The following is a 72089-nucleotide window of genomic DNA, read 5'->3' on the forward strand; positions in this document are numbered from 1 at the left end:
AAAATCACCACACCAACAATGTCAGAAAAGCTTACCGCATAATCATTTATCATGATATAGATATATCGCCCAGCCCTATAACAGCATGCCCTAAAGTATTTTATTCTTTACTTGAAGTGCACCTATTATGGTTCTTCAAATATTACCTTTCATGTAGTGTGTTATAGAGCTGTTTATGAATGTAAAAAGTCTGCAAAGTTTCAAAAATCAAAGTGAAAGACAAATGGAGTTATTGACTCTCAGAAAGAAAGAATCGATTCTGAACAGCTGAAACGAGTCGTCAGTAATTCCAGACTTACCTCCTGTACTAACCTACTCAGGTTTGTAACAACCTAATTAGTAATGCTGCAATTTAAATTATGAGCACATTAAAATGTTTTTTGACCTCGGATGCATGTAAATCTATTGCATGAGACCTCAAACAAAATTAGGCATGTTTCAAAACCATAATAGGTGCGCTTTAAATACTCCTCTATACCTGCTTAAAACTTTAATCCTAAATATTTTGCAAGTAACCTTCTCAACCTTTCTGGGAAACAAAATTTTCAGAACCAGCAGCAATGACTTCACACTAGACATGGACTAGCAAGACAGAAAGAAAAAGGAAAGAGGGGGAGAGAGAGGGAGAGAGAGAGAGAGAGAGAGAGAAGAAAAAAACAAAACTCCACCACATTCAGAAAGATCGCTCTGCAAATGATGACAAAAAAAGCTTTAATTTAAATAGAAGAAAAAAGATCACATTAAAAAAAATCTGTACAACCTTTAATATTGAATAACAGCTTTTAAATAAAACAATACCCCATACATAACTAAAATGTGATTTTTTTTAAAAAAAGAAAAAAAAAAGTGGGATGTACTATTTTACAATGTGTGTGCAAAAGCATTATTAATTGATTTCCTTCCCAAAACTGCATGATTCAAAGGTCAGAGAGCACTTTAGGATCAGCTCCCTAAGATAGTGTCTTTGAAAAATAACCAGGAATCCAATAATAAAATAGATTTATATACTTTTAAATATATATATGCATATATATATTTATATACAAAACACACCGTTTATAAACGGCAGAGATTCATTCAATCCCTTTTTATTACCGACACCAGGGACTGTCCAGTAACTTGTGCTTGCCTTACTCCAAATCAGAAAAAGAACTCCCTGTAGCTTTGGAGAGTTTACCTTAAAATGAGAGAGATGGAGACAAACAAAGAACAGTGATACAAATGTTTAGGCCAGTGGCCAAATCGAATCGGGATCATCTATAGGAGTTAGAGTCAAAATGATAAAAGGGTCATTGGATGACCCGTGCAAAGCATGTGAGGGGACAAAATGACCAAGTTGGATCTCGCAAAACAAAGTAAAGATTTAAAACCTGAGACGGGCAAGATAAAGCAAATGGTGCCGTTACCACGAAGAAAGAAGGTGGCTGCCACAAGGGCACACTAGACACACCTAGTGAACTCTACACCTAGTGTTCCACTAACGTTTATCATGAGATCCATGTGCTACCATGTATGAAAAAAAAATTCTAGGACCTGAAGGATTTCAAAATCATTATACTGATGTGGTGGTGATCACCACACACACACACACACAAAAAAAAACATTTTAAAGTTTAAGGACCTTGGTACTGTTTTTTTTACACCTCCCAAAACTTTAAAGGGTTGTATGGAGTGTGACTGAAGAATATTGAAATTAGATTTCGGGTCATTTTGCATGGTAATCTAATTTTTTGCTAACGCTCAATGACTTCTGAAGTGAAGAATTAACAATGACCTAGGTGTAGTGAAATATGAATATCTTTTGTTTAAGAATATATACTGTTAGGTACAAGTTGTCATTCTATCTCTCTGGTATGAGAACCACTGGGTGGATTTCCCATACCTTAATTTGTAGAAGTCACAAATGTGAAGCCCTATATGTACAGAACAACAGACCAAAATAAAGCAGAGAGAAAATGAGAAAGAATGAAGTTCTCCAACAGAACATTCTTATATTGTGGTGGGGATTTCACTCAAAGATGAAGTCATGGCCAATCTTGGGCCTAATTCCAGTTGAATGATAAAGCAAACTAGACACTAGAGAGTGTGAAAGAAGACCTCTCAAAAGGTCCCTAAAATCAGAGTAGCATTACCTTTCCAGTTAGCATCAGCAAATGACAACCAGGTGCAATGAACAAAAAAGCCAAACCCTCCACCTTCAAACAGCAATCAAATAAATATGTTTGTTTTTTTTGTTTTATACGTGTATATCTTTATTTGTTTTTGCAAAGTTCTTCCAACTAAAACGCTGGAGATTAAAGGTGAAAAGGAGCAGTAGTTTGGTTAGTTCCATTAGTAGTAGAGGGGATGTTGCAGTAGCAGTAGTATCACAGTAAGAGAAGCTGTACTGCAGATGCTTGCTGATCGACAGCAGTAAGAGGCAAAGGAGTCAGCATTGTATCCCTCCCACTCCAGCAAGTCCAGAGACCACTGGGATAGAGGGTAGGCCTTGGACAGGGCACCCAAAAAAAAAAAAAAAAAAAAAAAAAAAAAAAAAAAAAAATGGAGTACTTGGAGGAGTAAAGATATACCCTCTTTGTAAGGATGGTAAAACAAATCTGAAAGGTTGATCCTTTTGCTTCAGGTTTGAACCCTGGTCATATTCAGGGTTCTCCATTTTTTCCTCTCCTTAGTGGACTGTAAACTATGAAGGGAAGAGCACCAAAAGTCATGGGAATTGTCTGAGCTTAAGTATGTCCACATATGTATTGACATCTTTTCCCTGAAGGGGTGAACACAGTGGTCATGGGTTCTCAATGTCGACCAAGTTATCTGTGGACACTGGAAATTAAGGTGTCATTCTTCATTAATAATTGAATTGCTTCAATTTATGTCTCCAAAGTGCTGTACATGAACTCTGGGAACAGGAACTGTGGGTGGGGGATGGAGTAGGCGTATCTATCAAGATCCATGCCTGTAGAACAGTAATGGTGTTTCTTCCTTTCTTGTGTAGATGAAGACCCTTCTGACTCTTTTGGTGCTCAAGAGCCCAGGTGGATGCAGGGAGAGAGAGCTTTCAGCCAACAGTCTCTGCTACAGATAAGACTTTCCTTTTTGTTGAAGTTTCTAAGAACCTTTACACACCCACCATTACATAGAAAGAAAAATCTTTAGATTGTACTGGCTTGGCTTTTTTTTTGGCTTCTGAGCCATCAAGTGAATTTGGGAAAAAGAAAAAGAAAAAAAAAAAAAAAAAAAAAGAAGATCAGGAGGTTCACAACATGGTTTATAGCTTGGCCGTACACGGGGTGTGACCTGAAAGCTATTTTGCTGTGCAGCACCTGTTCCTAGAGTGCTCCCATTCAGGGTAAGCGAAAAATGCTTCAAAGAATATCAAATCACTGCAAAAGCACAAAGAGGATGGGGGGGGGGGGGGAGACAAAAAAAACAAAACAAAACAAAATAAAAAAAGCAGTTGAGGGTTAAGCTTGACCTCAAGTAACAGAAAGATCCCAGCTATCTTCAACAGCTAGATTGAGCATGGATTCACCAGGAGACCGGCTCCGGAGCTTCACTTGGTCTAGGCCTATTTGTGCAGGTTAGTCTATGTAGAGGCTCATCACAGGTGCTCAAGTAAAGGCAGTTCGGTAGCCTCCTCCCGTAAACTCGGAGGATCTGATGTAAGGGGTGTGGTCTCTGTGGGCACTGAAATAGCCACTGCATCCTGTGTTGGGCTGACCTCAGGGGGCGGGGCAGGTGGGACAGGCTGGAAAGCCTAGGAAACAGTCACATTAATAAATTCGTTTTACAAATCACCAGCAAGACTATAATTACAGCACCAACCAAACCAACTACAATTAACTTTAAAACCAAAACATAGAATTTTTAGCAACCTTTGAATTTAAAATAAATTGAAAGACAAGGAATAGTGAATGAAAATGTGAAGTCTTTTTTTTTTTTTTTTTTACTATTATATCGCTGTGGAAAAAGAAAAAGGTAAATAAGCAACTGTCTCCTCACCTGAGTGCGGATGCAGTGAGACATCCCTCCATCCCCTTCCACTGCCGCTGGCCCATTAAAGCCTTTCCTGCCAGACAAACTCCACTTGCTATAGAGGGCGTCATAGTGCAGACTACTTCCATGCCCAAGCCCCATGCTAATGCCCCTCTGAGAGGCTCTGTGGCTGGCACTGTCCTGCAGGCTGCCTGGACAGAAACGCTCAGTGGGTGGCACAGCCACAGATGCACTGAAGGACAGCTGTGAGCTGGACAGGTGCTGACCCAGCAGGCCCTGGATGGAGGAAGTGCGCTGGAGAGAGTTTACCAAGCCTGCGTCCATCCGGCCCTCAGATTGGCTAAGCAGGGTCAAGGGAAGGGGTTGAGAATGGACAGGCCAGCTCGGTCCAACAGGATTGTCAGTTCCTGCAAACAGAGAGTCAGGAGTTCCAGTACTGAAATGAATTTATTTTAATCTTAAGAAACACTTAAGAAAGGCATTGACTGAAATCTATAGGAGCTTATCTGAAGGGACGTGATTTTTATAGTAGAATAGAGCAGGTAAAGTCCTACCCATGGATGGTTGCACAGTGCTAATGTGGGACTGAGACACAGTGGGCGCTGTACTCTGGGGAGGAAATGCTGCAGGATTGTTACTGATGGAGGAAGATCCACCACCGCAGTCAGAGTCTTCGATATTCCCTCCACTGTTGCAGCCTGCACCACAGCCCTTCTGTAGCCTGCGGGAGAATACAACATGTTAAAAATAGAATAGCTGTGAAAGACAACAGAAGGTCCAGCTAGTTACAAGTGATGCATGCCGTCAGGAGCTTCTTACTGCATAGGGAAATTTAGATTGCAAATAAAGCACACTATGTCAGTGAAAACTAAGAAAGGGAAAAAAAAATGATTTTGAAGTCAGTGAATATTTTGTGACCTGTCCCAGCTACTGATGAACCAAGTGTAGATATTGTGGGGGCTTATGGGCCCTCCCCAGACGGACCGGAGCTGGCTGTGACCTCCAGCGTATGAGGTGGTGAGGGGGGAGACGTAGATGGGGTATCCAATAGGCTGATCACAGGACGAGTTGATCATGTTGCGCAGTGCCTGCTTGGCATTCTGGATGCTGCCACGCTCGGGGTTTCTGTTCCGCAGGAAGACCAGCTCCTGCTGCTGCCCAGCCCAGAGTCCACGCACACACTCTCTGTTCACCTGTAAAAGAAGAGAGATATGTGTAACGTCACACAGAGTGCAACTGCAAGAAGTCTAGACAGCTGGGAATGTATACAAAGAAAAAAGCTGCACCATAAATGTGTTTAGGCCAAATTACACGTGAAGGAAAAGCTTTGGTAATGAACTTACTACAAATGTTTGCTCTCTGATACACATGAATGATTTATTTGATCTTCAGAGCACAATGAATAGAGCTGGTGTCTTTACTGAATTTGATTTTAAAAAAATGTAGATAAAGAACAAATAACCCTACCTGAATGCAATGTCGAATAAATACATTTTTAGATTGATGAAAAAACCTGCTGTGGGTGTTTAAGGCATGTAGAATTTATTTGTGAATTACAGAGCTTGTGTTAATAAGTAAAAGCTGACACCTTGACAGCTGAATCAACAAAGATTTGGCGCTCAAAGCAACTGGCATCTGGTGGCCAGACTGTTTATTAAAAAACCTTTCCAGATCTATAATCGATTATTAGTATTTGATCATTTACAGCATGTTTTTTTTTCTTTTTTTCCTAGGACTGAGTGGCACTAAATCGTTTCTGAAGAATGAGAAACGCTGTGCTAAAATTCTATCATCAGTCCAGTTGGACTGATGCTGCTTGCAGTAGGAGGGAGCACTTCCTACTGGTCAAGTTTCGTGTCTCAACGACTTGCAGTTGGATTCCACAGTACATTTAAGGGAAGAAAAAGCACAATAAAAATAATAAGAAAAATCCTTGAAAAAACAACAGAGTATCAATTATTTGATCAATAATTACAGACAAATGATCTTTCTGGGAAATCCAACAAGCAATCCAATTCTGAGACTTTGATTTTTTTTTTGTGGAACATTTCAATTTTGGCCACCTTTTTACAATGATTTTTTTTTTTATTCAGCCAAACAATATTCTAATGATCTGGGTGGTAAAAACAAAAACATATAAGAGCAGCATTTGCAGTAGTGAGTGCACCTTTATAACTCGGAAGCTGAGGAAGCGCTTGTTCAGCATGATGATCTTGTACTCGTCGCTGCCATCATCCATGACATGACGCAGGGCCAGGAGTGAGGGCATGTTGGCCAGAATGGCACTGCGCCAAACCGGGTCTCCTTCGTGAGAGATCAGCATCTTCTCTTCATTAGCAGTGATGGCATCATACAGCACAGCTGGATCCTCATACTCATCCGGAGAGGTAAAGTGGTCCTAAACACACAGGTGCGAGTAACAGACTCGCTCTTTCTGAAGTCTGATATAGAGCAATTGTCAAATGCAGGCCTATTTTTGTCTGAGCTATGAATACACAGCAGAGCTATCCCAGAAACCTGATTTTAGCTGAATGAAAGTGGAGGCTAGAGGTTTACCTGGTGCAGTTTGAGGGACATGCGCACACCAGGCGCTACCACACGGTTCAAAAGGTCCATGTCTGCAAACACCCACTCATCCCTTGGTGATGTGATCCGGAAATCGCCTTTAAACAAAGCGTGGAGGCCATAGAGGAATGGCTCCAGGCTACAAGAGTAGAAATTCAGAGTGGAATTCATTTCTCTTTTATAGGCCATCGGTAAAACACAACCTGAACTATTAAAAGTCAATCGTTACCTGGCAGACATGCTGTGGGATGCTGTGCCAAGAGCCCTGCGGCCCAGAATGCAAAGCCCGAAACAGAGCGTGACCAGAGGGGAGTCTCTTTCACTGTCCACAGGCTACAACACACAACAGCAAGGGAGGGAGAGTGAATAAACCATTAAGACACCATATGTCCTCACATACCAAATTTCCACCAGTGGTGTTAGTGGTGGGATCTAACATGCTTCTGCCACAAAAGAGTTAGTTCTTATCCTGTAAAACTTTACTCATTTGGTACAACTAGTTGGATGCTGGCAGCCTCAAATCAAAAACATGGCTTAAGAGAGGTACAGTGAGTTTCAATGATTTGTTAAAAGGAAAAAAGCTTAATTTCACTTAGCTAATGCAACTCCTTCTATATGAAAATAGAAGGTGGATTTTATTATTAATCTTGCAGCTGGGAACTACTGTCAGAACTGCTGTTACAGAAAATCAGAATTGAGCATTCAACAGCTCTGTGGTATATTAAAATGCATCATCAGTGGAAAAGATCTGACATTAGTCTATGGCCCTATTCTGAATAAGAGCAGTGCTGGGAGGAGAGACCTTATACTGACCTTCTGTCTGCGGCTGTTGCAGTACTGGATCCAGTCCAGATAGACCATGCAGTAGGCAGCTGGGGTGATGCCAGAGGCTCGGTGGTCATAGTCTTCATCAATATTCAGGTTAAAGGTGGGGTCACTGTCAACGTAGGAAGCACTGAGACACGGTTTTAATGCCTCCTGCACCGTCTCATTGGACAGCCACTCCTCCAGTTTGGGTGAGCGGCTCACATAGTAGATGATACTCTGCAGGAGAGACTCAAATTAGTATTTCAGACTCAGATTTGTGGTATGCTAAAAAACTGTCTTATACCACTATATTTACTAAAATCTAAACTGAATAAATAATAATACAAAAATTCTAATAATTTTGCAAAAGTGGACAGAAATCTCCTGTGAGTGGAATAATGTGAGCAATACCTTGACATAGTAGGTTATCAGAATCTTGCGCAGGTCAAACACCTGCAGCATGGAGGCAGCGTTGTTGTCGCTGATGCTGTAGCCTTCCAGGACATACTTGGTAGCAGCAACCTCCCATGCGAGCCAGCGCTGGCCAAAGGCTGCGTTGAAGGACAGCATGTGGGGTAGATGGCCTGGCTCACAGCAGCAGCAGCCCTCATCCTCCTCCACACCCTCAGTGATTGCCTCCACTTCTCGCTGCTGACAGTATGTACCTGTTTGATCACACACGCAAGGAAGAGATGGAAATGGGACCTTACTACTGAAGAGACTAATGAGTACACAATCAAGTAACATGTTTAAGGATTGTTAATGAAAAGATCAATAGTATAAACATAATTGTAATTATATAAAACAATAATTAAAAAACATTCTACCAAATGCAGAATAAATATATTGAAAGCCATAGATTTAAAAAAAAAAAATATCTTGGGAAAATGGTTTTGTAAATTCAACTTAAATAACTTGTCAAATATGACCTTCATACGATTGAGATGTTCAGCTCACCTCTGAACTCCAGGCCTCTGAGCTGGAAGGTGACAAGCCCATTCCCAATTTCGATAAGGTGCACAAGAGCGTTGAGGTAGTCCGATGCCAGGATGAAACAGTCCCCCGTGCTGTAGGTGCCCCAGCGGCCCAGTAGCAAGTCTCCACACAGAGAATGCTGCAGTGAGCGGGTCAAGTGCTCATAAAAGATAGAGTTTAGGTTGTTGTCATCAGCACCTTTATGTGGCAGAGAAAGGAAGTCAGTGAAGAGGTAGGAAAGGAATTACAAATGCTGATGCAAAAACCCTTATGGCAACACTTACCAGGGTTACGGTCAAGCTGAGTGGCCAGGCGTGTATTAGAGTGATCTACCCTTTTTGTGCTGCATAGGGACACGAAGGTCAAAAGGGGAAGTGGTAGGGTAAAATAATTCAAATACCAAAAAAAATATTTTGTCACAAAAAGTAAGCACTTACTTGTAGTCCCGCTCCCAGAACTTGACAGGACGGGTGTAGGAGGTGACAAAGACAGCACTGCCCAACACAGGATTGAGGGGAGTGGAGAAGAGAGCAGAGAACACAGCCTGCACAAACAACATGGCCGAGTCTGACAGCACAGCAGCCGTTAAGGAAAACAACTTACTACCAACTATAATAGAGCAAAATAATTCACTCATCAATACAATAACATTCTACATGCAACAGTTTTAAAGTATAATGCATATATCATATCATGACTGAGAAGACAAATTATTAGAAAGGTCAGGCTTCCTGCCACGACACACGAATTAATATATCATACACATACGGACTGGCTTTGCTTCCTCCAATTTTTCGTCAAATACTAGTCCTATATTCTGTTTTCCGGTTACATTTTTGTCTTGCATCATTTCACATCATTCTACCTGATGGTGCAGCTCTGTGTAAAAAATCTGGAGGATGTTTTCGGAGGCCGACTTTAAAACACAAGAAACATGATGGACTAATGTTAACCTAGCTACTTTTTACATTTTAATAAGACTTGTATACTTTCCGTTATGGTAACACGGACATGAAGTGGCGTTCCTTGCACGCACAGACATATTGTTCGACTTACATACCAAGATTAAGGTACATATAAATGGTTAACTCATAATCTACAATATAAATGCACTCTGTTTGAAGAAATTCTATGTAATAATTAACCCATAACCAAATTCAGCACTTAATTGTTAACAGCATTAATAACAGTGGAGGATACGGGGCACGGCAAACGGCTGGGCGAAGGCATGAAACGCAGAGCCCCAAGTAATCTGCCATGGAGCGATGTAGGTCAGCACAAACCGCAGCTTATACAGTAGGTCCCACAGCTGCACGAACACAGATTATTAGGTAAATGAAGCACAGTAAAACACTAAATATATTCTACTGGTACAAAAGGGAGACAAAAAAAAGCCTCCGCTAATGCTACTAAATGCTACAATGATGATAAAATAAGTGTCTGAGTGGAGGGTGGATGACATCAAACCTTGCTAAAGAGGATGGACGTGAAGTAGTAGTCGAGCAGGAAGGTTTCAGAGAAGCGTGGATAGTCGAACTGGAAGAAAAGGGCGGTGAAGCAGAGAGTGACGTATTGTTGAGAGGGTGTGCAGAAAGAGGAGCGAAGCAGCTTCATTCCAGCCATGGAGATGAACAGAGCTCGGCCACTGGGCAAATAAGAACATTAACACTCATTACCAATCAAAGTCCGAGCATGAATAAAATGCTGACTGCTTAGCCTGCAAATCATTTTAACTCGCAGTATCTGGGTATCTTTAGGCATTAGGAATTTCAATTGACTGTTTTAAGAACTTTTAAATGCCATCATTAAACACTGAAGACAATTTATACAACTTAGAGCTACACAAATGCTTAAAAAAAACCCCCAAAAACAAGTAGTTATTGGTTTAAGTCCACCTTGTCAACACATTATCATTGGGAAGTGTGACTGCAGGATTTCCACATAAAGCGATGGTCACGCTAGGATTTAAGTGTGTGTATTTTTGTCGGACGCCACTGCAAATATGGGCGGGAACAGGATATGACATCATGTCAAAACTCTCCAAGTTGTTTTTATAATCTTTCAAAGCTGTATTGTAAAGTACAGGATAGCTTGATATTGTTAAAATGAGCATTTCCATTTTTAAATTATTATTATTTTTTTTTGCTAAAAAGGTCATAGTGACATCGCAATCATCTATTGGTCACACGTCTTCACGTGATACGATTATGCAGGTCAGAGTTAATTAGAATTCGAAACCAAATAAAAGCCTAAAGGCAAATCTAAAGCCTAGCGTGACCACAACTTAAGACACATTTTGAAGTCAACATTTAGATTATTACGTTTGTTCAAAGCTTGTTATTTAGCTGCCTTCTGTATCTGTACATGTAGGTGTAATGTGTGCAGCTCCTTTGAATATATAAAATTCACAAATACGGATATGTTCATTAACATCACATTAAATAAAGTTAAAATTGTCATCAGATATGAACAAAAGAGCAAAGGCTGATTCATCCATGTAAATCATGAACACTGATACAAACCAGTCTGCAGTTGGAAAAATAGTTAGTGTGTAACAAGTCTTATCTAATGGAATCATGACCAAATTATGTTTTTAGTGGAGCTTAAAGAGGACTACAGCAGCTTTCTCTTGTATGATATCAGGCTCTTCGTTCATGTCAGAATTTAAAGGGTGAGAATTATAAGGGTTAATAAAAAAACAATAGTACTATACAAACGTGTTCTCATTTCCAAGACATCATTTGCTAAAATTAAAAATACTTAAAACCTTTGTGGTCTGAATTTCTCACACTCAGAGTTAAGGCCTTAATTTCCACAAGATTTTAACATTTCTCATTATTTAATGACCTGCATATAAACTGTAGAACTGAGATTCTTAAGTCAGCAATGAGTATTATTTATGTATGTATGTATGTATGTATGTATGAGAATGAACTTACTAAGTGCCAGGCTTGTCAGGGTTCTGGCTTATGGTGTGGGCCTCTGTGGTCAGGGAGTTGAGCACAACTGCAGGGTAAATAAAGTACTTCTCTACACACTGGAGCCAGGCATAGAGCTTCTCAAACCACATGAGGTGAGCTGCATCTGTAACACACAGGAACATAAAACATGTTGTTGCCTTTCAGAGACAACTCGTCGAGTGCGTGTGTGAGAATACTCACCCCGAACCTCAAATTGGCTGTACTCGCGAGAACGTAGCACTGGGTGGGCCAGGCAGAACCAGGGCAGCTGTTTGCGAAACTGAGGCAGTAAGTAGTGAGTGAGGAAGCCCACCACCCCAGCCAGAATATACAGAACAAAACTGAGAGCAGGCTGAAAGAGAAATAGAGAGAACTCAGGGACCAACCACCAGGCATATATGATTAAACAGTAAACCCTATCCTATTTTAAAAAATAAATCTGTGTCACTTAAGATGATGGACTTTTACATAGGTCCTAAGTCAAATATCTCTTTTTAAAATAAAAAAAATAAATAAAAATAAATAAATAATAATAAAAAAAAACACCCCACACACACCTTACTGTGGGCACACAAATTAAAATCAAATCTGAACCATTACATTAGGATTTAGCAATAATACGCCCCACTTAACTAACTATCATTTTATTTTTTCACTATATGATACATTCCCAGCTTAAGTAAGGCCTTACTAGAGCTAACAAACCTGCAGAGCAATAAAGACAGTACTGGCACTTATGGCAAAGCTGATAATGGCCATGAGGGGACACATGACCAGGTCAGAGTGTAAAATCTCCTTCTATAACAGAGAAAGAAGCAGTGTGAGAATAAGAAAACAGACTTTCACAACCAATGACCACTTTTTGTTTTTATAATTTTTCCAGCAGTTATAAGTGAAGGTACTGAATGTCCTGAATACCACAGAGTTGCGCAATTTCTCTGGCAATGGGTCCTTGATCTCCAGAGGAGGCTCCTCAGGAGTCCTGCTTTCCAACTCTGGAAAGAATTTGGAACGGACCAAAGACCTGCCACACCACAGGGAAAATAAAATATTAAAATGAAGTTAACATCAGCCTCAACACAGACACCAACAAACATAGATGTCTGAATGAGTGGAGCATTCAAATGATCTTCAAGCTGATACTGACCACAGCACAGTGGGATCACTGCTTTGTCTGCTTAAGTGGTATGATAAGGCAAGGAGGAGGCCACAGAATACAGAGAAGAGCACTGGAACATGAGCCTCACCCCATGGGGCCTACGTACAATACAATACAATAAAATGTGCATCATGACATGATAAAATCAGCTTCTGTAGGACTCTTTGTAGCTCAAAATAGCTCACTTACATTGATAGCACCAAGGCAAAAGCCATATACCAGAGCTGCTACTAACACACTGCGTAACAGACTGTAGAGTGAGGACAGGGGGCTTGTAGTGGCTAAAACACAAAGACAGATTAGACTGTGGACTAAAAAGGAGTACGGTCTATGTATGTGTGTATTGATTTCTTACCAGTTCCACCAAACATGTGCATGTCAACCTGCTCCAGCAAACACATGAGAAATGTGTTGACTTGAGGTAGAAGTCCAAAGAGGAAGATGACTGGAAAACACAGAGTGAAAACTGCAAAGAAAACAAAAAAAAAAAATAGGAAGAGAGCAATGTGATCATTCTTCCCGTGATGAGATTTTGACATTTACTAATATATAGTTCTGAAAACTACAGCCATAAATGTTTCTTTTTAATACATCAACAAGTAGCAGCATTTTAAACACAAAACAGCTTCCTATTCACAATATAATCTATATACTATATTAAATTACGTATAATAGTGTTGCAGAACTAACTGTGCAATGGAAAACCGATAATTATAAACAATTGTTAATCATTTTGAATGTATAACTACTAAGAAGATCTTGTATAATCTTACGTACTTTTGAATGTAAGCATGAAAACATAGTTATGAAAAAATATGAAAAATACAGTTTGTCACAAATAATTAGCATTTTATTCAGGTGACTAAAACAAGAAAACAAACATTCAAATAAGCATATATGTAAAATGCATATGGAAAATTCCAATAGTATTTGAACAGTAAACCCAGACACCCCACGAATGTGGACGGAGGATGTGGAAATGAGTATCAGGACTTTAACAAGTGACAAACCTATGAGCATGTCTCTGGCACACAGCAGGAAATGCGCAGAGAAGAAGGTTACTCCATAGAGAGAGAAAGGCTGAAGGTTGCTGGAACGGCCAACAAGATCAAAGACCCAGATCAGCACACAGCACAAGCAGAAATACACCGGCCGGCTGTACACGATGATCCAGTTATGGCCCTGTGCAAGGACATCATACAGGGTTTACCGAGAATAATCTTCCTACAGGTAGCTGAAACAGCTCTCTGAAGCAGTGAGCAAAATAAACAAACGAACAAACAAACAAATAAATAAATAAAATCCAGTGGGGTCGTGTGTACTCACATGCATTGGGGAGGCTGCGTCAGGTTGCACGCTCTTGAAAAAGACAAAGAAGAATTGGTAAAAACGTACAAATCAATGTACAAACTACAAAACTGCACACTCAAAGTGTATTAGCATGCGATTTGCTGTGTCTGAGCTCACCTTCAATAAGGAGTACTGGCAGCTGGCGATGACTAGGCAGAACTGGAAGACCCAAATGTCCCTGAAGAAGCCATGCAACAGCAGCAAGAAGCCAAGAAAAGCCACCAGGCTGGCCAGCACCACCGCAAACACATTCTCGCCAACCCGCCGATTCCTGCAGTGCAGATAGCCAAAGTAAACATACAGAAATACTGCACCCTAAAAACCTTTTAAATGAATAATATGATATAAAAAAAACCACAACAACAACAAACCCACACTAAATGACTAACAATAATGCTATCACTCATGCAATATTAGCTTTCACAACTTCATATGTAATTATAGATGGATAAAAATTATGACTGGCCATACTTTAATTACTAAAAATATTAATCACAGGCAAATTGCTGAGGTATAAGATTAAAGCACTTCAGGACATGATGTTATCTTAAAATAGTCAGCTTCATTATGGTAACACATTGCACTACCACACACTGATTACTTTCCTTTAACAGCCCATATAGTGCTCTATTCCTTACTTAAATATATTAAGTTTAAATTTCTTTTCCAAAGAATATGCCAAAGAACTGAGTAGAACATGCCCAAACATTTCAATTTTAAGTATTTCACACATAAGCCCATAAAATAAATATGATCCACCTGGTAAAATAAACTTTAAATATATTTCAGTACACTCCACAGGCTGATATCTTATAAATACATACAATGCAAGGGTCGGTGTTTAGAAGATATACTCATGTAAACTTATGTACTTGTGGTATGTGATGCCAGCTGGGGAGAAAATATGCCTTCTCAAGATCTGACCAATATTTAAGAAATAGTATGCATTCTCTACTTTTCCATGACCATATAATGAATGTGGTTTCCGTGGATGAATGAAAGCATTGACAGAATTATTACTATAAATAGACTATACATGATCGATTCTATAAAAATGTGACGCTGTATAAATGTCACTCACCTATCCAGTAAGGCCAGAAGAGCCAGCCGGTCATAGCGCACTCTAAGCCACTTTCCCGGCAGCACCCAGAACTTGTAGTACTGTTTCGGTTTGGCTTTCTCCTCTATCATCAGCGTGTTCTCCTGAGATTCCTGCAGGGACTCATGATCCAGGTCAAACTACGGAGTGAGAGAAAAAACAAGAACCACCGATTTAAAACATGGTGGATAATCCAAATCATCAAGGTGCTTGTGAGAAAACAAAGGTTGCGGCTCACCTCAGGTATCTCCAAGGGCACCCTGCGCACCTGCATGCCCTGGAGGACCACAGGTCTAGGCTGCAGCACGGACAATGTGGGAGCCACGTCCTGCACTTCAGTGGAGGTAAAGCTGGAGGACTGGGACTGTCTTTCACGCTCCCTGGAAAAAAAACACAGAGTTTAAACTTTGAACCAAGTGACCACAGGCTAAGGTTTGGATAGGTAAGAAAGGCTATTTGATTGACACTTACTGCACTGGGTCCTCATACCCTCCTCCTGCAGGTCCAAACGTGTATGATCTTTTTATACCTGGGGAATAATGAATTGTTTATGAAAAAGTGGCTCTCTCGCACTAAAGTACACCGGAATGTGTAGTTTTCAAAATAATATGCATTGAATAATTAGCTGTTATGAGAGAAATAAAATACCTAGCAACATCACCCCACTGTTATCCACGAATGCAAGGATCTATAAATATGCATGACTATGCAAATGAATCTCCAATTTTCTTGACATACCAATCCAACCACTTCCCCCTACTAGCTTGATAATTCTATGCTACTACCAACATTGCAATGTTGCTGCTATGAAAAGGCAAGGTAGCATTTTTGAAACTGAAGAAAACACATATGTGCACCAGCACTAGAGAATTGTTGATGGCAGTATAGTAAATTCAGTTATCGATTTGTGTTTGCTGGTCAGATTCATTCAAGTGATAAAAACATTGAGCAATGAAGTCTGGTTTTACCACTCTCATCGTAAAAGTAGTGCACAGCACCCTCAGAGGTGTCGTCAAATGTGGACGCTTCATGCACTCCGCTTCGGGGGAGCAACAGGGAAGAGGCGAACTGTAGGGCTGTGGGGAGGGCACGTGCACGGGAATGGGACGAAGCACGGGTCCGTTGAAGATCTTGGAGGCTGGGTGGGGAGCCCATGGTGGAGGGGGGTGGAGTGGGGTTACTGCCTGCATTATGTCTTCTGCGGATGGCCTGCGTCCTCTTGACACTGCTTACAGAGTCCCGTTTACTTCCTTCCTCAGAGGCCAAAGCTGCAGAATACACAGGCTTGCATTAAGCCTAGATTAAACTGCAAAATTACTTTATGAGATAATGACAGACAGCTCAAACAAGCTCTTAAAAAGTACCAAAACAGGCTAAAGAATGACGATGCATACTAATAAGCGTCCTTGGGTTATTGAGGAGTAATTATAATGCTTTTCAAGACTATACATCAAACAGAAAACACAGTGTGTGCGGTCTACCTCCTCCCACAGCACCTTCTTCCAGCAGTTCTCCTGCCCTCCATCCGGTCTGGTTTCCAGCCCACGAGCCTCCCAGGGAGTCGAGCCTGTGAGCCCTGGGAAAAACCTCTGCGTGTCCAGTGCGAGCCTCCAGGTCAGACTTTGACATGGTAAGGGGCCGTTGAGCAGGAGTGGAAGCTGCTGCTAATGGTAAAATGGTGGAAGCCAGAGTTCCTGTGCTGGTGTGGCCTCCACCAGCACCATCCATGCTGAGCACCCTGGCATGAGTCTTGGCACTGGCCGTGCTGGCTGAGCGCTGTGCACTGCGAGTGTGTAAGGGGCCTACTGCAGCTGGCTCTTTCCCCTCGTTGGGACTAGGCAGCTGTGGAATGGGGACAGGTTGAGAGGCAACTCCAGGATCTGGAGAATAGCAGGAGGTAGACGAACTTGAGTCATCCTCATCCTCGTCATCTGAACTGAAGCGGCGCTGTGAGCCAAGGCTGGAGGCAGCGCTGGCATCACTGCCATCATCCTCATCACTGGAGTCCTCGAACAGGCTTCCACTGTAAGCTTTGGCGCCTAGCCTGCTGCGCACAGGCACATAGTCCCTGCGTTGGCTGCGTCCATGTTGACGGCGTCGATACGAGCCACAGTCAAAACTGCTGCTGCCAGCAGCACCACGTTTACGTGGTGCTTTCCTGCGCCCGGGCCGCTGGGCCACGCTGCCACCAGCACGCAGAAGTTTCAAGTCTTTGGGCCGCACCACTTGCTGCTGCTGAACCTGCAGGGAAAGTGGCTCAACCAGCAGGTAGGGTGCAGAGGTGACAGCCAGGGCGGGTTCTGAGCACACCAGACCTGAGGGCACAGAGCCAGCCTGGCGTGGAGGTGGCACAGGGGGCATAGGTATGGCTCGAGCCTGATTGCAGGCGTCTGAAGGGCCACTGCTACTAGAAGGGGACGAATCTTGCAGGGATGGGATCTGTCCCGATGCATCCTCACCCTCCACGAGAGTTCGATCCAGGCCCTGACCAGGGTGAAGCTCTTTGGAGGGAGATCGTAGCAGTTCGCTATCTGAGAGATCATCTGTGTCGCTGCCTCCCAGGAATGCAGGGTCATCTGGCTGCTGGCAAGACCCCTTAACCAGAACTGCAGAGGAGGGCATAGGGACAGACTTGTGGTGCTGGCCCAGCGATGGACTTTCAAGCTGTGTAGAGTCTGTCTTCTCACTGCGGTAGCTGCTGACTGTACTCAAAGTCTCTCGGTCAGTGGCCACACAGCTGTCTGTTGATCCAGCTGTCAGTGCCACACCACTGTGACTACATGGTTGCTCTGCTCCAGGTCCAAAGGTCACTGGGTCAAGTCCAAGCCCCAACAGGTTCTCACTCAGTTCTTCGCTCAAGCTGCTCTTGATGAGAGGGCTGAGAGGTGCATCGCCCAAGCTTTCAGACTCTGCCGAAGGGCCGAGTGGGGAATAGCCACCCATTGCAGGCTCCTCCGGCCTTCGCTGTGCCTGCTGCTCCAGCACATTGCTGCAAGCCACTGCTGGATCCTTCTCTTCTCCATCCTCCTGGCTGGATGGTGAGGGGGGAATGGAGGGGCAGTCTGGCAGGGGCAGGCTCCCAAAGCCTACTGACTTCACACCACCCACTCCCATGAGCCTGGGAAAATCCCCAGCAATGGCTGCAGCAAGACAGGACTGAACCACACCACTGGCTCCTGTTGGGTCACATACCATAAATAATCACCATTTTGTTTTATGCCGTTATACCTTCTAACAGAGCAACCTGACCTTAAAAGCAATAGCACTGTTGTTCTTAAGGTTAAATACTTAAACTACGGGTGTACAAACTGTGCCATTGCCTTAATGGTAATACTGCTTGTTGGTAAATGTACAGTGAAAATATGTTTTGGGCCCTACTGATTGCATCCTGACAGTTGTGCTGAAGAACTTCTCTGTGTGTCGAATTCAGACCATCACCGTCTTGCTCTTGCATCAGCTCTTTGAGGTCTGGAAAATGCAGAGAAGCATGAAATTAAATCTGTTTCACTCTGTCTCGGATATAAACATGTACTCTTTAGAATTTCTGTGCTTTCAAAATTGAATTGCTATTATGCTGCACACACCTATACACAGCAAATCTAATTATGCTGGCAATATTAAAGATACAGACCTTCATGAATAAATATGCGTCAACAAATATACATACCCTTAGAGCTTCCAGGGTCCTCAAGTTGTGGTAAAAATTCCTGTGAAAAGTAGGCAAAAAAAACAAGCAAAAAAAACACCCCCCCCCCAAAAAAAACAAAAAAACAAACAAAAGAAAAACAAATTGTTACTTTACCACTTTGTACACAAATTTTAAATATTAAAACTATTCTGACAATAAAAGCTTGTTTTTAAGGTAGAATTTATACAACTGGAATGAAATACTTTATTCAAAAAGTCTAACACATGTACAGACCAATAGATTCCAGTTTTGCAGAATTCACATACTAATTCTGAATTTTCATGTAGATGCAAATCATATGTTCCTAACACAAGATTTTGCATGTTCTCTGTAAAAATAATTTGTCCAAAATAAATATGCCTAACAGTCTAAAAAGATGTAGTCAGTCACACAGAGCTCAACAGCAAAGACAAGGATTATCATCACAGACTTAATGTGTGTCATCAGATTTTGCCGAGTAGCTGCTCAGTGCTTTCTGGGTTTTATTCTTTGTATGGTAATGCTGGGTTGAATTGTTGGAAAAAATTTGCTCTTGTACAATGAAAGTGCCCACAAGTACACTCTCCACTGCTTATATCTATAGAGAGCCAATTTTAATATGTTATATATATTAGTATGGGGATGGGACAAGTATTGCTACCCACAGAATAGTTCAACACAGAAAGCTTATAAAAATGGCATAAAGCTTTTAAATATTGCAGATTTCTAGAAATAGCAAACATTTTTTTAAAGGCACAAAATAACCTCTCTAAAGGCACACACACAAAAGTCTGAAACATACTTATAACATATAAAGTTTATTAAAAATAGTGCCAGAGCCCCAGGTGAAGGAGCACCTGCTCTCCGAATAGCTCAAATGATAGACACACTCCGAAATAACTGCTGTGTACTTTATTTAATTTTTTCGGAAATAACTGCTCCAGAAGCTGTGACGCCGATAAATCGCACGCTGAGCGAAAACCAGTAGAAAACTAGCGATCAGAAAAAACTTCCAAACATGCAAAAACCTGCTGTATAAAGTTCTAGAGTTATAAAGGAAGACCACTAGAGCGGAGCTGCTTTTTCCTGATAGTTTCTCTGCACGGCCCTGTAGCGCTGTGCTGATTGGCCTGTACCGCTGACACACAACTCAAGACGCACGCGTAAAAGGTTTGCTTGTGCTGATTACACGTTTGATTTTCTCAGCCTCTGAGTGGTCAATCATGTCGAGTTTGGGCTTGTTTGAAAGCTAGAAGTATCCACAATTGGTCCAAGTGGGTGTCAATCAAGTTAGACTGCCCGATTATAATTTAGGAGGATTTTTCAGCATAGAAAACATAGAAACATTTGTTGTAATTTTATCTGTAATGAGATAAATGATACATAATTTTCAATTAAAAGAACATTACCATACGCAAAGTATGTATTAAATGACACATTTATTCAGGTACAACACAGAACCACCCGTTAAAGAGAATCCCTACTCCCTCAATGCGCGGCTCACATTTAGTATCGGCTCATCTCGCTCGGGACCTCGACCGAGGTGGCACTACAAAAAGTACCAGGTACTATCCACAGTGGAAAACCCCCAAAAAGCAAGCAGAGTCGAGCCGTACCATGTGTTCGAAAGGTACCATTAACAGACCTTTCTACTGACTCTGAAAAACACCAGAAGAAAGATGCATAGGATGCTTGCTTGCCTGTGTGAACATGTCATAGGCTTGCTGCAGGGAGACATGAGGACTACAGATGAGGCCAAGCAATAAACTGCAATGTCTAATGCAAGACACCTAAGACAGTGTTACAGGGAGGACAGCTGATCGTCCTTGCAGTGGAAAATTACATGCAACCATGTGCCTGCCCGCCCCCCCAGACGTGATTGAGAACTTGCAAATGCCTTGGAGGAAGATTGAAGTAACATCTCACAGCAAGAACTTACTGTGTGCAAGTGGTGGTGCAAGAACTTACCGTTACTTTTTCTATTGACCCCCCCCCCCCCTTTGTTCAGGGACTCATTATTCCATTTTTGTTTGTCAAATGTCTGTGAAACTTGCTCAGTTATGTCACAGTTGTTGAATGTTGAATATTTACACATTAAGAAATTTGCTGGAAATAAAAGCAGTTGAATGTGAGTGCACGCTTCTTTTTTTGCCGGAGTTTATATCTTGCATAAGTATTATTTCTGGAGCTATAAACTGCACATCTCTCTTTACATTGTCAGGAAGAAAAATTATTGACTCCCTCATACTCTCTCATCTGCCCTTCATAATCAAAAAAGGATCTCAAACAACACAACCCAGATAAAGTAATCAAAGTTCGCAGATGCAGAACTTAGTTTTGACTATAAATAAATTTGGCTTACTCAGTTTTATCAGGAAAGTGTTAAAGAATTGGGGCCTTGGTCCATAGGTTTTTACATTAGTAACTAAGTAAGTAACTTTAATTATTACTGGGCATAGTGTACCTTGCACAGATAACTAGTATACCATCCCACATATGCAACTGAGGTTGTTTAGCTTTTTTTCTTCCAGTACTACAAAGTGACGGACCACCAAAACATCAAAGTCAAAATCAATTGCTGCATAATCTGTATAGAAAAAAATACTGAGAGAATTAGCTTGCCACACATGATGAGCTTTGGATGGATGTGATCACTGCCATAGCACAATCACATAATTTCTGGTTTACATGAAGTAAAAACATCAGTATAAAAATTAAGCTGTTTTTGTAATTGTTTGTGATTAAATAGCTTTAAAAAAATCTAATCTATATGAAATCCCCAAAATTATTAAATAAATGCACTGTAATGCATGAGTGTTAAAAACGTAAGCAGGGTTTTACTGGCATTAAGTGCTAAAGACCATCCTCACCGAAACCTGATTCAGCCCAAACAAGGAATGCTGGGAGCTGCAGCGCACTGGAGGGGTTGAGTTCACCTTCCTGAACACAGTCATCTCCACACCAACACCACTACCCCTGATGAACACACATACAAGCACATAGCTGCTTATCATCATCATCATCATCATCATCATCCTCCCCAAAGACTAAAGACTGATGCTATAAATAATAAAAGCTGCCTGGAAGCTTTTATTAACAAGGTCAGATTCTCACAGTGCTAAATAACCAATACTACTATAGTACTTCACCAGAAAAGTTTCTGCACAAGTTGTTACTATAAAAACGATAACATAACATATTAGAATGAATACATTACATAAGCCTTGCACTTGACATGTCGGTCAGAGCTGCTGTTATTATTACTGAACTATTCTGACCAATAAGGATTGAGAATTCAGCAGCGCTGTGGTATAAACAGAATGAAAAACCTCACAGTTTAATAAAGTAATGCTGGGAAGCCCCAGAGATGTATCTGTGTACCGGTGTTGGCTGCTGTCCTGAGCTCCAGAACCATCGTCACCTTCCTCCACTCTCTGAAGGTCTGTGGTCAGCGATGCCTGCCTCTTCTCTACAATCTCTCCCAGGTCAAACATCGCATGCAGGCGAAAGTTCACCACCTTTATAGCAGTGAAGAAGATGGCCACCACAGCGCAGTACGCCCCTGCTACTACTACGGTGGGTGGCAGTGCCTGGAAAATATATGAGGAAAAACAGAGCACAAGAATAAAGATAAATAAAGTCTCACTGGAGACACTATCAGAACCAGGGGGGAAAAAAAGACAACAAAAAAAAGAGAACAGTCAGGCCATTTCTAATCTTTCTAGAGTTTACACTCATGAGTGGAGTGGTTAAACTAGCACTGTCGTGACTAACGAACTCATGATGATTTCATCAGAGGAAAATATTCCTCTGACAAACTTTTCAGATTATAATACTACACATGAACACCACAACCTAAAAGTATTCATCACATTGTGATTACCATAAACTTTACAATTTAGAAAATGTATTTCAGTCTAGTACTTGAGGACTCAACCCACTTCCCAGTGTTGTTTTTGCTTGCAGTCTTTAACAATCCTTATTCAGTTTTGACCTGTTTTACATAAACAGGTAGGGTCATGTATTTGTTTACTGGAGTATCTCTGGAGTATGAATACATCATGTCACTAACTCTTACAAAATCAAGGTGTCCCAAGAACCTTGAATCATATACTGTAGTGTTGATTCACTGTTTAGAAGAATTTTATCACATTTGACAATAAGGACATAATGTAAACCATGTTACCTCAAATGTAACTCTTGTTTTTCAACTATAAAAATCTTTACATTTAAATACTTACGATGGAAAGAAACAAGAAATTCACTGCATGCGTTACTTTACAAAGCTTAGCAATTGTGTAGGTATTTAAGAAATGGTTCTGGTGTCTGACGTTTGTGTGTGTGGAGCACAGAAGCCAATTACACCAGAGTGTTTTTACAGAGACTTTGAATCAATGATTCATCACAGAAATATTACTAGTATTTGACAGAGGATGGCGACTCTGAGGTTGTATTTTGTTACAACAAAAAACACTTGATTACACTGGAAATGACAAAAGAGTAGAAAATAGCACTCTACGATTAACAAGATGAGCTGGTTTTGTTGTTTATTGTAGAAATTCATATGACAATATGAACAATAATCATAAAATGTGTGTGTTAGGTTAAGACATCAACACTGAGCAAAAACTTTCAGAATGACTTCAACAAAACGTCTTTTGAAAAAATAGTACATATTACTATGGGCAGTGTCATGAGTATAACTAACACAGCTTCAATCTCAAGTGTTGTCAAAGTGCAAAAAATGTACAGTCTGGTTTTTTTTCCTTGTATAAATAAGAAAAGGCAGGCAGAGGAACATAATCCTCTATTAGTTTTACAAACACAAATCCACTGAAGTTAATTTGGTAATTAGCATTCCACACAACTCGCCTGGACACGTCTGCCAAAACATCCTCACCAGTCAGACCTTTAGATTTCTCTGGTACGTTTCTTTATTCGCTAAATATGGCCAAGAATAACATTTTCAAAAGATAACAACCAACCTCATTTCCCCACCACTAGTTTAAAAAAAATATTTTTTAAAAATTAAGAGAAAGACTTTTTTTCTGTCCAATTCAGGGAGCATACGTTCATCTGAAAAAAGCTCACTGTTGCAACAGACTTTGTTTTCCTGCTGGAAACCAGTGTTTGCGCCACAGAAATGCAGCGAGCCAATCTGATTGCAACCTTCAAGATTCTGAAGCTTTTGGCCAGAAAAGTGTACAAGTCAGAAGTGGGTGGAGCATCAAAGACTGAGACTAGCCAAATATAATTATGTTGTAATGTATGATTATGTTGATTCTGAAAAATTATCATCAATGCAGATTTTTGTATTTGACGAGTTGTTTATTTAACCAACAACAGAAACAGGTTATAATTTTAAACAAACAGATCGAGTTCACTTTCAACATGCAGGCTACTTGCTTAAACAGGAAGTCAAACGGAGCAGTCAGAGAGAATGCAGGAAAAAGTTTTAATATACCAAGTTCGCATGAACTTTAACGGGAATTCACAGTGCGAACGCAAAAAAAAACCCCCCCAAAAAAACCCACAAGCGCACTCTTTTTTGTCATGCACACCTGCAACACCACAGAAGAACTCGTGCATCTCCATAGACTAAACTTTGATGGCAAGAATGAAATAGGAGTAAAAAATGCTAAACCTAACACTGATAGTGTCACTCAAAAATTAAAAGCATGGCATGCATTAAACACAGACAGCAACAGGTCGATGACACACAAGCATAAAAAAAACGAAAGCTCAGGAAAACTCACTGCCTGGTGAATGAAATACAAACAGTTGACTTCATAGCCTCTTATTTAAGTTCAGTGAAGGGGCTTGAACTTTTTTCCCCAATATGGTAGTAAAATGTGTAGCAATTTCACAGTTTAATAATGAAGCCTGTTTAATTTTGGGCCATTAGACTTAATGATGGGACGTCTATGCGATTTACTACCGTTTAGATAAATATGTCGAGAGAAAGATTGATTATAAAATTTCAAATAGCATTTGTTTTAAATACACAAATTCATTATCAGATGATTACAATTATTAGTAATTGTAATTGGTTGTTGATATTATAAGAGGGTATAATCATTAAATTAGTCCTGGAGGAGAAAGTCAGTAGAGGAGCAAGAAGTGAAGTTGTTACTCAGACTTCATTTTGCTTTATATTATTGGGGGGTGGGTTCAAATTGCCAAATTATATTGGTTAGTGAGATTCTCATTTATACGCCATCTTTTAGAAAATTAATTGATTATTTAATCATTAATTATAATCCATTTTTGACTATTAAAAAAACATTCGTTTTTTTTCCAGCCCTAATTACCCCAAGTCTATTCTAGAAATGGTGTCACTCACTACCAGTTTCGATTAAGACACACACACACAAGCTTCAGTTATCAAGAGCACAGTCTCTAGATTGTAATAACAGTGTAATTTCGTATGAAAGTTACATTCACACAGTGGACTGTCAATATGTCAATTTTTTTCTCAAATTTTTTACGCTTTTTCTGTCAACATGCCAAGGTAGATGACGCTGGCGTAATCAAAAGCAGTCCCTGATACCATCAATCAACATAACAGGGCTGACAACGCCTACACGAACATTCTTTATTTGGAAGATAAAACAACTTCCTGGTCTTGGACCTTACCACCACTCACCATGTACAGAAGAAAAGGGAAGGCCAGAAGGAATATCCAGAGGTAGAGGTGGAAGCAGTTGGAGAAGGTGCTCTGGTGGGGGTCAACATACCAGCCTCCGGTCAGCGAAGCCCACACCCCTTGCCGCAAAATCTGTAGTGCTTGAGAGCCCATCTTTTCAGTACCTCCTCCTCCACGTAGCTCAAATCCCTCCTTTCCTTAAAGTCTCTGCTTTAACACTTCCATTGGCGATGACTGCTTCATCAACTCATCAAAGAATCGTTTCCCCCGATAATGATAACGCTCACTGATTGATTGTGATGGACAGAGTCCTGATCACATGCTTCTCTGTCTGGCCTTTGCCAGAGGAAAAGGTGTACTTTGAAAGATGACCACATGAAAACGTTTCTTCTGAGTGACCAGCAGTCTGGGTTTGGTTTCTTTACAGCGGTCCAAAAAAAAAACGCTTCACTAAATACTAACATTCAAAGTAAGGAGAACCTGCAGGCCTGCATATGTGACATTAAGTCAATTAATCAGTCCATGAGTTGAGTGACATTTAGACCTAAACACAGAGAACTGAGCCAGCTTTAAATATAGGATTTGCTTATATTGTGCGAATTGAGAAATTTCCAAAGATATGAAAGAATAAAAGAGCAGGAATATTATATAGGGGTTTAAGACTACAACTTCTTCAACATCCTGAGATATCCAGCATCTCCAGCTTTCAGAATAAAGCTGGAAACCTGGTCCATTTTGTAAAGATATGCAACATTAAACACGCAGTAATGCCAAACTTCTTTAACATCATTTATTACAGCTGGTTATCCAGCTTAATATCTCACTGTATTGAGGCACCAGGTCTAGGCCGGAATAGCATTAGCCACCGTTTTATCACCTCATTCTAGCTCATCCAGCCTCACTAAACTCCAGGACTAGCTAAACCTGTAGGATAATTCCAACTGCTTTTCAAGAACATTACAAATTCATTTCATTGAATTATCCAGGTCCGAACTAGTGTCAGCAAGCCAGTACTGGAGGTCGGTTAACGCAACAGAGTTAGCTAGTCCATACAGTACAGTATAGTCCTTTAGCCTTGCTAGCTAGGCCACTTTCTCATAAACGGGATTTATTATATACGCACATCCACAGCGCTAAACTCACACACGCATATGCAGTAAAGACTAAGCAGCCTCGAGATTAAATAACCGGACATTATCAGCACTTCTGTTTCATGAGCTAGCCAGTGAACGTGCCTGCTATTTCCTCAGCTAGCTAAACAGATTTCTGGCTGATCATTGCATTCTATGGTGCTAGCCAGGTTACCCAATAGCCTGCTAAATCCCTCGAGTCAGTCAAATTATCCGCGAGTGGAAATTCAGCTTTCTGCTCATTTGCTGTTGGTTACAGCGGCCAGTATTTTTGGCACGTTCTCCGTCGCGGCGTTTGATAATTCCTGAAAAAAAACTCGTCTTTCAATCTGCTAATTTCCACTGTCGAATTCATCCATTCACACAGGTAGCAAACACCCACTTACCGGAAGTGAAAACGTCTTAAAAATGATTGGCTGAGTTACCGATCTGTCTTGTCATATCCGAGCGCTGATTGGATGTTGCAGTGAGCGTGTGCTTCGTAACCTGCTTCCTGTTTCACCAATTGAGCATACGAGCTGTGTTGCCAGATCCTCGATGTTAACCACATCGCTTAAATAAGCATCTCGACATAAATGTCGAATTATGCGTCGAATTAGTAAAATTCACTTTTCATTTAAACGTAACTACTTTTTGTTATACGTTTAAAATTGACATTTTAATTTAATCTTGACCTCTTTTTTAAGTTCAATTTTTTTTGCATTCATTGAAAATAGATTTTAAAATTTAAACTTGGTTATTTTTATTTAAAGCCCACGATCTATTATTTTTTAGATATTGTTTGTATTATTGAAACTATTTTTTTTTAATTTGACGTTGACTTTAAATCTGACTTATTTTTGTCATGACTATTTTATTTGAAGTTGACACTTTTTTAAAGAAAAGTTGTCTTTTTAAATGACTATTTTATCGAAAGTTAAATGTTTTTATTTAAAGTTGACCTTATTTACATCTGACTCTATTCATTTTAATGCAGCTTCTTTAAAAATTGTTTAAAATGTTTTTATTTAAAGTTGACTTTTTAAAGGTGTCCTGCACTGTAAATTGCAGCACAGTATACACATTTTTAAGGAGAAACAGAAAGTTTCAGACAAAACTCTTTCAATAACTGTTGTTAAAACATAGCACTGACTCAATGGGGACAAATGAATTAAAACATGTGCAAATGTTAAAACTATAAACATTTAAACATGCAAATATTTTAACTATGGATTATTATCCATTGTTATTATTATCCATTATTGAACAAAGTCATAAATGATGACACTGACCTTGTTACTTGTTACTATTGAGAGAGTGGATGTTAAGACAAAAATTACTCTTTTGGTTCTCGCTTAAGATCCTAAACATTCATTCATTCATTCATTCATTCATTCTTCTTGTATAACCACTTTATCCTGGTGAGGGTCACATTAAATCCAAAGTTTATCTTGGGAACAGGAATACATCCTGGATAGAAAGGCCAGTCCATCCCAAGGCACCATACACACACACACACACACATATTCACACCTAAGAGCAATTTAAAGTCACCAACACACCAATCATTTGTAAAGAACCTCAGCTCTTCTCCTACATCAAAGACACATGTGTGAGGAGGAAATGAAATGATTCATCTAATAGAAGCTGTCACATTTACATGCAACAATTTAAGCTGCTGAACATTACACCCACTAAATCACAGGCCCTAAGTATCTCTTCATGCATTACTACAGGTGTTGTTCACTGTCTCTAGTGCAAGCGATGTAATCTGATGTACCAGAGAAACCAAGAGGAGATTGGCTGATCATTTTACTGATCACCTTCATAGCATCAGAATGAAGGATTTCTCCTTTCAAGTGGTGAGACACTTCAACAGTGATGGACATAACACTAATGACTAATCCTAGTTTGTATCAGTAGTTGTTTGTACAAGGGAAATGGGAGAAAGAGCTCATTTACACTCTCAGAACTTTGGGACTGAATGAATATTATGTTTTGACAACAAGTACATCATCAACTATTTCATATATCAAATGGTTTTGAACTAAAATAGCTTTGTGGAAGCACTATACTTTCACAGCTGTCTGAAAAATGCTGTAGCCCATTTGTAGTTTATACTATGATCCCATACGTTTATATGTCCTCTTACCAATGGTCTTTCTAGTGAGGTCACCATGTCCAGTGATCACAGACCACAAAAATACATTAAAAAAAATCATTATATGCTTAAAAAAAGAAAAACAAACAAAACACTTTATAGTTGGTAAACCCACACTTTTAACCCTAAACAAGTTTTAAGGTATAACTTGAAGCTGTATTCAAACTATTTTACTTTGTACAACCGTTAATTTTTCTGTAGCCCATAAATTTGGTAGTATGTTCAAACCAGGCTACAATAGATCTTATTGTGAGGGAGAGACTGTTTATAGCTGCTTTAACATAAGTGATAACTGGAACTTACTTAACTCTTGAATGTTCCAAAACATTAACTGTACCTATAAATGGATAAAAAAAGCATGATGTCTTTCATAAATTCATCAATTAAAATTCCAATCGTTGTCAAATTGCTGTGGAATTAGAGGAATAAAACATAATGGAACATGTTATTATTGGAAAATAATCAACTTGGTAACAATGGCAATGGCTTCACACAACCCAGATGATGATTATTTTCCTACAACAGCAACAAATGAGCTACAGACACAATGCCAAATATATGTGGACACCTGACCATCTGTATACTCACCTGATGGTCACTGGACATATATACCTCATTTCTCTGTACAATGCACCTTCTATATTTGTACACCTTGTCATTTACATTGAACTGGTTTCTACTTTCTGTACCTCATACCTTTGCACTTTTTATAGAACATAACATTTTATGTATACGTGTGTATATCTATCCATCCATTTTCTGTACCATGATCCTTACTGAGTCTCAGGGAACCTGGAACACATTCACACACACATTCACACACTATGGACACTTTTGGACAGGCCAATCCCGTACCCAGAGGAACATGCAAACTCTCAACCCTCTCGAAACCTCAACCTTGGAGTTGTGAAGCAAATGCGCTAACCACTAAGCCACCGTGCCCCCTTACATTACAATTGAATCTAATCTAATCTAATCTACTCTAATCACACATTCCTTATTTAGTCCCCCATACTATATAACCTCTTCCTCTTCTAGGAAGGCGTTCCACTATATTCTGGTGGGTGATTCTTGGGGGAATTGTCCATTCGGTCACAAGAGCATTAGTGAGGTCAAGCACTGATGTCAAGTGAGGAGGCCTGGGGTGCAGTCAGCCAATTTCTAATTTATCCAAAGGTGTTCAGTGGGATTGAGGTCAGGGCTCTGTGCAGGCCACTCAAAATCTTCCGCTCCAACCTTGGCAAACCATGGAGCTGGCTTTGTGCACAGGTGCATTGTGATGCTGGAACAGGTTTGGGCCCCTTAGTTCCAGTCTTGCAACTTTCTAGGAACAGTTTGGGGAGAGCCCACATATGGGTGTGATGGTCAGCTGTCCACAAACTTTTGGCCATATAATGTATAATAACTGGGAAGAATGATTAAGTCAGTGTGTTCTAACACAGTGAAGATCTTAATGTATGTCCTTTAAGTGACTACAAAGTTTTTTTCTGCATTCTGTAATGTGAAACTAATTTGTTATTCTAATCTCTTCGAAACATAACACATGCTCATGTTTAATTTCTTCTAAAGCAGGCATTGCCATTAGTCTCTTGGAGCCCATTTCAAGTAGCACATGATGGGTAAGGTAAAATGGGTAGCCATTAGGCAGAGGTTGGTAGTAAGGTGCTACATTTTCTACTTTTTGAGTAACTTTTTGGAAAAAAATGTCATTTTAAGAGTAGGTTTAACTGGCCATACTTATACCCTTACTCAAGTTAATTTTTAATCAAAGAAATGTACTTTTACTTCTCTACATTTGGTAGCTTTCCACCATTACTGTTAAATATTAATGAATATGTAGTTTTAATAATTCGCTTATATCACGTATAATGAGGTCACGAGTCTCACAATACGCTGCAGTGGTCTGAATGCATCCACAACAACTGCTCACTTTTCAGCGGCTCAGTCCTGGAAAATAATGGCTTCAGAGGGGGAAGAAAGAGGCAGGACACACACACACAAACACACACACACACACACACACACACACACACACACACACACAAGAGAGAGAGAGAGAAAGAGAGAGAGAGTGTGTGTTGAAAATGACAGGTTCTGTGTTATTCGACTCATCACAGGACTGGGATATGCTGCTTCATCTTGTACCCAGGTTTTATATCATATAAACAGAACAGACAGACTTTCAAGGAGAGGTGTGACTTACAGTTCTCCATGTAGTCCAAGATTCAGGATTTTCCCGTAATTTTAATCAGATCCAAAGTAACTAGTAACTTGTTACTTCAGTAGTTTTCTCATTGGATACTTTATTTCTCTTACTTGAGTAATTATTAACATTATTACTTTAACTGTTACTTGAGTAATTCTTTTTATAAGTAGTTTTAGTTGTACTTGAGTAAATTTTTTAAAACATTTTTTTTTAAACCTATTTTACCCACCTCTGCTCATTAGGTTATTTTAATTTTTTGTATGTGTCATGGATTGGATATAATTTTTATATCCTTTTGTATACAGCAGAGGGCAGTCTCATCATTCTGTATTTCTTAGCAGAAGGAGTTAGTGTATTCAGCAAGCTGTACTCAAAAGCTGATTTCCACAGTGCCATAACAAATCTGTGATTTACATTCTAATTTTATAGCTCGATGTTCTGAATTCATATTTGATGTCCCCCCCCCCCCATATGCCCCCTTTTGTTTAGGCTACAACTGTACCAGAACGGTGGAAGTGCCATCCTGAAAGACAGTTTCAATCCATGCTTTATATGAAAGGATGAATCATTATGCAAGATGGAAATTCAGGATTTGACTCAGCCAAATGAAATTACTATCATTTTGCCAGAGATGAGTTAGAGGAAATGATTCCAAGGGTAGAGTAGACATGAACAAAAGCTGTCTTATTGAGACTGTCATTGATGGCTCTGCAATGCATTATTGCATCACTATTTAGTACAGTGTTATTTGTTTTTGTGTAAATGTTTCTACACAGAGATCACAGCCTGAATTTAAATGAAGTAAATTATGTTTCTGTAACTGCTTTGCATGTCAATGCTTTATTTATAGCTGGGTACAAACGTTCGCTTCCCCCAGGGTTTCTGGGCAGGGGAAATGAAAATGCATCTCTTAAAATATCTGTTGTAAAAAGAAATCTGTTAGATGAATTCCTGCACCAAGACTACAGGCTAAAACATATGGCAAGATCAACAGAAACATTGTTCAAAACAGGTTTTGCCATCAGCTTCTCTGTTTCAAGACTGGATTTAAAAAAGGTATAACATCTGGCACAGTTAAAACAGATCTGTCATGAAGATCGGACAAAACTTCATCAAACAGAGCTAGAAAAGAAAAATTGTTTCAAACATGGTTTTAAAAAAAATTGGTGGCGATGGTGAAGATTACAACTGAAACAATCCAAAACCTGTTCAAAGCATACAAAAGAGATAGGAAACTGTCAAAAGGATAAAGGGTGAGCATTCAAGTTATTAGCAGAGGTTGATGCAAACTGATCTTAATTTGTATTTTCTGCACTGTTAATATTTTGACATACATTATATAATCAAGTTTGCCATGATAATGAAGGAAATCTGTGAAAACACATAAAATGTCTTCTTGCTCATAATTTTATTAAAATGTTACCATAAATCACACTATTTCTTCTACGTCTATGTCTTCTCTGTTCTGTTCTAGGTCATGCTAATTTTTGCCCCCAGTTAAAAGAAGATGGACAATATCACAAAACAGCTTTACAGAAATCTAGAGGCACATTTACTGTACATCTCTAATGTGCAAACCAGAGGTGAAGGTAGCAAGGAAGAAAAAATGCTGTGAGGTGACATAAGGAAGAAAGCTTGAGAGGAACCAGACTCAGCAGCGAACCCATTATCTTCTGTGGGACACCAGATGATTACTCTTCCACAACTGTATATGAGCATATCGTGAACAAGAGTCCTGGGACAGTCTTTATGATTGCAGCAGCAGTTCATAAGAGGGAGTCGAAGATGGATGCAAATGCAGTTAGTAGTTTTATTAATAACAATAGCAAACACATCCAACACGATACCCAGTAAGCATTTGCCACAGAACAAGAAAAGTCAGGTGATCAGCAAACATCAATATCCAGGCAAAGTCCAAAATCTCTGAACAAGGACCAAAGCAAGGTCAAAACCAGAATAGCAATATACAGAAATCAAGGCTTGGCAAGTTAAGGTAACTTGAGGTAACTGAGCGTTACCTCACCAAGTGGATGTGAACATGGAGTCCTTATATACTGCATGGTATATACTTATATAAGTGCGTGTGATTAGAATACTGGTGATTGTTAACGTGACAAAGTTCCCCTGCATTCCCCAATTGGCATACTATCTGTAGTAAATAGTATCCAAGATGAGAGTTAGTTCATCCCAAATTGTAATATGTTAAAATGAGTATTCCAAAGGTACCCAGATGGTCTACAATGTAAAACCAAATAGTTAATTTAACTCAAAAAATTAGAGGAAACTAATTACATCAAAATATTTAAGTTGATAAATCAATATCTTTGAGCCAAATGCACTTAATATAACAAAAATTTAACTCATATTTGTTATATTTAAGTGTATTTGACTTAAAGTAATTGATTTATCAACTTAAACATTTTGAGGTAATTAGTTTCCTCAAATTTTTTTAGTTAAATTAACGATCCGGTTTTACAGTGTACCATTTCCGGTAGAATTTCGAAGTTTGGATTTGTGGACACTTTTTCAGCTAATATTGCCCACAACTCCTTGCACGACGGAAGAGGAGCATTTGACTGTTTTCTTTGCCTAATTCAAGAATGTATTTTAGAGAGGTGTAAATGTAATGTAATTTAGAAAAGTAAATAAAAGGAATGATGAATTAAACATATAGTATAAATTATATAAGGAATAATCAATGAAGAAAAGCTGAGATGCAACAAGGAGTTTGTTTACGGTGACCGTGTTCTCTTCCATTACACAAAGTGTAAGTATGTATCAGTACTTGCATACTCTTTTACTATTCATCTTTCTTCACAAAAAGAGTACATACATTTAGTACACAATATAAATGTGCCAATTGGGATGCAGGGTTCATGAAAAGTTTGTATGCCATGGTGTGTTCTGGGAAACAGTTTCTTGTCAGTTCCAGCGCTGACGTGACAATAGGTAGGTTCATAGTGGATAACAGGTGAGATTTCCTCTGAGGCAAGGGTGAGTCTTGGGTATAAATTGTTTATGGAAGTGTTTAGGAATGCCTGGTTGGATGAACCTTATTGCATTACGCTAGTGAAAGGATTAGAATTTATTGCAAGAAACATGGGACTCAATTTCATATATGCCAGACCAAATTAACAAATTCTCTGATGATTCTGCAAAACCCAGCAGAATCATTTTGGACAATAGATTTAGGCATATAATCGGGTTACAGCTAGAAGACAATATAAACATTATTTATGCAAACCACACAGACCATATTTTGGGAGGCCAATGCCCAAGTTGGCTGAGACAAGTCCAAGTACAAAGCTGAGAGACAATACAGAAAACGTCTAGAGACTGGACCAGAGTCCTACAACCATATTGTGAACAGCATTGTCTTAGCACACAGTAGGTCTCCTGATATCCACTAAGTACTTTGAAATGGCAATTTTATCTGAACATCAGCGCTGACTGAATTCATCCTTTTATGGCTGCCACACTAGCAGCATAATAATACACCATGTCACAGGGCATGTATCATCATTGAATGGCTCTATTGAGCATATTTGTGGCAAGGTAAAAAAAGAACTAATCATAGAAAGACTGCACATCCATCCAATTTTCAGCAATCATTTTCACATGGCATCACATTATTGCACAACACATCCAATATCTTTTAAAATCCATGCCAAACTAAGTTCATGATGTTCTGAAGGCTGACGGAGGAACACTATATTTTATTGTTACAGAATAAACTGGGAACTCAGTGTTCAAAACTGTATTTAAAAAAAAACTATTTAAAAAAACCAGGTTGTTCATAACCTTTGAACAAAAACTCTGAGTTTTAACTCAAGTTAAAACTTGATTTTCCAAGTTACTGTGTGCAGAGACTGACTGAACATTACAAATTACAAACGGTAATCAGTAACCAAAAAAGACAGACTTATTAATGATTTTCTGGATTTCCTGTTTTTTTTTTTTTTTTTACTGGCCATTAAACAACATCTTTTAATTAGAATTATCCATATTGATAAGTAAATTTAAAGCAGAAATGAAATCACTATACATTGTGGTACAGTGTAGAAGTAGAGTACATCAATTGTATGCCAGATTTATGGTGCACTATGAGTAAAATAAAATAGTGCACAGTTTAGGGAATATAATTTGTCCACATAGAATTCAGATAATACAAAATGGCTGCTCCCTAAATAGTGTGTTATATCATAAATAGGGAATGAATTCAGACACAAAATTAGTGGCTCAAAGAGTACTTCAAAGGAATCTTCACCATCAATAAAAGTTTTTGAAACCTGAGGTGGGGATTATAACGTGACAGACTTTGGAAACAGAACATTCCCACTAGGAATGGCATTGTGATGCAATTTAATTTTCAGAACAGCAAATGTGGCAGACAGTAATGATAGCAGGTTATATAAAATAAAAATAAAATAGACCACTTTAAAGTAATCTATCTATCTATCTATAGTTGCAATCAAAATTGTTGAACCCCCATTGCAAATTAGGTTTATTGTCAAGATTTACAGACTTTCAGCTATTTGCAATGAACAAATCAAACAAAAGCAATTGAAATAGTTCATCACAATGAATGCTTCAGGTGGTTTCCCCAAATTCAAATGAAAATGCAGCATATAATGACTTCTAAAGTCTCAAAATTATTCAACCCCCTGAACAGAATCCCTCACAACAGCACAAATATGCAAAACAGGCGTTGTCTCAAGTACACCTGATGCAACTAATCAAGGGCTTCATTAGTTGCACCAGGTGTGCTTCAGCTGGAACACATGAAATACCTGAATTGGCTAGGGGTTTGTTGAGTGTCATGTTTGACTGCATGTTAGAAATATGGCTAAGTCAAAAGAATGATCCAAAGAGTTAAGAGAAGTGATCATCATCCTTCACAAACAAGGAACAGAATACAAAAAGATAGCGAAGACACTGAATGTTCCTAGAGACACCGTTAGAAGCATAGTTTGCAAGTTCAAAGTTAAGGGAACAGTGGTTACACTACCTGAATGGGTCAGAAAAAGGAAGCTATCAACGGCTGCAACCAGACTTCTGAGAAAGAAGGTTGTGAAAAATTCTCGAGTGACTGCAAAAGACCTGCAGCAAGATTTGGTGGCAACAGGCACTGATGCCAGAACTCCAAGAGGTACACCACTACTGACCCCTAAGCACAAGAAAAGTCAGCTCAAAATCATATAAATAAGCCACAGAAGTTTTGGGATTTTGTTCTGTGGAGCGATGAAACAAAACTGGAACTTTTCGGCATGATGGATCAGCGGTATGTCCGGAGGAAGAAGAATGAAGAAAGAACACTCTGTCCACAGTGAAGCATAGTGGTGGCTCAGTGATGTTCTGGGGCTGCTTTGCATCCTCTGGCACTGGAAACCTGCAGTGTGTGGAAGGCAACATGGATTCATTGAAGTACCAGGAAATCCTAGGAGAAAACATCATGCCGTCTGTGTGGAAGCTGAAGCTTGGGCATCATTGGACCTTCCACTGGGACAATGATCCCAAACATTCCTCAAATTCCACAAAGGCTTGGTTGCAGAAGAAGTCCTGGAAGATTTTATGGGACCATCACAATCACCTGACTTGAACCCCATAGAAAATCTTTGGTGGGATTTGAAGAAAGCAGTTGCAGCACACAAACCCAAGAATATTAAAGAACTGGAGGCCATTGCTCTTGAGGAATGGGCTAAGATTCCTCAGGAATGCTGCCAGAAGCTGGTGTCTGGCTCTGCATCTCGTTCACAGCAGGTCGTAATAGCAAAAGTGTGCTCTATTAAGTACTAAAGATGCTTGCCATGAAGGGGTTGAATCATTTTGAAACTGGAGAAATCATTATAAGTTGTATTTTCACTTGAATTTGGAGAAACTGCTTAAAGCATTCGTTGTATTTCAATTGATTTTGTTTGATTTGTTCATTGCAAACAGATGAAAGTCTGTAAATTTTGACAATAAACCTGATTTGTAATGGGGGTTGAATTAATTTGTTTGCAACTGATTGCAATCTATCTGTCTGTCTGTCTGTTCTTACTGGCCTTATGTTCATCTCTTGTCTTTTCTGTGACAACAGCACATAAACTAAGGATGTGAAAGGTAGAGATTGAATCGAAATTATTTAATATTTCAAAAATGCTACATTTCATTTGCTATGTTCAGCCTGGGTTTTATGTAACTAACCCATTTGCATATAGAAGCAGACACAAGTTCATTATTTTATTTCTCTGGATAGTTAGTGGTTATTTAGCACTCAGGAAAGTTAAGAACACATTTATTTAGAATGCTAGCTAATTGGTGACACTGTAAACAGTACAAATTGGCAAAGAAACAACTTGTCTCCGTCGAATTGTGCTTCATGCATTCCAGCTGAAAAATCCACTTCTGTTAAAAATATGGGGGTATTTTTGTTGCATAATTTGCAAAGAAAGTTGTGTTCCACAAAAACAAAGCAAGAAATTAATTCAGAAAATAATAGTAAGTGATTTACACAAACATAATGAGATCTACAAAAGAACAAAAGTAGAAACAAATTTATTCCACAAAATAAGAATTAGTTCTCTAATAAGTTGTTGACTGATCAATATGCACATGGGACATTTGATTTGTGGATTTCTGAAACTTCTCATAGTTATATGTGCATATAAATCCACAAATGTGTGTTTTTTCCACTCTGTCTGCATTAGCCATCAGATTACAAAACACATTTTCACAAATGCCCATGTTACTTTGACCAGTATGTGCAGTAGATCTAGGTACATTTTGGTGGAAATTATTTTATTTATTCTCCCAATTATGCAATAAACATATCTCTATACCTTACCCACTTTTACTGCAAGTATCCACTAGTTACAGCCTCAGTCTATCTGCTCTGTCTACAACCCACAGGATTTCTGATATGTTTTGCATGCTTGGCTGATTACAAACTTCAGAATCTTGAATGTTGCAGATATAGTCAGTGGATTAAAGCTATGTTAAAAGGATCCCTGTGGATCACAGTGGGAAACATTGCTGGCTCACAGCTTTCCTAGGTTTGATCCTAAGCTTGAGTAACTGTCTGTGTGCAGTTTTGTATGTTCACACATGTTCATTCACATTTCTCTGGTTTCCTCTCAGTGTCCAAAAACATGCAGCTAGGTGTGAATGAGTGTGTGAACGAGTGTGTGAATGTGTGTGCACGGTGGCCTCCTAAAGGGGGTGAAGTCTCCTATCTTGCACCCAGTGTTCCTGGGATTGGCTCCAGATCCACTGCGACCCTGACCAGAATAAAGACGTTACTGAAAATTAATGAATGAGTATGTTATTATAAACATATAGATCAATTTATGTCAAGAAATAAGGAAGCTGGAAAACGACTTTTGTGTGTGTGTGTGTGTGTGTGTGTGTGTGCGTGTGTGTGTGCGTGTGTGTGTGTGTGTGTGTGTGTGTGTGTGTGTGTGTGTGTGTGTGTGTGTGTGTGTGTGTGTGTGTGTGTGTGTGTGTGTGTGTGTGTGTGTGTGTGTGTGTGTGTATTAATGTCATGTGCAGAGGAGCTGGAAGGTATTAGCCTTGGTGGTACCAGCTGCCAAAACACAGGCTGAGCTAGTTGAAGTGGTTCAAATCTAGTATAGTGGTTCAAATCAACTAGTATAGTTGGTAAAGATGATATTTGAACCACTTCAACCAGCTCGGCCTGTGTTTTGGCAGCTGGTACCACCAAGACTAACACCTTCCAGCTCCTCTGCACATGACAATAATGCGTACACACACACACACACACACACACACACACACACACACACACACACACACACACACACACACACACACACACACAAGTGTGATATCTGCGACTGTGGTTGTCGGTGCCAGATGGGCTGGTGTGTGTATTTCAGAAATTGCTGATCTCCTTGGATTTTCACACACAACAGTCTCCAGAGTTTATACAGAATGGTACAAAAAACAAACAAACAAAAACCCATCCTGTGGGCAGAGGGTCTGCAGGCTAAAACACTTTGTTGATGAAAGAGATCAGAGGAGAATGACCAGACTGGTCTGTCCTGACAGGAAGTCTATAGTAACTCAAATAAGCACCCTTTACAACTACACATGGTGAGCAGAAAAGCATCTCAGAATGTACAACACATCAAACCTTGAGATGGATGGGCTACAACAGCAGAAGAACACATCAGGTTCCATAGATTCCATACACATCCTCATATGTGTATTTATTTGTATACTCTTGTTTTGTCTGCATGCTCCCTTACCCATATACCCACTTTTATACTGTCTGCATAGTCTGCGTGCTATTTTTTTTTTTTTACCCCAACATTGCACCTGCTCCGAATGCACAATATGACAAATAAACCTTTGAAATATTGAAATTATGGTCATATCAAGCTGGATTTTTCAGCAAAGTTATCAAAATGTCTGGCGAAAGCTTGGAGTCTGGCTTGCAAGCCTACCACATGTGACCTTATGACTTGTGTTTCTGAGAAATGAAAGTTAGTCAACAAGAGCGATTTAAAACTGGAACTCGGGAGTTAGTTTAGTCATGACTCACCAACTTGCACCCTCTCGACCCTAATTGCAAATCTCACATCACACTTTCACACCTCAGCTTGTGAAATTACTGTTTCAGAGGTGAGCAGAAACCACAGCAGAGTGATGATTAATGGCTGGAGAGGAGTGATGAAAGTAAAAACGTAGAATGACTCTGCTGTTTTTAGCACATTTACATTAAAAGCTCATCGTGCATGTGGGCAAGTATGGTGTTTCCATAACTTCACTGAATTTGTTCAGTTTTTATTCATTAAAATGAATAAACAAACGACCTGGAACCAAGCCAGAGCATGCCCACTGTTTACTTCTTACATGCTGAAGTTTATTAATTAAAAATATAGTCAATTAAATAAATATTGAACTATATGCTAAACAGCCTGTCTTAATGAACAGGCTAGAAAATGTGACAGACGTAAATCTGTCCTTACTGGTCTCTTACAGTAGGTCCAGACAATTTAATCCAAACAATCATGACTATGTTTGTTGTTGTGGCAATATCCTTTAAACTTCCACTTCAAGTAAAAATGAAAACATTTTCCTTTTATAGAGTCAATGCTTCAGTTTATAATTTACAGAAAAGTTCTGTCATATCTTGTATATAGATACTGAATGTTTCATCATGACATTTGACAGAGTTTTTCCTGTGATTCACTACATGACTGCGTTGCCTGCATGTTAGTACTCAAAGCTGATCTGTAGGAATGTTCTTGCTCAAAAATTTGCTCTTTGTATGCATGCAACTTGCCTTATGGGATAGTAGCATTTATATAAATATATATTTATATTTTTTGTAGATCAAGTCAGTGTGGGAGTTACTTTTCATTCATACTATACAGCTCATAACTGCAGAAGTACAAAGCCTTTTCCTTAGTTTGGAGCTGTGAAGGGAGGAATGTAGAAACTGTGCTTTATATCACCACTCTGTGGCTACTTCTCGGCCACAAATCCATTTGTAGCACAAAAACAGATGATGAAACTGGGATGCAATAAAGTGCTTGGCTCAACAGTTTTAAAACTTGCAAACTGAACTGGGAGACATGCTGAAGATAGGAGTCATTAAATATGTAAAAGCGAAAGTTGTATTAAATATGCGTAATGTCTAATCTAATGCAGGACAGTGGCGCTATTTGGACGGGATTATGTTTACACAGGGACCTGGAGTAATACCATCATTAGCATGTGCTCTTCTGTGATTTTATTTGTGCCCAGAATCAGCCATGTTGGTGTTTTTTTCCTTCCTCCCCTGAGAAAATTACAGACCAAATTACACTGTCCCACTCTGCTTCTGATTATTTAAGTAATTCAAGTGATTTTTCAGGTTGATGCCACCTCTTGTTGCAAAAAAAGTTTGCTTTAATCGCTGTTTACCTGCTGTATTTAATCACCTTCCTGAACCAAAAAATGATGAAAATTTTGGAGGAGTTTCTCAACAACCTACTTGCTATGGGTCATATATAAAATCTCCATACTGTCTACACTGAGAGCCCATTAGAAAATAAAATCAATCAAAACAGTGCGATCCTAAAGGCTTACTGAAGAGGCTGTTTATATTCACACAATCCACAATATCAGGCAAAGTTTACTTTTCTACAAACAAATATAGTTAAATTGTTATGTCTGCCATTAGACGTAGCCAAATAAATAAGCATGATGACTTGACCATGCATGACACAAGCATCCAGGTTCATAGACAAAACAACCTGCAACAAACTCAACACTCCAGTGCAGAGGTGGTAAAAGAACCTACTTAAGTAAAAGTGCAATTACTTATATAAATAAATACTCAGGTTAAAATTGAAGCTCAGTTTCAAAAGTGTAAAAAAAAGTATAAACTCTCAGATTAACTTAAATTATGAAGTAAGATTGAAGAAGAAATATACCTCTGCCTCAAATCACACATTGATTTTAGTTAATGATGGTAAATTAGTGCCTCTTTCACTAAGAGACTAAGGAATGTGGGGGGAAATGTTAGTTAGCTAAGCCTAACAAACAACAGCTTTATTCCTTTATCTCTTGAGATAGTCCTTGCTGCAGAACCAAAAGTCCAGAGGGTGGAGCTGGACCTGATCCAGGACTTTTGGTTTGATTCTGCCCAAGTAGTAGGAGTTGGATCAGGTCTGACTGACTACTTGAATTTCTTTAATGTGAGTGAGCATGATAATAATGACCAAACTAGCTGAAATGTAATAGTTAGCTGTCCCAATACAGACAGTCTTGATAAATATAAAGCAGCAAATATGTTTATTGGCTTTCATTCTCGCTGACACATCCGTTAAAGTTTAGATTTTTTAATTTGTTCATTTAGAATGACTCCTTGAAGTTATCTGATGCTAAAAAGTCACCTTATGGCATTGTTCCTACACACCTTTGTTCCTTCACACCACCTGTGTTAATTTATTTGCAGTTCAGGTGCAAAACGTTTTTATCAAAGAGGAGACATGAGAAAAAAAAAGATTAAAGACGCCACACAGTGAAATTAATCCCATCCAGATAGGGCTTTAGATGTAAAATAAATGTTATTTTCTGGTAATAATTTTGTTATAATAATGTCAATCCTGTGGTCATATTTCAAAGCTTCTTCGTGTCTTGGTTGCTTTTCTGACTAATCCCCTCATTACACAGTCCCTGACTTTTGGTGGACGGTCTGTATTGTGTCATATTCTGTGAGAGCCTTTATAAAACCCTGAACAATACATTTCCAGAACTTTCTTGAGGACTTGTATTGATAGCTCCTTGTGCTTCATGATGCTGTTTCTTTAGGTATGTTCTCTAACAAACTCTTGGTTCTTCCAGGAACAGGTGTATTTGTATTGCAATCGTACGACACTTTAATTACACACAGGTTGTGTACATTCAACTAATTATGCGACTTCTGAGGGTAAATTATTGCACCATAATTAATTTAAGGGTTTCACAGTAACAGCGGTAAATATTTATGAAATCACATATTTATATGTAAATAAATTTGCAATCTGTATCAATCGCCTCCCCCCACATCAATATTGTAATCATCCAAACTGCACATCCCAATTGGCATATAATCCCAATTAAGTTAATTTCATTTCCAAGTTATATTACAAAATGTGGAAAAGTGCAAGGGGAATTAAAATTTATGCAAGCCACTGTATTGAACCATAACGAAAAAAGAGAGAGACCACACTAAACAAGAAACGTAAGAAGTATATAACCAAGTGTATTTTTTCGGCTGTCAATGTACACATATTTAAATTCATCTCACGGGAACACTTTACAATAACATTAAGTAAGAATGGGAATATACTCTGACTGTTCTATGTAAATGGCAACCATGTTAAAAAAATCTATACAACTTTAAACAATGTATTAAAAATAACAAAAAAGGGACAACTGGCTAAATTCTTCTTCCTGGTGGAATTAAAGAAAGTGAATAAAGATTTGCAAACATTTTATTTCATATGATTCCACATTTGAAAAATCACCTCATGTGACTGAAACGATTGTTGTTGTGAAAAGCACATTTTGTGTAGAGAGTAAAGATTTAACAGACCTTTCTCTCTTAACAAGTATGGCCGTTTCAGTGAAATAATTATCAATGATTGTGAGAAATATCTAGACATAACACCATTTTTTTTTTCTCTTTTCTGGGATGTGCCCTCTTTATATATATAAAAAAATTAGACTTTGTAGACTTGAGTTCCCGTAGCTCTATACAGAAATGCTCTTCAAACACGAGAGCAGTTCTCGGTTGTCAGGTTACTTTTTTTCTCTCTTCCTTCAAAACAGGGCAATAGGAGAGCCTGCATTTTGACACAGAGTTTCTTTTTTTTTCCCTCATAGCGAGGATGCCAGGAAAAGGTCCCCACAAGACTTCCCTCCAAGCAGTATGCACTTCCTGCAGTCTCATTCAGTAGGCGTCGGATTCTAGTTTTGTTTCTTGGACAATAAAGGGGCAGAGAAAGATGTCTCAAAGTCTAGTTAGGTCTTTCTCATGCTAGAAGACGAACAGGGACGAAACACTCACGCGCACACGCATACGAACAAACCTGTATCCTGATGTATTGTCAGCAATGTCCACAGAATCTTGTATTTACATAAATACAAAGTTTTTTAATTGATGCTAATTGCTCCAGCTTTCTTAGGTTTCTTTAGCCGAGATCTTTTTTCGCCCATGATGAGGTGGTGCTATGAATCCCTCCAGGAATGGGGCAAGAGTTGTCCAGTAGGATGACGATCAACTTAATGATTTCATATCAAACAACTCTCTGACCCAAAGGTTAAATGTGAATACGTCATGCATGGAACACCAATAAGTAGCCTAATAGATAATGAACATCTTAGCACCATGGAGAGTGAGAGAAAGAGAGTGAGAGAGAGAGGTAGAGAGAGAGGGCGAGAGAGACAGCGCACAGCTCTTTTACACTTTTACAATACGTTTGACCCTTACAGTAGCACTACCATATTTTCTGGACGATACGACACTTTTTGCCTTGTAGCAGGTGCTGTGATTGTTAATGCAAAGACATATATGTTATAATTTGTGTAATTTTAGTCCAACTGTAATATCCATATACAGTATGTCTGCAGTGGGGATATGCTACAGTAGGTGCTAATATATTGATATTGGGGGGATAGAGAATATTATCACCATCACAGCAGCAGTAAAAACTACTCAAAAGTAAATTACAGGGTTTAAACATTAAACATTGATGGATTGTAACTGTATCCTAAGGACAGAAAATTTCAGGCCTGACAGAGAGGTTTAGATCAGGACTGTAGTAAAGACTTCAGCTCAAGAAACAGTGAACAATAATGAGACAAAAAAAAACAACAACTCCAATTTACCCATAGTCATTTAGTTGGTGTAAATATTAGGGATGCAGCGATACTGATACTGGTCTAAGGTATCGGCCTGACACTGTTCTCATTTATTTGTATTCGTATTCATTAAAAATGCTCTGATGCCAGCATCAAATTTCACACGATACTAGGTGATGTAGGCCTGGTGTACTTAGTAATGATGGAAATCAAAACACAGCAGACTGTAACTGTGCTCTGTGAAAATATCAAGAGCTACTAGAGCATCTTCTAACAATACAAGTAACCTGACAAAATATCTTATGATGTTTAAACAGTATCTTTAATAAAGATCACAGTGGGTGGCTGACCTGAGCAAGCAGTGCATTATCATAAAAACCGAGTACAGGGTGACATGAATTCGCGAGCATGGAGCAGTGAAGAGAGCGTGAAGAGAAACCAACATAAGAGGAGCACTTCAGTTCTACGAGCACTGAGCCCTGAGACGTGTTAGCTTGTCAGACATAACTACTCATTCTGTACTTTGCTTGTGAGTCAAGGTCCAGTTTGCTGATGCTCCTGTGCACACTCAGGTCAGCAGCCCTCACACTCTCTCTATTAAAGATATTGTTTAAATGCCATAACATCTTATATCTTAGGTCACTCATTTTGGTATCAGTATTAGTATCGACAAGTATGAAAAAAACATGTACTCATAGTACTGGGTCTGAAAAAAAAAGGTATCCATGCATCCCTGGTAAATACAAGACTAAATTGCCTGGTGCATTAATGCTAGCACAAGTGATGTAAAGGTATGACGAAATATTTTATGCAGAGAAAACTGTTTGGGGCTGAGATGGTTTCAGAAAATATGGTAAGGTAAAAATATGGTAAGCAGTCAAACATGTCACAATTCCATGTAAACCTCTTGGCTATACGATTACATTTAAAATGCAACAAGTTAGGCTCTTATATAGATTTCTTAAAGAACACATGCAGCTAATTAACACTCTCCTTTCACTTAAAGTTGGCCAAACATTACACAGCACATATCCAAAACTTTTTCTAATACCCCATAATGTGGGAAACGTGGTCAAAGAAATATTGACTGTAAAAGCTCTCGGCCTGTTTTTCTTACCAAGCACATAGTTAAATATCTGAAAAAAGTGAATTAACAGGAACATTTGCTTGCCTGATACTTCACAGAGTATTTACTGCTCAGTGTGAATAATGACATCAAAGGTAATTATATTTTTTATATAGTTCAAATTGCAGGATATAATCGATTTCACATTAAAATTAGCCAAAGGATTCAGAAAGCAGCAGACACTGGAGAGGACTGCTGATGAGTTAGTGTGGTGGGAGTTCTCTCCCTTTCCATGGTGATTCATTAACCTCTTAAAGATTCCTGCGCTCTGGAAATGGCAATTTTCTTTGCAAAGAGAATGAATGGCATTTCATCATCTAGAATGTAATGGATGATCTCCTTGAGGCACAAAAGGGGATGAGAGAAGGTTAAAATGGCTATGTACGACACCAAGGACATGGCCATTCACTTTCTCTATCATTAGTACTTTCCCTTACCCCCCTCTCTCTCTCTCTCTCTCTCTCTCTCTCTCCATATTTACCTTACTGCGTCATAACTTTTTGAAAAAGGCTTAAATGTTTGAGGATGAGAATGAAGAGGAGGTGATTTACACTCTAAAACCATCAACCCATCATCTTTCTCTCTATCTTTCTCTCTCACTCCTTTCTCAGACATAATACTCTTTGTCTTTGTTTTTCTTTCCCTTTGCGACGGTCTTGGACATGGAGGCGGTCGTGCTCGGCGTCTTCTCCTTGACTACGGTGCCGTTGCTGTCACTGCCTGAGCCGCGCCTCTGCTCCACCTGGTAGGAGCCCTCGTCGCGGTTGCGGTACTTGTACATGGCGTAGAGGAGGATCAGGATGCAGAGGGCGGCAGCTGCAACGATACCAACCACCATTCCTGTGGTGCTGCTGGACTCACGGATCACCTCCACTGCACCGGGGAGGCCCCTCTCTACTGAAGCCGAGGGCCGAGCTGTGGGCACACGAGGGAAATCGGGTGGGTAAGTTAGTCCTGGAGTTAGGCGGGAGGACGGGGCTGGGGGGAGGAGCACTTGGTCACGGGTGTTCATTTTACCCGCGGGGATGTGGATCTGGTCAGGGTGGGTTGTCGGGGCAGGGGGGGCAGGGGGAACATGAGGGCGATGGGCACCAGGCTTTTGGCCTCCACTTTTGCCCACGCCAGGGGGAGGAGGCAGCACTGTCCTATCAGTGACCATTGGGGAGTTTTTATAGAAGTCCTCATCATCGGACTCAGTCATTTCCCCCGAGCCGAAGGCTGACACCTCTAAGGGCTCGCCACAATCCTCCTGGTCTGGAGGGCATGGCGGCCGTGGCTCAGACAAAATAAGGGAGTCTTTGGTGGTCTGGAGGGGGCTCAGGGATGTAGGGGGAGGGGGAATCGCAGGGTAATGTGGGGCCACAGACTGGGGATCTTGGGTGTCCATGGTAATTATGGGCAACACTAATTCACCTCCTGTGAAGGAAAATACAGAAAAAAAGACAGTAAGGAGCAAGAATTAGAGCACAATAAAGAAACAAGCACTACAATCTCATTAATACTACACTACAAAGTATCAGATTATCTAACAGTAACGTTCATAATATACACTGACAAAAATAAATACTGACTAATATAATCTTATCATATGTTCTTCAAATGTAGATTTTTTTTTAAAGATCAGATGCATGTAACTGCTTGAGTAAATAATAAGCTTCTTCCTGGTTCTTCTTTGGTAAAGCAAAATAACAAACCATGGAGTTTGGGTCACTTACATCAACAAATAGGCCGGATGATTTTTGCATGGGGAAAAAAAGCAAATTACACAAAAGAAAGCTGTGTAAGATGATCCCTTAAACACACAACTTTTCTTCCCCTTATATTTATCTGAACATTTTTGGTGCACTACTCCTATATTTTGCTAATCTAATTACAAATATAGTGTTATTACTTAAAGATAAAGACAGAAAAATAATACAAGGAAGTCTTTCTTCATTCAGATAGTTCGGTAGTTAATATCGAATTATAGGTCGGTATAATAGGTATTATTATAGGTCAATTTCTATTACTATTCGGTAGGTCAATATCTAATATTTCATTCAGCTAATAAAACTGAATGCAAATTTGTGGTTGATCATCCACCTGTTTGCAATATTCAATTGTAGATTTATTTCAGTTTCAGTTTGTTATTAGAATTAAGTAAAGACCATTTATACAGGTTCATTCATGGATTGTGACATTATACGACTCAGTGTTCCCAGTATGAAGCACTGAGATGTGCTAATAAATTAGCCAGAAAGAATGTGATTGTAAAGTTCTGGCCATAATGAATGCCTCCACTGGAATCTAGTCACCCAGGGGAATTAACGTTTAGCAATGTAAATTAGCCGGAGAATTGGAGCATTCGCTTTGGGTGATGACTCTCAGCTATGACTTACACACACACACACACACACACACACACACACACACACACACAGGATCTGGGTCAGTTTTTATTTCAGAGCTAGTCTCACTTCATGATTTACTGAACTTCATGTTGTTATTAAAGGGATCATTGCTACAATTCAACATTAATACAGAGGAAAAGCAGAGATCTGATTGTTGAATTAAATTATGCAAAATAGCACAGTTTTGTAATTTATTGAATATAATATTTTGTTTCTGCTACCGATTTATGCTCATAGTTGCAAAAGAAATGCCAGTAAACCAGCCTTATTGTAAGAACACTTGATCCCATTTCATACTGTGTCTCTAATACCTGTGTAGCTACAGTACCTGTCTAAATTATTTTTGTATGTGAGAATATGTGTACAATTACAGCAGGATTGCCCCAGTACATCTTATGTAAATATACATCGAAGTTAGACTTTACAGTCAGCATACCATATTTGAGCAATTAGTACTGTACCTATGTACTGGCACATTACAGGTATTAACCTGTTTGATTTTGTTGTGTTCATATGTTACAACACAACACAACACAAGCACAGATAACTTACAAAACACATAGAGCTGTAATACATTTGTAACAGTACTCACATCCTCAGTATTTCCGTTATACACTCTTAGAAATAATGCTCTTTATATATTTCGGGTTTCTTGGCTTCTAGTTCTAGTCTGAAAGCTTTTCTGTTGTTGAAGACGACAAGTATAATTTATGTGTAACTACACAGGTATTACAGACCCTTAATATAAAGTGGGGGTGAAAATTTCAATTCCATGTGTTCTTATAGCATATTGAGAGGTGTGGTTTCTCACAGTGTTCTGCAGGGATTTATAGATAGATAAATCACACCTCTCAATATGCTGTAAGAACACATGCTATTTAAATTTTCTGCACGGTTCCTCAGCGGGCTGGATAACACTGACACTTTAGAATTAGTGCCCTTTTTTTCTAGTTTATAGTGATGAACGAGGATGTGTGAGGAAAGCCTGGCCTTGCACAACAAAAATGTGGGTGAGAGAATAAATCAGCAATAAAATGATATGTTAATTATTTTTTTTATCAAGCTGATGACTATCTGTTGTAATAAAGTAGGGGTGTCCAATGGGGGCCAGATGGAGAAAAAAACATGAAATCACTGCCCAGATCTATCTGTAATTGTAAAAAAAAAAAAAAAAAAGAAAAAAAAAAGAAAAAAAAAAAAAAGAATGTTTTGGATATAAAATCTGATCTGAAATCCTCGCTATATGCATACCTGTGAATGTATTACAATAATTTTAATCTGCATTAATGTGCCAGATTTTAAATCAGAAATTCTAACATTAAGACATTGTTCTCTACATGGAATAGCCTAATCTATGCCTGTTATGTTGTTTAGCAGCTAAAGCTTACTGTTAACTGACTACACTTTGTATTTCATTATTGAATTTTTAAAATTGTGCTTTTATAAAAGCAATAAGCAATGACAGGAAGTACGTTAAAGTGATTTCATCATAGGTATGGGAGGTTTAGGCTTTGCAGGATGCGTAAGAACATAACCTGTGATAAAATCACGGTATCGTACTGTATGTGCCTTAATTTTTTTTTTAGTAAACAGCTTCTAGCTTCATGTATGCAGGTATTACAGACTATAAATAAATTTCCCACAGATTATATTCCTTCATTATATCAACTACTGCTCTGAAGTAAAAGTTATTTTTGAATTTTAGTTTTTAAAAATTTATTTACAGAATATTTTTTTTAAACCACAAATAAAATTTTTACAGCCTGAGATCCATGAGGGGGTCTCACTTGCAGAGCTTGAAAAAGAATTTAGATTTGGCGCTCTCATGCATATGCAACATATTAAGATAAAACTAACATTGTTCCTGTTTTGAAGAACAAACATCAGGAGCTGATCCATTATTAAAAATTCTATTTCATGTGATGGCAAAGTGCAGTGCTTTACGTCATTAGAAACTTCCATTATTCAACGTCAACGGCGTTGGCAACTTTAATTTTATGTTTAAAAAGCATGTGGACCATTTAAACACTAGTGACAGGCTCCAAATGACCTGCAGGCTATAGTTCGGACACCCCTATATTATATCTATACTGTGTTTCTAATAAGTTTTTTGCTCTCATGGCTGGCACTATGGTGATATAGTGTAATTTCTCAAGGGAACCCTTAGACAGTCTATATTTTAGCTCTTTCTCAGCTCCCAAAAAAGTACTTGGTATTTTTTATTTCTTGGTTCAGGTGTATTAGAAGTAGGAATAAAATATTTGACTGTCTTTTAACTGGATTGGGAAATGCTGCTTTATAAGATGTACAGTTTATAGAAATGATGGCACATCACCAGTTTTGACAGCTGCTGGTCAAGCTTATCCCAATAACATGGCTATGCTACATTCAGACTGATCCAAATGGCTACCCATTTATTGTGGTTGCTTGTAGAGAGGTGTTGGGGCTGAAATGTGTGTACTGAGTGGACCTGGAACCTGTGCTCTTCTGGAGAGCCTCATTACTATTGGCCTATTCCCTGTGTTCACTCACCAGTGCCAGGCTCACACTCCTCCAGGTCCTCGTCATCACTGGGGCACTCTGCTGACGCCACCAACAGGTCATCAGAGTTCTGGAAAGTTAGAGGTAGGTTAGTTGACCATACAGTCTGTAGAATTATACAGAACTTTTTGTTTAATGTCCATAAAGTGATGTGCATTTATGTTATTACTGCCCAGTTAATCTTTGAATTTTTAAAAATTTTATCACCATATTTATATTCTCCGTATTAGTTATGATGTATAGAATACAGAGCTACCGTATACAATGTCTGTTGATTCCCAATCTGGAGTCATAGAGCAATTAACATTCTGCACACGCACCTCATATACATAAAACATGTAATTGGATCTGGGCTGTGACTGATTTTAATGCATCTGTTTGTTCGCTCTTATCAGGAGGTCATAACAATTTCACTATTCACTTGGACGAGCACATCGCTGTTTATTGGGACATCATCTACACCTAACAAGCTGGGCTTGGAGTATAAGAGGATTTGTATCGATTGTGACATTAATATTGCTATTTTCAGTCCCAACAATCATCCCTCAAGAAAATTCATTCCAAAACCTGAGAATAAATTCTGACTCTGTGTGGACTACAACCTTCCATATTAAAAAAGCCCATAAACAATAACAACAGAAGCTTATTCAATCAACAGTGCAGCAGGCTGTAGGACACCCTGAAGTATACCACGCTTGCACGACAAGCTTCTTTCCATAACATGAAGGACATTATCGTGACCTTCAGTATATTTCTCATTCATCAAGATACTGGCTGCTTCGAGCTGAATATATGCAAATATTCTTTCCTCATTCTGCACATGAATATTAGCACTTCAGCCATGACTGACATCCATTTATTGATTGAATTAAAGTGCAGACAGTCCTAACCAGCTTCGGCTAAAAAGGTCTCTGGCTTCATGTGACTCCCAGCATGCACTTTGAGCAGCGGGGAATAAAAAAACTTCTATTTCTACTTATCTGTTTCTAATGCATCTGCTTTGGCCAAATCTAAAAGAATGTTATATGCTTAAAAATAGTAGATGTTCTAAAAATGAATCAAATTAAATATGTGCCAAATAATCACAATTAACAGAGATCCTTAAATGTAATGTCATTGAAACATCTGAAATGCATGATGAAGGTCCAACTGTCCCTCTATTCTATTACTTTCCCATTATCATTGTGAGAATAAAGACATACAGGTACAGTAAGCTTTTAATGCTTCAAGCAATGCTTCAGTTGTTTACAATTGCATTTACACAAATGCATACTGGAAAAAGACAAAAAACAAAAGAAAATGATTATCATCAAAGTCTGCATTAAACCACAAAAGTCTTTACACAAATGTATTTTTCTTACAAATGAAATGGCAAAATAAATTTACGTTTGACTATGATTAAGTGTGCACGTAAAACACAGATATCCCGAGCTCCTCATTAACAGACGCACTGCAGCGTTAGCTTTGCCTGGCTGCATTTATTAAAACATAATGAGGACCTCTCTTATCTGAAATTCTGCACAACGTGTTTGTGTTTAATAAGACAAGTTTACGAAGTGTGCTGAAATCGCTGGTTACATTTGTTTCTATATGTGTTTTCAGTTCTGACAAACGCTCCATAACTAATTTGTGACACAGTGCAAAGACAAAACACAGAGTGTTCCCAGTGGAGGACACTTAAATTGCTGTAATCCCACAAAATGTTGTCAACTGCATTTTGAACTCAACTGTACCTTTACATGACTCAATTTCAGAGCCTTAATTACAATTTCAATTTACATGGTACATCAGAGGCTTCCTTAACTCCTGTAAACATATCTGAGGTCATTCAAAAGCTTTCCTAGGGTAATGTGTATAATATGGCAATGTTCTTTGATTCCACTACCACTTTGACAAATTATTCATTTAAACCACCATGACCCTAACCAGTGTAAAGGAGATAATCAATGAAAGAACAAGGTACATGTGACACACAGCGCTGTGCCAGCACCCAATTAATGTGGCCTTTCTTTGTCTCGAGAGCTACATATCTGAACGTCCGAACCTGCATGAGAGTGGAACCTGCCTGCTCTTGTGACTTTTGAGTTGGGTCCCATGGGATCCCAGTCCTAACCCACACCTTTTCTTGAAACAATCTCAGTTTGAGGTCATATTATGGACTGATGAATAACAATGAGCTCTGATTTATTCTAACATGAATAAGCAGCAAACACCAGGAGAACAGATTCTGTTTATAGGGGGCATCATTAGAAAAGGAGATCATTCATAAATTAGCCATCTTCACATCATTACAGTTTTGTCCAATCTATCACATCTGGATCTACTTAGAATCAAAAAGCCACCATTCCTTGTGCCCTATTACCTATTACATGCTGGCACTAATCTAACACACTTGTTTCCCTCAATTCTCCTTAATTCCTCTGTCTATGTAAATAACTCGATCATGTACATTCTTTGTGAGATTTTGCCATCTTTTCACTGTGCAACTCTAGTCATTATTTCCCAACAGGTTCTCTGTATTAGATGCTTTGATTTCCCTTTTTTTGGGGGGATTTCCCCCATTTTCTCCCCAATTTGGTCCCCTTCCAATTCCCACTCAACTCTCTATCCCCCCCCAAATGGGATGGTGAAGGCTAATACATGCTACACCTGCTGCTCATGCTATGTCACAGGGCAGGGTGACACACTCGAAGGAAAGCACAATCTGCCCTCTACAGGAGCTCATAGCCACCCATGATTGGCTCAATGTGACTGACAGGGCAGAGAGAGCATGACAACCCTCCCATCCAGACAGCAGGACAATTTTGCTCTCTTGACTTCTGGCCATTGACAGCTGTGGCATCATCAAACTTGCAATCACTTCACAATAAGACAAAACTTTTCTGTTGTGACAAAATTTTCCATGTAATGCACTATAACACTATTAGGAAATTAGTTAGGATTCTTCCTGCAGTTTAATGTCATTTTTTAAAAACTTTATTTCCATCCCAGGTGTAGGTCTGGGACTAAAGATAATTGGTAATAGCCAAAGTATGAGTTAGAATGCTAGCTTTATAGGTGTAACCTGCTTGGTTACTTCTATGTAGCTACAAAAACTATGAATTATACAAACATATTACCTTCATAATGACAGTTATAAGCTTGGAGACTGAAGGAAAATGTCACTGGTATGAGTACTTTAGTAACATAAGTTGAAAACCAGTCAATGTTATTATGTAGTTGTCATATCACAGCAAACCAGCAACTCCATTTCCCAGGATGCACCACCAACTGCAAACATTGCCAAAGAGGACTTCACTTCCCACACACACACGTTCACCTTCTCCAGAATTCTAATCACACACATCTGTTGCCAATCTCATACTCACTCACTCCACGCTATATAAGAGAATGTTCAAACACTTAGTCTTTGTGAAGTATTACGTGTGTCATCCATACACCAAGCTGTTGATCATTGAGTTTTCTGTCCTAGTTTTGATCTTGTTCTAGCCCTCGTTTTCGATTCTTGTTCTGCCTCATTTGTGCCCGTTTGCAGATCGCCTGACCTATTGCCTGTTTATGACCATGTCTATGTTCCACGATTTGGATTTGTCTGCCTGTCTCTCATATAATAAAGCTCTTATCTGCATTTGTATCTGTCCTCAACTCCATTTCATGATAGAATTCTTTGCCTCACCATGGATGCAGCAGGAAGACGGAGGAGACGTCACGGTAAGCAAACCATCCCCGCCTTGGATTCGATCCAGTTTCCGCAATGGACATTTTTGAAGATCTCCCAGATCGGTTTGATGGGTTTTTTGGCTACCCTGAATACTTCCTGCTTTACTGCCAGATTTATTTCTCAAGCCTAATGGACCCCAAGCCCAGTGATAAGCAATGGATAAGGTTCATTGTGTCCCTGTTTTTTTGGCTCTGCCTGCCAGTGGGGGCAGCGTCTAGAAGCCATGGGATCCAGGGGACTGGTGAACATAACTCAGTCTGAGGGACTATTCATGATGATGTTCGGCAGTCCAGAATCCAGGGAAGTCCTGGTGGATCTTTTGGGGGAGCCCTGCCTCAGAGATGTACCTGACGTGCCGTTCACCACCTATTATGAACAGGCAAACTGTGGGACCTCCTTCTCAAAGCTCCCGCCTAAAACCCACCATGTGGTCTGCTCTGCCGAGCTCCAAGCGGGGGTCAATGTAGCAACCTTGGTTCCAGAGCTTCAGCTCGAGACCTGCGAGGTGGTCTCACCTGCCAAGCTCCAGCCAGAGGTCAACGTGGTGACCTCGACACCAGAGCTCCAACCTGAGACTCACGAGGAGATCTCACCTACCGAGTTCCAGCCAGGGGTCAATGTGGCGGTCTCACATGCAGAGCTCCAGCCAGAGGTCAACGTAGTGACCTCATCTCCGGAGCTCCAGCTCGAGACCCACGAGGTGGCCTCACCTGCCGAGCTACAGCTAGAGGTCAATGTGGCGACCTCTGCTCCCGAGCTACAGCTCGAGACCCACGAAGTGGTCTCACCTACCAAGCTCCAGCTGGAGGTCAACGTGCTGACCTCTGCTCCAGAGCTACAGCCTGAGATCCACGAGGGGTCTCACCTGCAGAGCTCCAACCTGAGACCCACAAGGTGGTCTCACCTGCAGAGCTCCGGCCGAAGGTCAATATGGTGACCTCTATCTCAGAGCTACAGCCTGAGATCCATGAGGGGGTCTCATCTCCAGAGCTCCAGCATGAGACCCACTAGGCGGTCTCATCCCCAGAGCTCCAGCCTGAGACCCATGAGGCGGTCTCATCTCCAGAGCTCCAGCAGAAAGTCAAGTTCCGCTAGAGGTCAACGAGGTGACCTCCCAAGCCATGTTCCTGTCTGAGGTCGATGAGGTGACCTCCCAAGCCATGTTCCTGTCTGAGGCTGAAGAGATGACCTCTCGAGCCAAGTTCATGTCCGAGGTCGAGGAGCTGACCTCTCGAGCCAAGTTCCTGTACGAGATCGAAAAGAGGGCCTCTCAAGCCAAGTTTCTGTCCGAGGTTGAAGAGGTGACCTCTCAAGTCAAGTTTCTGTCTGAGGTCGAAGAGACGACTTCTCTAACCAGGTTTCTGTCCGAGGTGGAAGAGGTGACCTCTCAAGTCAAGTTTCTGTCTGAGGTCGAAGAGACGACTTCTCTAACCAGGTTTCTGTCCGAGGTCGAAGAGACGGCCTCTCAAGCCAAGTTCCTGTCCGAGGTCGAAGAGACGGCCTCTCAAGCCAAGTTCCTGTCCGAGGTCGAAGAGACGGCCTCTCAAGCCAAGTTCCTGTCCGAGGTCGAAGAGACGGCCTCTCATGCCAAGTTCCTGTCCGAGGTCGAAGAGATGGCCTCTCAAGCCAAGTTCCTGTCCGTGGTCGAAGAGACGGCCTCTCATGCCAAGTTCATGTCCGAGGTCGAAGAGACGGCCTCTCAAGACAAGATCCTGTCCGAGGCCGAAGAGATGGCCTCTCAAGCCAAGTTCCTGTCCGAGGTCGAAGAGACGGCCTCTCATGCAAAGTTCCTGTCCGAGGTCGAAGAGACGGCCTCTCAAGCCAAGTTCCTGTCCGAGGTCGAAGAGACGGCCTCTCAAGACAAGATCCTGTCCGAGGCCTTTCATGCCAAGTTCCAGTCTGAGACAGATGAAGTGACCTCCCACACAAAGTTCCAGTCCAAGATTGCTGACACAGACAACCAAGATCTCCTCAAGCCTGAAACCGATGTTATGACCAACCAGGTTATGCTCACACCTGAAGCTGACGTCATGACCAACCAGGTTATGCTCACGCCTGAAGCCGATGTCACGACCAACCAGGTTCTGCTCACGCCAGAGTCTGTTGATACAACCAACCAAGTTCTCCTTATGCCTGAAACCGACGTCACAACCAACCAAGTTATACTCACGCCAGAGTCTGTTGACACAACCAACCATGATCTCCTCATGCCTAAAACCGACGTCACGACCAACCAGGTTCTGCTCACACCTGAAGCCAACATCACGACCAACTAGTTTCTGCTCACGCCCAGGTCTGCTGACCCAACCAACCAAGTTCTGCTCATGCACCAGTCTGCTGACACGGACAACCAATTTCTACTCAGGCCTGAAGCAGATGTCATGACTAACCAAGTTCTCCTCATGCCTGAGACTGACGACACGATCAACCGAGTTCTCCTCATGCCTGAGACTGACCTAGGGATGAGACCGCCTCGTGCATCTCATGCTGGAGCTCTGGGGATGAGCCCACCTCATGGGTCTTATGCTGGAGCTGTGCAGGTGAGTCTACCTTGTGGGTCTCAGGTTGGAGCTCTGGAGATGAGGTCGCCACGTTGACCTCCGGCCGGAGCTCTGCAGGTAAGACCACCTCATGGATCTCAGGTTGGCGCTCAGCAGGTGAGACCCCCTCATGGATCTCAGGCTGTAGCTCTGGAGCAGAGGTCAGCACATTAACCTCCGGCCGGAGCTCGGTAGGTGAGACCACTTTGTGGGTCTCGAGCTGTAGCTCGGGAGCAGAGGTCGCCAAATTGACCTCTGGCTGTAGCTCGGCAGGTGAGGACATCGCTCCACCTTCCTGCACCGCTGACGACGTCGCCCCGCCTGCGTGCTCTGCTGAGGAGGTCGCTCTGCCTTCTTCCTCAGCTGCGGATACCACTCAGTCTACCGGTTCATCTGAAGACATTTTGCCCAGAGGGCCAGGACCGCCGGAGGAGGGAGTGTATTTTGGCGCTTCGGGAGGGGGTGGGGGTTCTGTCATATCACAGCAAACCAGCAACTCCATTTCCCAGGATGAACCACCAGCTACAAACATGGCCAAAAAGGACTACACTTCCCACGCACACATGTTCACCTTCTCCAGAATTCTAATCATATACACCTGTTGCCAAACTCATACTCACTCCACACTATATAAGAGACTGTTCAAACACTTAGTCTTTGCGAAGTATTACGTGTGTCATCCATATACCAAGCCGTTGATCATCATGTTTTCTGTCTTAGTTTTGATCTTGTTCTAGCCCTCGTTTTCGATTCTTGTTTTGCCTCGTTTATACCTGTTTCCCAATCGCCTGACTTATTGCCTCTTTATAACCACGTCTGTGTTTCATGATTTGGATTTGTCTGCCTGTCTCTCCTATAATAAAGTTCTTATCTGCATTTGCATCTGTCCTCAACTCCATTTTGTGACAGTAGTAAAGACTGTCACATCATTTGCCAGTGTAAAGCTACATTAGCTCTCTCTCTCTCTTTAGAAATACACCCACCATATTGAGCACTACACACAATCCCATTCATATTTCAACCAGTGATCTGTCTACTCCCTTGATAATATCACTGAAACTTCTCATCTTAACATTTGACTTAAAATTTTTTATCACCATCCTATCCATATACAGACAGACATTAGGATTAAGGACACACTATATTAATCCATTTACATCTCTCACCTTTTCGGGAAGTGAAGACAGAAAGGAGCTGTGCATTGGGAGCCCCTGAGCACTAAGCCATCACATTTACATTCCGATTTAGTGCTATATTGCTATTTATATGCAATGAACTGGATTAGTAGGAGTCTTGGCATACACACAGGCCTGCATCTGGGTTTGTCCGTGTTTATATTTACGCAAATGCCGCCTCTTATGAAGCCTGACAGTTCAGCTCAGAATGACACTGATTGCTATTGAGCGTGCCCTTTGTTCATATCAGTTCCCATCTCTTGATCAATGATGCTGAATGCCGCACGAATAAACCCTCAGACGCTGGCTAGAATTACCAAAGATCTGTGAAGGTGTGCCACTCTGAGCTGAAACATTACAGGAATTGACACAAAGGGAATGATGCCGATATGACAATCAATATGAGATACATTAATGGCTCCTACATGCAAGATGAGGCTGAGCATGCTGTTTAGATCAACTAATGTAGACTGAGACTGAATGCTTTAGTTCAGCAGATATGCTGGACGAACAACAACAGATACAGTGCTGACACTGTGAGGAAGAACAACAAGCATGCAAATCATTAAAAATGATCTATAGCTAAGATTTAATTTGGCTAAAAATAAAATTTGAATGGCAAAACTGAAAATAAGCAGTGCTTAATCTTGGTGACAGATAAATCATATGTGAGTGTAGTTCATGCAGATGGTTCAACAGATGAACAAATGCTTTAATTTAAGTAGGTTTGCCATCTTGTCTATATTGTCCTGTTCAAACAAAAGTTGATTACTTTCCTATATTCGGAGCCTATAGTAATTTCTAACAGCAAGTCATAATTTGCTTTTTAAAATATTGGCTTGTGCTTGTTTGGTGTCAGAATAATAAGTGTCCATAAACATATTAATTTTTACAGCATACCATTGAATCAGACACCTTTCCAAGCCACAATTTGGAGGGATAACTGGTCCGAGGAGCTCCCTCTCTGCAGCACCCATTTCATTTCAGCTAAGCAGCATATCAGTGATGCTGTCTTACAGGCTTACCTTGCCAGTTAGCTAACATGCCTACTTTATACTGATTTAATAAACCAAAGCTCTCTTAAAATAAACAAATAAACTAGCTAGCTAATGTTAGAGACATAGGTCATGTTTTTACTAAAGAGTTGCCTATAATGGATATGCTTATCTAGTTAACTTTGCTCAGCTAAAAAATGAGCATCTGTTCGTTGTAATTGTAGTCATAAAACATTATGTCATGAGCGTCCCCACAAACAACAAAGGTGTAACCATCAAGAGACTTGTGTGCCTTCAATTTCTCTCCAGTATTAACACTTGAATTTCTATGAGATATTTATATATGTCTGATCAGTGCAGGCTAGGCCACTTAACATCATTAAATAATAATAATAATAATAATAATAATAATAATAATAATAATAATAATAATAATATATTTTATTTATAGGTGCCTTTCAAGACTCTGAAGGACACCTTACAGACATAATCAAGTTTACAATAAAAGAGAACATAAAAGATAAATAAATATCCAAAATCACAAATAAAACTCCTATTCTCCAATAATTTCATTGGGTCCCTGTTAAATTTCATATTGATAACGAGATTCTGTTGTTGACCTTCAAGGCTCTTCATAGCCTAGCACCTTCCTATCTTCTCGCTCTTCTTCATATATATTGTCTTACCTGCATTCTTACATCCCGTTCCCCCCTCTCCCTCACTCTCTCTCTCTCTCGTGATACCATCGATTTGTCTGACTTCTATGGGGTCCAGATCCTTTAGCATTGCCACTCCATGACTCTGGAACTCTACCGCCAGATATCCGTAAATTATCCTTTTAAAATTAGTTTACTATAAATAACTCTTATTTAAGAATGTATTTATTCCTATGATAATGCTAATTATATGGACAGAGTTAGGGGTTTGTGAAATTATCCCTGCAGCTGAGTTTTGGACCAGCTGTAATTTATGCTGAAGTTTTTGTGGTAGACCAAATAGAAGGGAATTACAATAATCCAAGAGGGACGTGACCAGAGCATGTACGAGAGTGGCAGTGTTGTGAGTTGAGAGGGAGGGGCGAAGATGATTTATGTTGCGCAAGTGGAAATAAACAGACTGAGTAATATTATTTACATGTGCTTTGAAAGAAGAAAGAGTGCTATCCAGAATGACACCCAGACTCAAACAGGGAAGGACAGTGGAATTATCGATATTCAGAGCGAAACTTTTTGATTTGGCAAGATTAGACTTAGTACACACAAGAAGAACCTCAGATTTATTGCTAATGAGCTTGAGAAAGTTACAAGAAAACCATGATTGTATTTCACGAAACAGTTATGAAGGGAACACTGTGGAAAAGAAGAATTTGGCTTGGTGGACAGATAGAGCGGGGTCTCATCTTCATAGCAGTGAAAGTGGATTCCAAATTTCCTAAAAATATAGCCCAGAAGTAGGACATAGCTCCCTGACAGATCCCTGATAGAGCCCAAGACAGAACCCCGTAGAACACCAGTAGTAACTGGAGAGCACTGTGTACGAAAATTTTTCAATTCAACAAACTGAGTGCGACCAGAGAAATAAGATTTAAACTAAGCAAGAGAAGTGCCGCTAATACCAATGTATACTAACCTCTCTAAAAGGATGTTGTGTGAGATAGTGTCAAAGCCTGTGCTTAATTCAAGAAGAATGAGTATAGACAGGAGTCCTGCATCAGCTGAGATTAACAGATTAGTGATTTTGACCAAAGTAGTTTCAGTGCTGTGATGTAAGTGGAAACCTGCCTGGAACTGTTCATATAGGTTATTGCTTAAAAGATGTATGTGGACCTGAGAAGCAACTATCTTTTCTAAAATTCTTTAAAGAAATGGTAAATTGGAGATAGTTCTGTAATTTTCAAGTATTCATGGGTCTGAACCAGTTTTCTTCAGTATAGGACTAATCACAGCAGTTTTAAAAGATGATGAGACATACCCAATAAGAGATGAGTGAATAATTTTAGTTATAATGGGGAGCAGGGAGGGTAAAAAAGCTTTAACCAAATATGTGGGGAGGGGATCAAGCTGAGAAGTAGATGATTTGGAATTACGAATAAAATTGAATATTTCAATATCAGTCAGGAGATCAAAACTCATAAGACTAGTTTGGGGAGGTTCATGAAAGATTGGATAAAGTGCACTACAGGCTACATTACTCATGGCATTCAATTGCTGGTGAATGTTAGAGATTTTATACTTTTAAAAGGTCAGAAAAGTGTTACAATAAGATGTAGATTGCATGTGAGCTGGAAGCGTGTCAGGGGACCAAAGAAAGTTACTTACAGTAGAGAAGGCAGTTCTAGTATTGCCCTCAGCAGACCTAATTAGATTAGTATAATAGTCAGATTTAGCCTTAAGAAAAGATTCCTTATATAATAACATATGGTCATCACACATACTTTTGTGGATGTTAAGAGCAGTTTTGATATGAAGACATTCTAAATGACAACCATGGACTTTAAGTTGATGTAATTCAAGGCAATACCAAGGTGCACAATGAGGAAAAGAAACAATACATGTTCTCAATGGAGCTAGAATGTCCATGGTATTTAAAAGACTGTCGTTGTAATGGGTTACATTTTCATTAATTGATAGATTATCAAGATATAACCTGTCCTGTCAGATTTAACCACTGACAGGACAGGTTCTACCATTTAAAAAGGGTTAGTTTAGTCAATTAGAACTCCCTGTCTTTTAGTAGTAATCCATAATAAAAAATGGATAAAATATTAGCTAATAAGAAACAGATTCCTAAATAAAATTCTTGACAGATTCGTGAGTCAGATTATAACCAACTAGTGTCAAGTTGCTATTCAGGTTGCAAACAGGTTGCGTGCAACTATCTCTTTTTTTATTTACAAAAACCAAAGGGATGTATACAATTAATAAAAAACATCTTTATTTAAAAATAGTTCTTATGAGAGTTATTTTTGTTAGAACAAATGTAATAGTTTGTCTTAAGTGGAAACACTGATAATGGTTACTTTATAAATTTTGTGTGGAATTCATTCTTTAAGAGATTTACACATAAACCAATTCTCGTTCAAACCTCTTCCAAATAGAGTTCATAATGTTGATTTTTTGTAATCATTTTTGCTTGTTTGCATGATGGATACCAAGAACACTGTATTCACACAGAGAAATAACCAGAAAATCAATTAGTAGCTATCTCTCTCTTCAGCAATGAATACTGGTAACAATACAATGTTTTCATCTAAGGCAATAAATGATTATGCAGTCTCCCTTTAGGTCAAATTACCCTCTTATCCCTATTTCTGTCCATGACTGCTGCACGTCTTATATAATAAAACTAACTTTCTATTTACATGGCATGCTGAAATGCCTGAGGACAACTGTGGGTTGCTGTTTAAAGCTGTGCTATCTAATTCAATTAAGTTTTATTTATTTATTTTCTCTTTTTTTAGACAATGTCACAATTCAGATCCAGACCCTTACTGACTAAGCCAAAGGTCACCGTGGTGAGGAAAAACTGTCTGAGATTTGAAATTGTGAGAGAGAAACCTTATAAGGATCTAAGACTCAAAAGGGAAATCCATCCATCTATATAACTGAGTTATAGACAGAGATTGAGTTAATAGAAGTGAGATTTAGCAGGTATAATCAAATAGTATAGAACAAATATCCATGAGAGAAGTCAGAGATCAATGTTAAAAGACTGTTAGGTCTGGAAGGACTATCTAGGAGGATTTGATTAGACTTCAGGAGCAAAAGGTTCTCAACATTATTCTTGAAGACCTCAGGGCTAACAGAATAAATTTCACTGTTTAAATAGTACTCAAATTGGCATGATATATACTTTTTCATAATCAAGAAAAATACATTTAAATGCCTAAGTAGGGCTGGGGGTTATGACGATATACAGTGGTGCTTGAAAAGTAAAGCAAAGTTTTGGCAAGGCAGCTCATAACGTGTAGTGCCTCCCAGGGACTTGGCGGAGGAGGACTACACTTCCCAGTCATACCCATGCTCGAGTTCGCCAGAGTTCTAATTACGAACACCTGCAAACACCTAAGGTTATATAAGGGCCTCCCTAGCATTAGCCGCTTGCGAAGTAACCGCTCAGCAGCCTCGTCTCTGTTTGTTTACCAAGCTGATTTTCATAGAAGTGTTTTCCCTGGTGCTCGACTTAACGCTCATCTCTCACTACACTTTTGCCTGCGCCCCTGATACATAGCTTACCTGCTCTGTCCCGATTTGATTCTCGTTCTGTGTTCATTCTCACGTCATTTCTCCGCTCGCCCGCGCTTGTCTCCGTCTATGCTGCGTAACAACTGGGTTCTCTTTATCTACTTTTAGGACTTGAAAATCTGATGATATTTTAGGTCACATTTATGCAGAAATATAGAAAACTCTATAAAACACAAACAAGCACCACTGTTATATCAATATCTGAAAAAAAATTATTTCAATAAATTACAAACTGACTGGAAACAGCCAATTTGATGTGAAAAGTTTGTACTTAACCGTTAAAATTGTAAAATGTTCATTTTTTATAGATTAGTGATTTTTTTTTCTCCTTCCTAAGGGGCTGTTTTACACGTCAATGTTTTCAACTAAAAACGGAAAACTTTTTATGCATTTTAGCTCTTCGTTTACACAACAGTTGCATTTTGGGGCCTGTAAACGCAAATTGTTGAAAACAGGTTTGAAAGTGCAAGTTTTTGAAAACGATGCCGTTATAGTCTCGTGTAAACGTGCAAAAACGAGATTTTGTGAAAATGCACAAGACGGTGTTTGTGCTGCTCAAGATTTTAGTTTAATGACACTTCTCCAGCAAAGTTTCGATTTACTGCATCACTACTACGACTAGCAAGACACATTTGTTACATACGTAAAAATGTAAACATACCCTTAATGTATACAGTATATTGAGGCCACTATTGTCAGGAGATTGTGATTTCAAATGCCATATGGTATTCAAATGACTCGGAGGAGGAATGGAATAACCTCTCCCTGGTCAATCACAGTGAGACCATCTGTCAGCTCATGTATGAGGAAGAGGGCAGACAGCGCTTTCCTTTGAGTGTGTTATGTCACCCTGTGACACAGCATGAGCTGCAGTTCGAGCATGTGTTAGGCCAGAGTGTTCCTCCGGCTTACGATCGAACTTACTTTCAGCTGGCCCCTGATGTTTAGCTGATTGATGGATGTGGAGTGTTGAGGCAGAGACAGAAGACAAAGAATCAGGTTTGGGTTCAATTTAGGAACCACCAGAATTTTAAACTACTGTGAATGTTCTTGACTGTTCTCTAGCTGCACTTTGAGGGTGTTGACACTCTGTTCCTCACCTGTGTTATGCTGTCCTTGAGGCTGGGTGAACGCTGTCTTCGAGTGGTGGTGGTGGCCATGGTGGTGGTGGTCTCCATGATGGTGGTGGACATGTCCATGGCGGCTGGAGGCGTGGCCGAGGTGGTCTCTGTGGACATTACTGATGGTGCATCTCCCACCAAGCGCAGGTTGCCCTCCACTTTAACGCTGGGATCGCCCTCAGCTGCCAGCTTCAGCACTTGCAGTCCGTTGTAGTACAGGCCTGAGATTTGACCCTGGAATGGCCGGCCTTTATCTTGGCCTCCGATCTTAATGGCTGCCTGGCTGTTGAAGATAGTCAACTGCCGCCCTACAGTGGTCCCAAAGAGTAAAGAAAGGAAGAAGGTGAAAGCCAGAGTGAGAGAAGAAGAGGAGGCAGAGAGGCAGAACAGCAGCAAGACAGAAAGATAGAAACATTAGTTTGAATAAAAGGTAGGTTTTGCATATTTTATGACAGGATCTTCCTGCATGAGCCAATAACACTCTGAGCATTTGGACCCAGCAATGGAAATCTTCAGTTTTAATGAATATAGACTTCTGACTTTCACAGAGCATAAGTCAAAGTGATATGTAAATCATGAAGTCAGCAATTAGCTACAACGTCTGCAGTAGTTTAGCTATATGGAAGAACAATGGAAAATGCACTTATTACAGAATACAGCTGTATATATAATTATCTGTGCCTCATTAATAATTATAAAGATAATGAAGAAAATACAATTGGAAAACTATTTAAGAATATGTAAAGTACTTTTGAAAATGTTTTATTCATAGGACTTGTTGTTGCTAATCTGCATTGATAAGTGTCATCTGGCAGCTCCAATGCTAATGTGTTACCAGGGCATGAGGGGTTTCTTCCTCATCCTCAAGCCTCATGCACAGACACAGACAGAGACAGAGACACAAACATGCATACAAACATACTCACTCACTCACACACACACACACACACACACACACACACACACACACACACACACACACACACACACACACACACACACACACACACAAATAAACAAACACCCTTGTTTTCCATTTATTTTCCACTAAGTATTTGGTCCCCTCAACTCTCCATTCAGTTCTCTTACTAAGTCTTATTTCTCTTATTCTGGTGAAGATCTAACAATAACAACATCTTAAACTGCTTTAATCTATGCTGTGTATCTTGCTTTTTTTTCTCTCTCCCTAATTTAGTCATGGCCAATTCCCACCCATCAGGCAACTCTCCCCTATCACACGGTAGCTACCAATCGGGAAAGACGAAAGGCTATCATATGCTTCCAACTGCATCTTTTCAAACAGCTGCAATATCAGGGGGCAGCGTAACACAGTTGGAGGAATATGCTATCCACTCAGAGGCCACAGAGACCCATGATTGGCTGTGATTCATAGGGAAGAGAGTATGTTACCCCTTCCTCCCTGAGAGTACAGCCAATTTTGGTTTCATGGGCTCTCCGACACAGATCACTGTGGATTCAAACTCACAACACTGAAGATACTAGAGAACTCCAACACTATCCAATCAGCAACAACCATCTCGTAATTGTATTTTGTATTTTATGAGCCAGACTAAAGGAATTTCACCAAGTGAGAGTAGAAACCAGAACAGAATCTGCAATTCCCTAAAAAAAAAATCTGGATGTAATTAGATTCTCCTAGCTTCAAATTGAAAATTGTAAATCAAAAAATAAAAGGTGTTATAATTGGATAAACCCAGTTGAAAAGTAAAGCAATCACAAAAACAAAAGCCCTTTTAACAAGCCTAAGGGTACAGCTGATTGAGATACAGGCACTTGCCAGTGAATTCTAAGAGCCGGACTTAAGTTTCTACTTATTCCTGATGAACAGCCGTACAAAGAGTACTCTGCCACATTTGATTGTGAAGTGGGCAGTTGTTCTGGCCTTAGAGAGAGCCTCTCCAGTCCTAATGCGAGGTTGCCTTTCAATACAAGTAGGCTCTAGTTTTTAATAGCGAGATGGTAAACAATGGTGGAAACAGTGAATATGACTCATCAGGAGGATATTTATCTGGCAGCATAAACAAATCCAGTTCCTGCTCTTTGTGTAATAGGATGTTGTGAGATTACATAAAAGGGTGTACAAATTCTGACTAATGAACAACTTAGAACCGAGCTGTACATAACTGTGAGCAGATATGTATGCATTGTGCACAGGGGCCCAGAATAATCTACTGTTGCTGAATCTGCATGGAAAAAAAATTGCAATCACACAATCAGTCCTGTACAGAGCCACTGAGGTGACATGGAGATTATTTTTTATAAAGGCGTGGTCATGAATTAATACTGAGTTAATATTTCAAGCCCACAGACTACTGTAAGTAACATATAGCCATGAATTATTATGTTGTGACCACGGCACACCAAAGCTGTTGCCATGAATTGTGTAACTTGAGCCCATGAATTAATATGTTATACTTAAAATGTGGTCAATTGTTTGGTGAGAATGGCCAAAATAATTTGCTCTCTTTAAGTATTTGCTTAAGAAGAATTTCGCTTAAGGCGAAATTCTCAAAGTTGGGGACAAGGAATCCCCAGGGCTTCATATAGCATATACTGTATATACTATGATACAATAGTAACACCCCCCCCCCCCCCCCCCCCCCCGCCCTTTTCACCCCAATTTGGTCATTTGGCAATTCCAACCCTCCAGCTCTCCCTTGTCATGTGATAACTACCAACCAGGGAGCGTGAAGTCTAAAACGAACCAATCCTTTTAAACTGCTGTTCATGCTACATCACTGGGCAGTGTAACACACTCAGAGGAATGCTCCATCTACCCTCTTCCACAAACAGGAGCTCATAGATGCTCACAATTTGCTAGTGTTGTTTTGATTTACAGGGAAGATAGTGTGTGCCATCCATCCTACCCAGAGAGCAAAGCCAATTTTACTCCTTTGTCTCTCAGCCACGGATTGATGTGGCATTGTCTGAATTTTAATTTGTGATCTCTATATTAATTTGTGTCCACACTTTATTAAAAAAAATAACTGACTTCATCAGCGCTTTAATTCTGGAGGGGTCGATCTGTAACTTTTTTTGGTTTTATATTCACACGTTCTAGACTACACAAGTGACTTCACTGTTTCACTCAAATATTAACAGGGTTTGATTCCAATGAAAACTCGGCTGTCAACGAGAGAAAATGTTCAGCTCTTTTAAGGACCATGTTTTCCCAACCTACTTCAACGTCTACATTTTTTCGCCGACTCCTTTTCTTTGGTGTTCTCAGCATAAAATTGTGCATAGTTTTAAGCACTTGACCTTTAACTTTGGATTCGATGGTCATTCAGTATAAGTACCTGCATCGTGAGGCACTTGTACAGTGTGAGCACTTTTGTCATATGATTTTGGCAGTGTGAGTGGTAGTAAGATTACTTATCATACAGTTTAAGCCCAGTTTCAATGGAATGATTTTTGTTGCTCAGCTCACACTTATTGCAGATGGAAGAACAGCCTTGAGGTCATGAATGGAAGCTTTGAGGTGGACCAAAGACTTTCTTATACTGTACAAAATCCACAGTAACAGAACTCAGTTATGAGCATAAATTTGTGTAAACTCTATCATAAAAATCAACATTCACACAGGACATCTTTACTGAAATGTGAGGGGTTCGGTACATCACAAAAGCTTGTGTGTTACATGTTAAAGGGACATTGTTTAGGTCAAGCGTATATGTATATATCTAGTTACCTGATTAAGCATTAATTAGATTTATTTAGTTCATTTATAGTTAGAAAATGTTTAACCCTCTGAGTTATTGAGAAGTAATTATGCAGTAGTTTAGGCAGGACTTACTTTTTATTTATTGACCTATTTAAAATGAAATGCAAAATTAAATCTACAATGTATGAGTAAGGCACAGTCTCCATTGCCGATCACGTGATATGTGTGGATGGTGTGTATGGTTTTAGCAGAGTAGTGGTAAATTACACTGCAATTCTTGGCATTTGTTTTCAAATTAGACTGATTGAAGTATGCAGAAACAAAAAGGTCACTCTTACTGGCTGTTGTGTAGATGTGTTTATTCTACACTTAACATTTTGGTCGAATGCTTAGTCATCAGAAGAGTTTGCATACAGATGACTGGTGTAATAAATGGAAAAAGTCATAATCGGTGAACTTTAAATGGTGTATATTACCGCTTTAGGTGACGGTGTTGATGTTGGGTTGGTGCAAGCTCAGAGTCCATTTCTCACATTTGCATAACAAGCACAGCTTTTTGATAAAATACAAAAGCACTGTAATTTACCTGTAATTTTTGAAACTATGCTTTACGTGTATGTAAATATTCTTGCTTTTTGTTTTTACTCTCAAAGGGTTAAGACACATCAAATGTGGCATTATTTCAAATTTATGTGTAGTTTATTGCACAGAAAATTGCATCCGTCCCTTTAACTACTTGGAACTAAAATTGGAATGTTTAGGGCTTTTCTATGTATCAGCAATTTTTAGGAAATCATGTTTTAGGAAATAATGTTTGAGGTGTTGTAGGGAAAACAAAGAAGAGAAAAACAGAGCATAGATAGCAGCAGACTATTTGCAGACAGTTACTGGAGTTATGGGGTGTTGTTAAGGGTTAGTCAGAGATTATGTTATGTATTAAATGTTAATCTCTGAAGTGGTGCAGTTCTCGGTTTGGGAAGGACAGTAGTGCCTTGGAGAAAATAGACAAAAAGGCCAAGATGGGACCCAGAGATGATCAATATAGTGGACACGCTGAGTGGGCAGCTACAGTCACAATTCTGCTCACCAACTCAATCAATTTGCAGATGCCAATTCTGTAAACTTCAGGAAACTGCACCTCTTCCAGAGCCTTAATAAGTCATTAAGTCACTGTTTAATTAATCCATTTTTTTTTTTTACCTTTGTCGAGTAGCCACTCGTCAACTACCCGACCGAGTCTGTATGGGATTCTTTGCCTGGCTATAGCCAGCCGTTCATTATCAAAGTTGCCTTCAAAGAATTTAGAGAGACACATAGTTAGAGGTTAATATCTGGAAGTTCAAGTGTCACAAGGTTAAAAACATGGCATCAAGATTAGCAAGTTTTTCAAGTTAGGAAGTAAACGAGCTTTAGGATTAACATTATGTTGGTTTAAAATGGACTAATCTTAGTTATTAGACAGTTTTAGAAGCTTGAGACTATTTATAACAGTTTAAAATCTGGTTAGAATGTCATGGGAACATATTTAGTTATAGTTTAACATATAGTTTGATCATGTGGTTAATTTCATTGTCATTTCTTTGCAAGGGAAGGACACTTAACCAAAATTGAATACCATCATAATGATAATGGTCATTTTGACATGCATTTTAACACAGGCCTAAAATATAATGCTCAGGAAGACATTTTCATTTCTCTGCAACAGATTTTCATTTAAAGCCAAGCAATTATGTCCAAATAAGATACGCTAGACCTACATGTAATTATCCTAAGAAACCTCCTGGTAATTGACTTTATGCCTTGGCTTTCGCAGATAAGAGACGATGTGTATCTCATGACCTACTACAGTTTCCTCATGAGCTACTACAGTTTCTTCGTGTCTATGAGACAGGGTCTGACAGGTCTTTTTACCGGGCCTAAAATGAGCTCTCAGTACCAGTCATCCTTTAAGAGGAAGGGAGATAAGGATTGTTAGATTACAGCTATGTCAGCTCTGCTTTCACCGCTGCCCTCCATCTGCCATCTTCTTTCTTTCATTCATCTTAATGCACACTTTGAAATTCCTACTAGTACCACAGAGTAAGGGCATAGAGAAAGAGATGAAAAGCCTCTATATATTTAGATTATACATATATATTTTGATATATTTGCTATGTAACAGCATTTGGTTTGACCATTAATAGTACAGCATAGGTGCAATAATGATCAACAAATCCGTATCCAAATCCATTCAATTTCTGCATTTCAATAAAACAACTCAAGGTGTGTTATTTTTAGTGATAATGTAAGAAACAGTCAGCAGTAACAGACAGCACAATGTGGTGTGTTTATACTGCGATGCCCGTCTCATCACTTCTTGCACTATCCTTTTTCACCATATACTCTGAAAGGGGCTCAAACCTACCGCTTCCTTAATCCTGTTAGAAGCTCTCATGTGTGACAAATTCTCTGCTAAAACCTTCAAAGGAAACTTTAAATAGAAAATGTATCCATCAATAAGCAGCCGGGGAATGAAAGGTAAAAAAGCTGGTCTAACCAATGAAACATGTACTGATGCATTTCTATAAAGGATGCTGAGTTTGGACAATGGGAGTGTCAATGAAAATATTGTGCTTATTTCCGGTAAAGCCCTTAAAGAGATGCAAGTGGGCCTGTCTATCCACAGACAGTTTTAAATCTACCATCAGAAACCATTATCTAATCCTCCATTTTAATTAACTGAATTAACCGTGGTTGCTTATCACAGTTGAACACTGAACGCTGCCTAGTCGGTTTTCACACAAACTTTGTGCATCCTTGATTCTGTGCTCAGCTCTTCAGGAGGAAAATATGCTCCAGAAACTATACAAATGTGGATAACTCATGTAGACTGACTATTGACTACTTTAAAAACAATTTCTCAGCCTTATCAACCATGCCATCTCAGGAAGCTTAGGGCAGCCCTCGTGGCTTGGAGGCCCGAGTCCTGGCACTATAAAACCACTCTTGCTTTGCACAAATCACACAAAATCTCAGAGAGGGCAAACCTAGCTGTTCATCCTTTGGTAGTTGGGAGCCCAGCCTTTACTCTGCAGAGATGATAGGAAACAAGTGGGTGGGAGAATCCAGAACAATTAGGTGGAGTACTTTATGAATAGTTTTTCTCTCTCTGAGCTGTGTTGTGATAAAAAAGGCCCTTAAGTCTGGCAGCAGGTCTGGTGTGTATCAGTGTATCCAGAGAGCAGATTGAAAATTGAGGATTGAGTGAGAGCGGGGGCAGTTATTATAGACCGAGAAAATGTCTTCCTGTGGAACGTCAGCTATGAGAGGGATGCAAGTCCCCGAGCACACAGTGTGGAGAGAGAGACAGAAAGAGAAAGAGGGAGCGAGAGAGCTTAGTTTGCTTACATTTCTCTGCTAAGTGCAGAAGGGCGTGTTACTGCAGAGAAAGAGTTACAACTCCAAAGTAGTAACATCACATTTCATCTTCTGTTACAGGGTGGAGTTTATTTTGTGTTCATTTAGCTGGGATTCTTAAAATTCTTCAATTTAAAGGAAAAATCCACCAAAAAGACTTGTATATCAATATCTATAATCATATTTGTGATCTTCAGAGTTGACCTTTTGGGTTAAAACTTCTTTAATTGGCAAGTTAGTTTAGTTTCCCCTTGGATAACTGTTTCTTACATTAGTAACAATGCCAATCGACTACCTGTTGATAATGGTCCTGTGGGATTTATGTGTTGCTTTATCAAGAGAGTGATGCAGCTGCGCTTTAGTCCTTTAGTTTGTCCTACGAATCTATACACTCTGCTCAAACAGATTAGACTCCAAAGCTTTAGCTTTCATGTTGATATCGCTGTCAATGCCATCAAGTTTGTCATCTCGTAGCTCACTAACAAGCCGAGCTGAGTGTCAGTCTGAGCTGTAACTCAGTATCATATAGTGAAACTGCATTGCATTCTGGAACTTGGAGTCCAATATTTGAGGTCTCTACTACTTCTACATTGGATTTCTCATTGATATGATGCGGAGTGTTGCTCTTTTGTTTTCAGAGCTAACAGCAAATTCTGGCCATTATCTTTTTATGTCTTATGTTTGAGGACATTACATTTTTTCTTCCATTAAACACCATTGTAACTGTACTAGCAATGTCCTCCTGTGACGTCAGTATGGCATACAACCACCAACAATTCACAGGAATAACAAAAATACAGAACCAACCTACAACTTTGCACCAGAATCATGATAGAACATAGAGCTGGGCAATTTGATTAAACTAAAATTAATATTGTAATAAACTACATTTTGTCGCAACTATGACAGACAGCTGATCTGATGTTACAATTTTATACCAAACCTTTAAAATTGTAATATTAAACAAATAATTTTTAGAATGTATTAAAATTATTCAAATTTATTTATTTTTCAGCTTGAAGTAATTTATTTTTGTAGCCATTGAAGACATAAAAATGTTTCCCATAATAAAATAAGGCAGTTGGTTGCCAAACCTATATATTGTGACACACACATATAT

At 39.6% G+C, this 72089-nt stretch overlaps 2 protein-coding genes across 8 annotated transcripts in view; both read right to left on the reverse strand.

Annotated features, from left to right (window-relative positions):
- Nucleotides 1-694: 694 nt before the first annotated feature.
- Nucleotides 695-26726, reverse strand: LOC108279110 (pecanex-like protein 3). 2 transcript variants are annotated; one of them, XM_017493092.3, is made up of 34 exons: nt 25222-26726; nt 21957-22165; nt 21446-21551; nt 18576-18615; nt 18287-18376; nt 16405-18084; nt 15877-16176; nt 15380-15437; nt 15147-15288; nt 14891-15048; nt 13927-14080; nt 13786-13818; nt 13470-13641; nt 12815-12925; nt 12649-12740; nt 12448-12557; nt 12219-12324; nt 12006-12098; nt 11502-11652; nt 11280-11424; nt 9808-9985; nt 9541-9649; nt 8778-8907; nt 8625-8683; nt 8323-8538; nt 7777-8030; nt 7372-7602; nt 6788-6891; nt 6550-6697; nt 6161-6391; nt 4912-5186; nt 4548-4714; nt 4000-4400; nt 695-3754 (listed from the first exon to the last, which is right to left on the reverse strand). In XM_017493092.3, the coding sequence occupies exons 1-34, from the start codon at nt 25372-25374 to the stop codon at nt 3599-3601; spliced, it is 6762 nt and encodes a 2253-aa protein (XP_017348581.1). In that variant the 5' UTR covers nt 25375-26726; the 3' UTR covers nt 695-3598. The 2 variants fall into 2 exon arrangements, with proteins under 2 accessions (XP_017348581.1, XP_017348580.1); XM_017493091.3 differs by having other exon boundaries at nt 16390-18084.
- A 16131-nt stretch (nt 26727-42857) lies between these two features.
- nrxn2a (neurexin 2a) overlaps nt 42858-72089 on the reverse strand; it is a 462873-nt gene continuing 433641 nt past the window's right edge. For 5 of the 6 annotated variants that reach the window (XM_053688023.1, XM_053688021.1, XM_047161856.2 and 2 more), the window contains 4 exons: nt 68774-68863; nt 63868-64196; nt 50084-50162; nt 42858-46577 (listed from right to left, as the gene is read on the reverse strand). In XM_053688023.1, coding sequence (XP_053543998.1) covers nt 45769-46577; nt 50084-50162; nt 63868-64196; nt 68774-68863 — 1307 coding nt within the window. In that variant the 3' untranslated portion in view covers nt 42858-45768. The remainder of the gene's footprint in view (nt 46578-50083; nt 50163-63867; nt 64197-68773; nt 68864-72089) is intronic. The other variant, XM_053688022.1, reaches the window with a different exon arrangement.

The sequence above is a fragment of the Ictalurus punctatus genome, chromosome 18 (assembly GCF_001660625.3).
Source record: "Ictalurus punctatus breed USDA103 chromosome 18, Coco_2.0, whole genome shotgun sequence".
Classification (NCBI taxonomy): domain Eukaryota; kingdom Metazoa; phylum Chordata; class Actinopteri; order Siluriformes; family Ictaluridae; genus Ictalurus; species Ictalurus punctatus.

Coding starts and splice junctions, on each gene's coding strand:
- LOC108279110 (XM_017493091.3), bottom strand. CDS start 25,374: ATGGGCTCTCAAGCACTACAGATTTTGCGGCAAGGGGTGTGGGCTTCG. Junction 15,049..15,146: donor TGCCCTTGGAGATACCTGAG/GTGAGCCGCAAC, acceptor CTCACTCCGTAG/TTTGACCTGGATCATGAGTC. Junction 4,401..4,547: donor CACTGTGCAACCATCCATGG/GTAGGACTTTAC, acceptor CTCTGTTTGCAG/GAACTGACAATCCTGTTGGA.